The sequence below is a fragment of the Xenopus tropicalis genome, chromosome 5 (genome assembly GCF_000004195.4).
Source record: "Xenopus tropicalis strain Nigerian chromosome 5, UCB_Xtro_10.0, whole genome shotgun sequence".
NCBI classification, from domain to species: Eukaryota; Metazoa; Chordata; class Amphibia; order Anura; family Pipidae; genus Xenopus; species Xenopus tropicalis.
This window is the reverse complement of record NC_030681.2, coordinates 71,157,850-71,229,938: the sequence shown is the minus strand read 5'-3', so window position 1 is coordinate 71,229,938 and position 72,089 is coordinate 71,157,850. Positions and strand designations below refer to the sequence as shown.

Genomic DNA, 72,089 nt, shown 5'->3' with positions numbered 1-72,089 from the left:
ATTTATCGTTCAGATGAAATTATTTAATTGAATAATTTTTCACTGTAAATGTTCAATACATGAATCCAAATGAAATGTACACTCTTTTGAATTGTGTCATATATAAACATATATAAATTTTTTCATATTTATTTCACGTATGCAACAATTTTTTTGCAGCATGTGACAATTTTTAGTTACACAGCAAATTTTATTAGGCTGAATTTTTGCATCTGTTTGGTGAAAAAATCCACCAATCGTGAAATGTGGAAATTCATCGCAGATCCATGCCTAGCAAGAAATTCTGCTCATCACTATTCATGAGAAAAGCAGTGATATACCTCTTCTTATAAATACATGGCTCTTTGGCAATGTAAACATTTTTGCTGGTCAGTTTGCTAAGAGGATTTGCACAGCAAACATGTTTCTGCTTGTGGTCATAGTGATAGGCTTAATATCACCATGGTTATGTCAAATCATGCAAAATCAAGCTAATATTTGGCAGACACCTCTAGTCCAGGCATTGGTTTCTGTTACTTTGTGTTGATATTTAACCTGTTAATGTATTTAGGCCATAGATTAGTTGTACTAATGCAAAAATCCAAAAATAGGAAAAAAAGCTCCAGCAGATTAACTGCAAAACATTTATTATGGGTAGTGGTAACACGACATGTTTCGGGTTAATACCCTTTATCAAGTGTACTAATATGGTCGGTAGAGGTGCATGTGTTGATCACCAACTACTTCTCACTACTTTTGCTGGTTTCTGCTTTTCTTTAGTTACAGACAGGATTCTTTAGTACTTCAAATAATTTATGCAGGTCTCTATATTTCATCTATCTAATAAATTAGGTTTAAGAAAGGTAATCTGAAAGTTATATCCCACTGATAGGTCCCGAATCAGCATATGAATAAACAGCAGAAATTTCAGTGGAATAAAAACAACAACATTTATTGGCTCAAATTAACAGAACAAAAAACTAACATAAAAAACATACTATACCAAACAATGGATAGGTGCATCCCAGTGCCTCATGGTATCCGCTCTCCTAACGTGTTTCGCACCATGTGGTGCTTCATCAGAGGAAGTGTGGTATGTTTGTGTCACTGCCTTTATATACCCTTAACATTTAATTTATACAGTGTGCAGGGTTACTATCCAACCCTGTAACAAGCTCATAGTATATAAAAAACTTGAAATATACATAGTGGGTATACATAGTGGGTGTACATAGCACAAATCATATAATTATATTGGATGTTATGCACTGGTATGCACTTTGGATGTTTATGCATCTTGGAGGTATCTGGATAATGATTTTCCTGAAAACCCTCAGCTATGTATATTTCAAGTTTTTGATATACTATGAGCTTGTTACAGGGTTGGATAGTAACCCTGCACACTGTATAAATTAAATGTTACGGGTATATAAAGGAAGTGACACAAACATACCACACCTCCTCTGATGAAGCTCCACATGGTGCGAAACGCGTTAGGAGAGTGGGTACCATGAGGCACTGAGATGCACCTATCCATTGTTCGGTATAGTATGTTTTATATGTTAGTTTTTTGTTCTGTTAATTTGAGCCAATAAATGTTGTTGTTTTTATTTCACTGAAATTTCTGCTGTTTACTCTATATTTCATCTCTGTATTCACCAAGAGCTGAGGCCAGCCAAATGAATACAGCACTGCCTGCAATCAGCAGTGCTGTATTCATAAGGGGCAGGAAAGAGGACACATAGACATCCTCCCATTGCAGCCTATTATGCGTATACTATACTACTCATTTATATAATTACATTACTGTGAAGAAACCACTGTTATTTTCATATGGGCCAACAGCCAAAATGATCACTGCAGGAAGTGAATTTACTTCCTCATATGCCCAGATGTTTAGGCAGTAGTGCATGGATTCACAGCAAAATGACATGTTTTCATTTTAGTGCAATTGGAGTGAGAAAGACTTGAGAAAAATGTCATTTGACCAATGCTTTTGGAGTGAGAAAAAAATTCTCATTGGCTTTATTGCATTTGAGTGAAAAAGAACTCCCATTGACTTGAAAGCATTTGGAGTAGGAAAAAAATATTCTCATGGACTTTAATGCATTTTGAGTGAGAAAAAACTCCCATTGACTTTAATGCATTTGGAGTAAGAAGAAACTCCCACTGACTTAAATGCATTTGGAGTAAGAAAAAACTCCCATTGATTTCAATGCATTTTAAGTGAGGAAAAAAACTCTCTTTGACTTTAATGCATATGGAGTAAGAAAATTTTGCACTAAAAATGCCCATCGACGCATTTGAGAAAAAACTGCCATTGACTTCAATGTGTATTGCAAATTTTCCACTGTTTTATGAATTTTTTAGCAAAGTGAAACGGCTCAGTTTTACTTACTATTAGAAAAGTATGGTCAACTTCGCCCAAATTGTTAGACCAGTACATCTATTGCCACCTACTTTCCAAGACTCCTGCATGGATTTATGCATTTTTTTTGTGTTCTTGCATTAAGTAGTTTAGCACTACTCTGATTCCACAGCACACTCTGTGTATTCCTTTATAGTAGGATAAAGATGCCAAGACAAAGACAGCTGTAGAATACTGTAAGCAAATAGCTCATTGTTCCTACAGGTTACTACACTGAGAGAATTCTGCCTAATGTTAGTAAATATGCCCTCTAGAGAGTTACAGTATAACCCCTCTTTGACTTAAAAGTACAGCAGAGTTAGCAAAATCATTACACTAGCAAGTACCGGCTACATTTAATTTCCAAACTATTCCAAGAATGTTAGAAAAGCCAGCAAGTAATCTGCTTTGGGCAGTTAGATCTAGGCATTATTATTATAGTGACTTATTATGTTTGGCAAATTGTTTCCCCATTCCTTACACAAACTCAGCCAACAGTGACTAGAGTAACTCAGATTAAAAGGGTTTGTACTGTGTGAGCAAGCTATTCTATTCTACTTTACTGTATCCTGATTCTTTGTGCAGCTATATGAGACATTTAGTGGACAATATCCTCTCTCAGCTAGTTAAAAAACCATAATACCTGGATTTCACATTTTAAAGGAAATGCAAACCTTAAAAAATATAAAATAAAATTGCTTAAAATGCTCTTCAAACCACATTTCTTTATTTTTTTTTTTAATTCAAAGCTATTAAGCTGCTAATATAATGAATTTTCTTACAACAGAACAAACAACTGGTCATTTTTCCGACTATACAGCTGGGAACAGTATGTTCAGTAGAAAGGAAGAACTGTCCTAATATTGTTCTTCTCAGTAAAGACAAAAGAAAAGTCATCTGAAAACTGACCAGAAGGTGGTGCTCTTGTTAGAAAGTTGTATAATATTAGCTTAATAACCTAAAAAAGACAAAGATTTCTGAAGGTTTACATTTCCATAAAGTAATGTGTTTGATATATCACTCTTCCACATACTTGTGAAACATTGGCAGGGATTAGCTTAGTGCTTTATTTGCAGCCTCATGGTGCCACTCAAGGATGCAATGTGTATTTTGAGTTGCTCCTTATAATGGGCATTTAGCTTTAAGGCCCCATGGGTCACATGGGTGTCTTTCCCAGCAAAAATGTTGAGCAAATTAAACATATCTTTGCTTTTGCTTATATTTTTATTGTACTGGCAAATAGTATGTCAAATAATTACTTGTCTAGAAGTTAGGCTATAGCTCCCAACTGTACCGGTTTTCGCAGGACAGTCCCTCTTTTGACAGCTCAACCTGCAGTCCCGTATTCTTACTGAAAAGTCCCTCATTTCCCTTTGATCTCCTGCACTGAATGCTAAAAGATACAAATTTAATCAAAAGTAGTTTTTGGCATAGAGCCTAAAGTTAAACAAGTTTCACCTGCACTTACATACATTGTTTCTCACATTTAATTAAAAAGTAGCTTTTGGCAGAGAGCCCAGAAAGTTAAAAAGCCCCACCTGCACTGAGATACAATTGTAACTAATAAGCTAAACAGATATCTTGGGGGAACTGAGATTTGCAGCCTAAAGGGCAATATCAGCTTTTTTTTTTTTTTTTAAACAAAACAGTAATAACACATAAAACAAGACCCCAAAACCCCAAGAAATGTGTTCAAACTTTAAATAACCTGCCAAATGGGAGTAGTATTTAGGTGGTGTGGTTACAAATATGGGCGTGGCATTCCTTTTGTCCCTCTTTTGAAAATGTTTGGAGGTGTGAGTTAGGCCCATGCATTATATATGTATATATGTATTTCAAAACATCCTTGCTTGTATTTTTATTAGCCCTCAGTCACATGGAGCGTTTGCTACACTTCTCTCTGCCTGTGGTATTCAGTCAGACGGAGAAAAACAGGTCTGCTCTGATACACACCTTCTTTTAACTACATTAACAATCACAGCTTCTGCCATGCAGCAGAGTGGAAGCATAGATTGGGCCCAAAAATGCCTGCTTTTGGCTAGTGCTACCTTGGCGCCAGCTTCCTACATTGCCTGCACCTGGAACCGTTGTCTTTGTCCAGGTTTAGGCAGACACAAGGGATATCAGCCAAAAAATGCAAGACTTCACATTTCCTGCTGATATTTGCTGGCTTTGCTTGCACCCAGATGGAGATAATGCTTCCGGGTGCAGGCATCGTAGGAGGCTGGTGCCAGCTTAGGGGCTGACCAAGAATCAGCCCCATGTGGCATTAGCCTTTGCCTTTTCCGGCTGATCTACACTTTCGCTGTGGTTGTTAATGCCAGGCAGATATTAGAGTGGATCTGCTTTTCTTTACCTGACTAAAAAGGACAGATGGAAAGAAGCAGAGCAATAGGGATGTAGCGAACCTAAAAAGCCAAAAGCCGTGAATATTCGCGAACTTTGCGAACCCCATAGACTTCAATGGGAAGGCGAACATTAAAAACTAGAAAAGCCATTTCTGGCCAGAAAACTGATTTTAAAGTTGTTTAAAGGGTGCCACGACCTGGACAGTGGCATGCAGGAGGGGGATCAAGGGCAAAAACTTCTCTGAAAAATACTTTGTTGGCACAGAGTTGCGCAAAAAACGCAAGCTATTCTAGCGAAAATACGCGGCTTTTTTGCTATGTCGCGCTAAACACCATGAAAACGGGATTTGCGGAAAAACGCCATGTGTGACTTGTGCGGCGTATTATACAATACTTTTGTAAAAAATGCGTCGGAAAACGCGGCGCAAACCCAAACTGCGAACATACGCTAAAAGTTTGCGAACATACGCGTTCGCGAAGATCCGATGTTCGCGCGAATTTGTTCGCCGGCGAACAGTTCGCTACATCTCTACAGAGCAAACGCTTCATGTGACTGGGGCCTAATACAAGCAAGGAAGTCATATTTTGATGACAGTGTTCTTTTTCACAATATGCTTTTCCTCTATCTGAGCTAAGCACATATATATATTATGCATGTGCCGAACTACTAGACAAGTGATTATCAGACAGACTATTTACCAGTGCAATAAAAAGATAAGTAAAAGCTAAGATAGATAAATTTGCTCACCATATTTGCTGGGAAAGACACTGAAACTTCCACAGAAATTTTCTTAAACCTGAATTGGATTGGTCATTGAGGATCAGGTAAAAGATAATTTAAAAGCCCTAAATTCTTTATCTCACGCACATTTTTCTACATTGATTGATTGTTTTTAATTGGTTCATTTAATGGCAATGCTAGGGTCATATTTGTTTTTGCATTAATAGATTTACTTAATATAAGATAACTTTACAGTCTGTTTGAATGCTTTTTGCACTGAGTTTAGCTATGCTTGACCCATGAATGGTGGGTGCTGATAAGAGGGGCAAAGTCTATTTCTAAGCAAGGGTGAGAAGGCCTTTCTTTTAAATTCTGATGTGGTCTCGCTATACACAAAGTAACATCTTCTTACAAAATTATAGTAGAGCTAAAATGGTGGCAATTTCTGAAAACATTTATGTGTATAAATAAGTGTATAAGTCATAGCAACTAATCGTGCAATTAGTGTATAAGTCACAGCAACTAATCGCTGCATGGATTCATCATCGAAACTTTTTAAAAAGTTGTGTGGACTAATCGCCACATGTGTCTTCAACCTATAACATACCTTACTATGTGATAAACTACATCCATTTAAAGGTTTTATGTCCAATTATATAAAAAACAGATACAGTTATTGGTATCTATCCTGTACCACTTCACTTCAAGGTGCATCTTTCTTGATTCAGCCTGCACAATGGCTCAGAAGTTACAAGCCAATTGGGGTTATGTAATAAAAGGTGTTGAGTTTGCCCTGGAGCAGTAACCTTTAGCTACCAATCAGCAGGTAGAATTTACTGGTCACCTGTTTAAAAGTAAACATGTTATTGGTTGCTATGAGTTCTTGCACTTGGGCAAACATTGTCTTTTATTACATATGGGGGTTTATCTGTGAAGAAAGAGAAAACACACATATAGGGCAGTATTGCTGTTGAAATATAAAGCAGTTGAGGTAGATGACCTCCAGAAATGTCTCTGACTAAAGTAAAAAGCGCGTCCACCACCATCAGAACCCCCCTTAAGGGTGCATCAATGGTTTATTAATAAAAATCAGCACTTGGATTTATGAGTAGCGTATAAATATATATATATATATATATATCATAAACACAAATACTGCCAATTGTATACAAGCATTTCCCCAAAGTCAGTGCTCAACACTACCATGTGGCAAGAGTCCAGACTTGCGGTGGGCGGTGGTTGTTCAGAAAGAGTTAGGGTCTTGCTAGTATTCAGCAGGCAGCTAACACCACACAAGCAGACTTTCTCTTTATGCACATATCATGTTCAAATATATGTAAGCCATTTTTTTGCCCCATTTTAAATACCTTTTTTTTTCATTTAATAACCCTGTATTTTTCATCTCTTTATCACTAACAATCAGGAGATAACACTTCCACTGCAAATCCTAGGTATTTTTAGTTTACTCATAAGAAACAAAGTGGCTGCAATGTCTAAACAAATGTCATCTGCAACATTTGCTATACTTTGAGTTTGATTTGATGGTCTCCATTTTTTATGCCTAAATCTCTAGGAATATGACTTGTTTCACAATCATGTAATAAAGTTATACCTCAATCATAGCTCATTTGGGCCGAAGTAGCAAGTCTGCTAATTCTATTGTTACATTTATGACTTTCCTGTTAAAAATAAATGTCCTAGGGTCCCCGAGTAACACATCTGTAGTGAGAATAACCCCACCACATTTCTGTGAAAAACAGTAGGAATGCTAGGAAGGATGGTTAGAAATTGTTGCCATTAAGGTATAAAAAAAACAGACCACAAACTTACAAATTATACTGCATACTGTAGCATACACTACCACCATACCAGCACAAGATAACAACATCTACAGAAACATAATACAAATAACAGGAAATCCATTCCTTTCATGAAAAGGTTAAACCTGCTTCAGAAAAGCTACAATAGTAGATTTAAGGCAACAGTAACACCAAAAAATGAAAGTGTTTTATAATAATTAAAATATAATGTTACCAAAGCAAATAAAGTGCATAAAAAAGCATTGACTCTGGTCAGGTCTCTGGTAAGGCCTCACCTTGAGTATGCAGTGCAGTTTTGGCCTCCAGTCCTTAAGAAGGATATTAATGAGCTGGAGAGAGTACCCTAAACTGGTAAAGGGGATGGAAGATATAAACTATGAGGTTACACTGGCAAGGTTGGGTTGTTCTGTATGGAAAAAAGGCACTTGCAAGGAGACATGATCAGAGGGTACATTAGAGGGGATTATAGACAGATAGGGGGTGTTCTTTATTCTTATAAAAACGATCAACGTACCAGAGGCCGCCCCTTTAGATTTAGAGCAGTGATGTCCAACTTCTGTGGTAACGAGGGCCGGAATTTTTCCGGCCTCCGTGGTGGAGGGCCGATAATGGAAGCTAGTTTTGACCACTCCCCTTTTTAAAACCACACTAACTTGAAACCACACCCATGTTATCGCATGACCATACCCATATTAATGGTAGTACAGCAAAAACCTGCCATACTCTGCCTTCCTTACCCTGCCTGTGTGTGCCATACTCTGCCTTCCCTACCCTGCCTGTGTGTGCCATACTCTGCCTGCCCTACCTTGCCTATGTGTGCCATACTCTGCCTTCCCTACCCTGCCTGTGTGTGCCATATACTGCCTACCCTACCCTGCTTGTGTATGCCATACTCTGCCTTCCCTACCCTGCCTGTGTGTGCCATACTCTGCCTGCCCTATGCTGCCTTTGTGTGCCATACTCTGCCTTCCCTACCCTGCCTGTGTATGCCATACTCTGCCTTCCCTACCCTGCCTGTGTGTGCCATACTCTGCCTTCCCTACCCAGCCTGTGTGTGCCATACTCTGCCTTCCCTACCCTGCCTGTGTGTGCCATACTCTGCCTGTCCTATGCTGCCTGTGTGCCTATGTGTGGGGGGGGACGCCTAAAGAGGTGGCCTTGTAAGTCAACTGGGGATAAGACTAGTAAATTCGTTGAAAAGGGGGGAGACAGGAGAGAGTTAGCACAATTATGCACCAGCCAGACCACAAATCCAGGTCTGGACTAATTAGCACTTAAAGTAAGCGAGACCCATTCTCCTAACAGCATCCCACAACCCCATACAGAACTCGGCTATCAAGAGCCACCCCTTAAATAAATCACCCACTCCCCATTCAAATTGTGCTGCCCCTACGGTCGCTTAATCCTCGTGTCCAGGCCCCACCAAGCTCACCCCATGCGGTCCCACTCACCCCTCGCAAAACCCCCTCACTCCTAGCTGCGGCTATCACGAGCCGCCTACACTAAGTGCAATCACTGATCAGCTACCTTACTGACTACCTGGTGACGTCACCCGCCCTACGCATTTCGTCACCTAACGTGACTTCATCAGGGGAAATCAAGGGGAGGGTCTCACGTCCTTAAATAGACCCATACTGGTGACGTTGAACCCAAAGTTATAAATTCATGTCTGGCGCCATCTAGGGGCCAGAGTCATTATTATAAATATAATACCGAAAGAACTTATGCTCTTTGTGCAATGAGGCGAAAAAAGAACAAAGGGGATACATAAAAATCAACCTGATGTAGTAGAGTGGTCACTAGATGTAATATAGTGATCAATGTAAGTATGAACATTGATACTACAAATAGGTATATGGCAACAAAATAATAATCAGTGGGGGACTGAGAATCAAAAGAGTCAAGTTTCACAGATACAAGAATACAGAAAGAACAGCTTACTGAAAAAGAGTGGTTACATGCTATGGTGCAGTAATCCATAACAGTGTAAATTTAATTTTACAGGTAAGAATGTAACCATAGTATAACAAATAGATGAGAGACTAAAGGTTAAGGAAGTCAAGTTTTTGAAAAAAAAGTAGTGTTGGTGAATCCATCATTAAGACCCAGTGGGGATTTAGTTTTTAACCAGTAAATCCACTGGCATTCTTTCCTCAACAGGATTTTATCAATATCACCTTTTCTGGTCCCTAATTGTACCTCCTCAATACCATAGAAGGAAATAGCCCGTACATCTGATTGATGGAAATCCCTCACATGTATTGCCAGCAATGTATCCTTTTTATGTCTGATAGTACCAGCGTGCTCCAGTACCCTCTTCCTCAGTTCCCTGAAAGTTTTACTAACATATAACTTAGGGCACCCGCACATGCTGACATAGATCACACTTGCTGTTTTACAGTTAATAAACTGTTTTATCTCATATACTCTATTGGAATGGGGGCTACAAAAATTCTTTGTTGGTCTCACATACTGACATGCTTCACAGTTGTAACATTTAAAGAAGCCTGGTGTTGGACTCAAAAAATGTTTTGAGGGGGTCACGTTTTTGGCTGTGCACCAATATATCAGATAAACTTGCCATCAGTGTAGGTTTTGCAGGTAGAACCTTCTCCAAATCTCGGTCACCTTTCAGAACACCTTTCAGAACAAATTTAATGAGGATAGCTTTTATATCACCCCATTGGTTATTGTATGTACCTACACATCTGATCTCAAAGGGTTGCTGTATTCGTTCAGTATTGGTGCCACATATAAGTGTAACATGGTCCGTGGAGAGAGCTCTGTAGTATGCTCTCTTCAGACACCGTTTCGGGTAACCCCTTTGTATAAACCGTTCCCGCAAGTCCTATGCCTGTTTTTTAAAATCCTCTGAAAAAATCCTCTGAAAAAAAAAAAGTCTGAGGTACTGACCCACAGGAATGCTGTTTTTAAGGGGTCCTGGATGAAAACTGGTGAAGTGGAGGAGGCTTTTGGTGGCAGTGGGTTTCCGATAGATCGTAGTTTCTATCGTGCCCACGTTACCAATGTGAAGGGATAGGTCTAAGAAGGACAAAGTTTCCCCACCAAATTCATATGTAAAATACAAACCTATCTTATTCCTATTAAGGAAGGAAATCATGTTGGTAAATTCTAATCGATCACCACGTCAAGATATCGTCGATGTAATGCTTCCACAGCACTATCCGAGACAAGTGGGTGTTCTTATGGGAATCAAAAACTATCTGGGATTCCCACCAGCCCAAGAAGAGGTTCGCGTAACTCGGGGCACACATACTACCCATAGCCGTGCCTCTAGTCTGGTGGTAAAATTTATTATTGAATAGGAAGTAGTTGTGAGAGAGGACAAAATGAAGCAGTCTAATCAGAAAGGACACCTGTTTATCACCATAGCTTTTAGTAAGGGTGTGTTTCACAGCGTGTAGGCCTTTAGAATGTGGAATGCTAGTATGTATGTATGTATATCTATGTATATCCTTATTTATAAAGCGCTACTTATGTACGCAGCGCTGTACAGTAGAATACATTAATACAAACAGGGGGTTAAAGATAATGGATAAATACAAAGTACAACAATAAATACAATACAAAGTACAACAATAAATACAATAGTATAGAGGGCTTCTACATCAATGCTAGCCAGGAAACACTCTGGATCTATTTCTAAGCCCTGTATCTTTTGTAGAATGTCTTTAGTATCCCTTTAGATATAAAGGTAACGCCAGGACCAGGGGGGCCAAATAGGAATCAAGATACTTGCATATATTCTCAGTGAGTGAATTAATACCTGAAACGATAGGGCGGCCCCTGATCGGTGTAACCTGTTTGTGCACCTTTGGTAGACAATAGAAAGTGGCTATAGTAGGGTGTTCAGTGAAAAGAAATGAAAACTCATGGTCCGATATCACCCTTTCATATTTTGCTTCTTCCAAAAGATATCTGAGTGTATCCAAGTACATACTAGTAGGGTCTGATTTTAATATCTCATAACTACCTACATCGGACAAGAGTTCAAGTGCCATTCTTTTGTAATCTTTTTAATTCATGATTACTATGTTGCCACCCTTATCAGCCGGTTTAATCTCTATATAGTCACACTTCCTCAATTCCTCCAAGGCACCAGATAACTTAATTCTCTCAATCTCCAAAGTCACCAGATTGACAAAAGTATCAACGTGGGAATAAGTGGTAATATTTGGCATTAATACACTCTGTTTTTTGGGTGTCCTGACAGTGACCTCTTGTTCATTGGGATCCTCATTCTAAAGGGACTCTAGAATCTGCAAGGTGGGTAGGTCCTCACTAGTGAGTCCCAGTTTTCTCATTTCTCTCTCATCTTTATTTTTGAAAAATTTATGTAAGGCTAGCTTATGAGCAAAAAGATTGATATCTTTAATCCAATCAAATTTATTGATATTCCTGTTAGGGACAAAGTTAAGGCCTCTTTGTAATAAGTCAATGTGGTGTTCATTAAGGGGAAAAGAAGAAAGGTTAACAATCTGCAATTTATGTTGCAAATTCACCCCCTTATGGGCAGAGTGTTCAGGATCAGATGTCACTACCTGTTCATCCTGCCTCTGGGGCGGCAGTACCCCCAAGTGGACCGATCCCTTAGTCTTTGACTCGGTCCCCTTTCTTGTGCTTCGTCCAGGGATCCCCCTAAAAAAGAGACCTCCTTTCTACATGGCCTCCTAGTGTCTGTTTTAAGTATTGATCTAGGGCCCTCATTATCACTTTCATTATTTCTTTCCCTGTCTTCGTCAGATGAAGACTCATTATCAGACAGAAAACTGCGATATCACTGGGGGCCCTTTCTAGTAAATTTGTTTGTAGACATTTCCCTTTTCATAGTCCAACTTATCCCTAAACATTTTTTTATGTTTGCGCTCCTTCAAAGTCCTACATAAGTTCTCTACATTCAACTTAAGTTTCTGTTCCAAGTCGTGAAACTCGGGTTCATCTTTGTATGTCTGTGCTTCTTTTTTGATAGTGTCAAGTGCCTCATTGGATTTATCTAGTGAAACTGATTTGTACTCTAAAAGAATGGACATTAACTCCAATAAGCATTTGGTCAGTACCCCCTCCCATTTCTGACGAAACGTATCACAATCTGTATGTGAGGATGGAGAAATGTGACGTCTAAGAGCTCTAGGTATCATGTCATGTAACAGGTAATGTTTTAAACTGGTTACTTCCCACCAATTCCTGATTTGTTGTTTATAAAGTTTATTCAATTTATGAAAAACACCCCTCATGTTGCTAATCGGTGCATAGTCAGATGAATGGGTATTGGTTTGAAAAGCTCCCTCTGCCTCTTTCTGCTACTCCTCTAAGTTGATAGGCTTGAATAAAAACCCAGCCATGAAGAATATGCACGAAGACTTAACGATATAATTAAGAAGACTTACGAGGCCACCTCTTTGGGCGTTCCCCCCCCCCCCCACAAATATATGTACATATTTATGTACTCAGTATGTGGATAAGGAATGAATTGTGAACCTCCCTGCGTCATACAATCCGCCCTTTGTAATTAAAAGTGTAAATAGATTTAATTGACTCCTGGACGTCGAACCCCCACCTTCTTTCCTATCATGTTCTGAAATTGATTATGTATGAACTGATCATGTGAATTTATAAATTCAGGACTTTAATTTTTCTTACCAATTGGTGATATTTATTAATCTTTATTTATGTATTCTTTTTATGTAGATATGAATTAAAAGTTAGGTTTTAAATAAATTAGACAAAGCACAAAAACCTTGTTTCTTTTGATGTTTATTATGATAGGAAATGACCATGTTGCACCTGAGCCCATTTTACTCTATCTTCTTATAACCAACCTCTAAAAAAAGTGAATGCCCACACTCCAACACTGTTTTTACTGGTAAAATGTTCACTTTGACCCAGGTTCCTAAAAATAACTTTAGAAAAGTAGTGCTAAAAAAGGAGGCCACAGGACAACTTGTCCAGTCCATCCTCTTTCATCCACAAGTATGTGAACCCCCCTTTTGACTGGGTTAAGTCTAGTTCCCCAGAGCATCAGTAAAAGCATAAACAAAAAACAAATATAAAATACTAGAAAAGTCTTTTCATATAGGAAAACTTTTAATTCTCACACCACTTTTTTATATGTTATATTAATTTTTAAATTTCACATGGGGCTAGCTATATTCTTCATTCACCCATGTGACCTGTGCCCTGATAAACTTCAGTCACACTTTACTACTGAGCTGCAAGTTGGAGTGATATCCGCCCCCTCCCAGCAGCCAATCAGCAGAACAATGGGAAGATAGCAGCTCCCAGTAGGTATCAGAATAGCACCCCGCCACATCTAAGAGTAGCCATCTACCCACATCCACAAGACAACGTAACTTAACACACAACATAACAAACCCACAAAGAGACTTCTTGGATCCCCTCCCCTATTCATAGATGTCAAACCTCGCTTTTTTGCTACCAAACATTTGTGGAAAAGAGCTTTAAAGGAGAATTTACCACAGTTGTTTAGGTTGAAGAGTGGTCTTTTTTTTTTGTATAACCTCAACTGTTGGTTTATTGCTGTAAGACTTAGCAAGCAGTCCAAAGTCATTTTGCCCTTTTTGTAAATTTGTAAAAATGTTTTATTTTTGTGCATATTTGTTGAACTTTAGCCAGGTAGTAATCTTATTCCCTTCACCACTGTCAGTGTTATAATACTTCTCTTTTATAATTGTGCACTCTACCATTTCAGGAAAAGACTCAAAGGAGTGTCTCCACATCTGCTGCTTTCTTTTCTTGCTTATGCACTGTTTAGTTTCCCTTCCAATGCAAAGTTTAGATGGTGTGCAGCCAGTGCTGTTTATTGATTCCAAGAAACATATCAGCAAGTACTGTAAGTGCATTTTTTGTTTTAAACAATGTATATTTTAGTTACTTGTGGTTAGATATCAAAACTTATCACAACTTTTCTATTGTATCATCAATTTTTTTCCATCTACCAATTTTAGTATTACTGTAGTTGTGCTTCTAATCTGTGGCACAGATGTGGGCCAGGTTCTGCAGAGTAAGTATTCTATGGTATACTATTTCCTATTTATAGTACTGCTCTTAAAGGAAGCACTGTACAAAGGAGAAGGAAAGTCATTTTGGCATTTTACTGCCAATAGAATCGCCAAATTAGTGCCACCTAGAATGCTATATTTATTCTGCTGAAAGCATTACCATACCTGAGTAAAGAGCCCTAGAAGCTTTCTCTGTTTGCTTAAGATGCAGCTGCCATTTTAGCTTAGTCTTCATAGCTTCCTGCTGTATAGTTCTAGCTGTTATAGCTCAGATCACACATTCCTAAGAGAGGGGGGAGGGAGTTCTTACAATTGTTGAGGTAGGAGGGAGCAGGAGAGAGGAGAGAACTGCGCAGACTCTGGCCCCAGGAATTAAGGATGTTTCTGAGAGAGGAAGTCAGATACACAAAGAACATGTTCACAAAAAAGGAGACAAGATATCATGTGTTTCTTTTGATACAGGACTCAGTGCAGCTTTTCTGTGAGTGCTTATGACTGTATACATAGATCTTTTTGATAAAGCTTACTTAGTTTTTACCTTTCCTTCTCTTTTAAGGTGTAGACCCCCTGAAATGTTGTTCTGTGTGGCATAACTGTCTCAATAAAAAAAGGATTGCACCAGCAAGAAGTGGTGAGTGATGTTACTTCTTTCGCCAACCAAGTGCAGGAAACTATAAGGTAAACAATGGAGTAATAGCTTTAACTAGATGTAAAAAAAAGAATATTTTAATACTAATAATGCAAAGCTTCTCTAATGACCAGTTAAATAGGATTTGCTTCCAATTCTTGGGAAATTAATTATTTTTAGTTAAGTAGGTAATAATTAAAGTTTGTAAGGATTATGTTTTATCATAGATGGCTCTGTTCTGTGCGAATGCTGCAAGTGTTACTGGGAGTTAAACATACGTAAAGAGACCCTGATACTGAAACTGTATGTGACACACTAAGAAATGTAATTTACAGAATGCAAGGGCAATGGCACATGGGAAGGTTTCTGGTTCTTAAACACCTACAATTTTAAGAACGACTAGCTTCTATCACAATGACTAAAAATCGATAAAAAGATGGCTGTTCCCTTACACAAGAGTGTTATCAGTGTAAGTATTTTATAACTTTCGGATTGTGTCGCTTTTGGGCCCAAACTAAAAAAAGCCAGCATTTTTGTTAGAGTTCGGCTTTTCACTCTACTGAGCAAGCACCGCAAAGACAAAAGATGGAAGAGGATCACTCTCTTGCAGCTACCCTGGACTGGTGCAGTTTTCTCTTACCAGGAGCACCAGTCTGGGGTAAGCCATTACAATCACTGGGGGGTGCCTAACATTTTGGTACCCCCAGGTGTTTTTACCTTTTCTTTCTCCTTTAACGCAGAGTGCCAGGAAAGATAAAAGATAATGTGCCATTCTGATAGACTCATACCCAAAAAGACTGAGTGCTGTAATAAAATCAAAAGGTGCTTCAACAAAGTATTAGTTTAAGGGTGTGCACACTAATGCAACCACATTATTTTAGTTTTTTTGGTTTTCTTCCCTCCATCTAAAAGATTTCAGTTTGTTTTTCAATCGAGTGGTACAGTTTATAGGTCACATTAAAGGTGGAAAAAGTTCTGAAATGATTTATCTTTGTCTCATTTTTCTACAGCACTGGAACCTGACATTTTATCAGGGGTGTGTAGACTTTTTATAGCCACTGTATGCTGGAATTAAGTAAAAATATATTGCCTTGTAGGTAACAAACATTGCACATTCCAAACTGCACTTATGTAAGTAATGAGCCATATAGCTACCCCCCCACACCTTTAAGGGTTGCCACCTAGCCAGTATCTTAGCAGTATGATCAGTAAAAATGTTACTTGATGCTAATGTTATTAATAGAGAAGAATGACAACACATGCTGAAAGGCCAGCATTTTTGACAAGAAAATGTGGCAACCCTACCCCCACTATGGTTTGTTAGGAGTGACAAATGCTTGTGGTCTAAGCTGTTTGTGGGCTGACCAGATCACCCAAACAGTGCGTGGAATCCATTTATTGTCCAAATTTACAAACACGGGTGCACATTAACACCAGTACAGTAGCCCGCGGAAACCAGAAATTGGCTATAATATTTGAACTAAACAGATTTTTGATTTTTTGAACTTTTGTGTTTGGGATATTGCTGTTCGGCTTGCCCTTTAAATCTGGGGGCTGTGTCCCATTCGCTTTGGCTCAGTTTGACTGGCCATTGAGGATCCCTCCTTTTGAAATAGTAAGTCAAAAGGGATTCTGGGAACAAATTCCTTAAGGCTCTTAGAAAAATCCCATTTACATGGGTTTATCCTATAGGCTTAAGCTTAACCACTGGGTTTTAAAGCAAAAGCCAGGATATTACCTGGTCAGATTCCCAACTACAGACCGGTTTTGCCCTTCTTGGGGCTCATCAGTGTAGTGTAGGGTTTTCTGAACAGCTTAGGTAGAGTCAGGAGTGGGGATACACAAATAGTTCAAAAGAGTTGAGGAGACCGCCTCATACATATGCAAATAAGCCAAAAGGGATTCTGGAAACAAATTCCTTAAGGCTCTTTGAAATAGTATAAATTGTAAAATAATTTGTCTCAATAAGCACAGGCTTTTATAAATAGTAATAAAAAAGACTGTAGAAAGAAGTAAATAACATTTTAGCTGTTTTTCTGTTTAAAAAAGAGCTTTATTGTAGAACCCTGACAGGCACTTTAGTACTGTGCTTTCGCAGCAAAATCCTTGTTGTCATTAGGGAACTTCTGCTGGGCTGAGCAAACCAAAGCAACCAATGAGAATGCCTTATACGAAACAGGCACGTTATGGAAAAATATCCAGTGCTTTTTTATTGGCTGCAGCCTGTGGGAAAAAAATGTATTTCCATCTGTCTATTAACATTTTAGAGAAGGAGGAGCAATCACTGAAAGGTGAAATAATATAAGAAAATAAAGAAGGGTTAAAGGGATTTATTTTGTATTAACACAGCACGTTATTGGTGCCCAACCTCTTTATCTTTTTAATCTGGCCTAACTGCACTAACAAGTTTAATAACACCCTAAAGCAAAAAGTCTGTTCAGGAATCACATAAGCTTTCACCCCTGCCACGGAGATTCAGGCAGGTGAAAACAACTGAAAGAGTCAGTCAGAAGAGAGTGTGTAAGTGAAGGCTATTGTAATGCCTAATGCTACAGGCTGTTGTGACGACTAAAAAAATATCCTTTTAGAAAATGCCCCTCCCTTCTTAGTGCTGATAGGTTGCTATGAATAGTAGCTGCAGACTGTGTCACTGAAGGGCAAAGTATTTGGAAATGGAAACAAAGTTGTTCACACTAGCACTTTACTGGCTCTAGCCCTGTAACAAACTATGCTAGGGGGGATCCAATCTCCAGCTGTCCGATAAAGAGAAGTGCATTTTTCCCACAGACAAACAGCTGATTCCTTCTAGCCGCCTGCACTGCTACCAAGGAGAATGCTTGCACACAGCAATGCACAGGACCTCATTCTGCAACAGACAAGCAGTGATGGTGATCCCCGCACAAACCCAAGGCAAACAGGTAAAAGAGAAGGTAAATTACCTTGTACTAAACACTATTTATTTCACTTTTCAATTATCTTTAGTTATTTTATAGAATAAGCTATTCTTGGCAACTTTCCAATTTTAATTTATTTATTTATTTATTTTTTCAATTATTTGCCTTCCCCTTCTGCCCCTTTTCAGCTCACTGACCGCAGCTGCTAAAAAAAACTATTGCTTTGTGTGCTACCTGGTTGCCAGGGTAAATTGGACACTAGCAACCAAATAATCACTAAAATTCCTAAGAGTGTACTGCTGAAACACACAGACAAAACACAAAAAAATGTTTGTAATGTAAATAGCATTAGATGTACAATATAGAAGTTCAGCTATCAGTTCAGTGTTGTGTTGATTACGGTATGGTATGGTTTCAAAATTGTAATTGTTTTTCAGAAAGGTAGAAAATAATTCAAATGTTGCAAAAAGTGTTATTATCATACCAAATAAAATCTGTCCCAAAACACATTAGGAGACATTTATTTTATATTTTTTATTTGTATTTAGGTTTTTTGTAGCATTTGTTTGGGGGCAAGAAAAAGAGCTTTGGTGGCTGATATGTGCCACATGTCTTCATTCAAATTAACTTCTCAAAAATCCACAAAGAGCATGTAACTTCTTATTCTGTAAATCTATAAACTTTTGATCTATTGACCCCATTTCACCATGTACATGAGCCAGAATGCTATGGGTGAAGAAGAGTAGATTTGTGGCCCAGCATGTATGGAATACTGAATAGTAAGATACCCTGTAAGGCAAAAGCAGAAACACACATATAGTGCAACATCTGGTACATTGCTTTTCTTTTTAAATGCCCAAAAATATTTTTGTAAAAAATTTCATGTTACCTCCAGGGCTGTATTTAGGTCTGGAGATGCCCTAGGCACCAGACCTCAGCCTGGTCATGCTGTACTGTGCATGTGCCAGTTGTTGAGGCTCCAGATTCAACCCTCAGCTCCACCACCAGACATTCCGTTTAAGCCCTATAGTTTTATCCTTTACAAATTTCTGCATATGTAAACAAATGATGATAAACAAAATCTCTGAAATGTATAACCCTTTTTACACATTGGATATATGGTAGATCTATGTAAAACATAACTGCGCAAATATTGAATGGTTTAGCAACTGTTTACTGAAATGGGTTAGTTAAGGGCCTTGAGATATTTGCAAATTGCACAACTATACGGCCATAAACTAAGATGATATACTTGCATGAGTTTATGTGTATCTCTTAGGTAATTATGGGTGTAAATATAATCTACTGAGTCAATAAAACTTGATGTCTTCTGTCCAAGCTAGCTCAAACCTATGTGAAAATTTAAAATATGCATTACGTCAAAAGGTAAGTTATACCAAATGTCTCTGCCTGTACATATTTAAGGGTTCAGTGCTTTGTCCCAGCTGGGAAAGGTTTTTATTTTTCTAGCTAATTTACAAAACATGATTCCAATAATCTATTCATATTTAATCTGTGTAATACCCTAATGTCCTCTTTTCAAAATGTGCCTCTCTATTTATTTGAATGGCTAGTAAATCTTATATGACATAATATATGTATGAAAAGTCTGCTTTTATATACAAGCATACAAGCATATTCAACTTAATAAGGTAAAACAATATAATTTATATTATTAAAACTGTATTGCAACATCTGTCTGAAACTTTAAAAAGATTTAATATAGACTGGTGTTTTAATGGAATCCAATATGAATCAGCTATATTTAGCTGTTTTGTACAGATGGATAGGTGAAAGAGACCAAACATTTTAAAACAAATGGGCATGTAGGACAGCAAAGCACCAAGTGTTTAAATGGTTTACATAGGCACCAAATGAAGATCTGGTAGACCACATTTACCATTATAGCTTTTCAGTGCCTTAGAAACTAATATATATAAATACCTGAGGCCCACCATCAGCAGATGGGCCCTCTAATCTGTTCTGCTAATTGTCAGCCTAGAACATATGCATGTGTGAAGTGTAATTGCAACAGGGGTCAAAGATGCGCACTGCCAAATTTAACACAGATAAAAGGCAGAATGTTTACAAACAGTTTGACCAGCTTTAGTTGGTATGCAGTGATAATTAATTCTGAATCTTTTTCTGGTGTTGGACAATGGCAGGTACTATCCAGAAACATATACAGTATATTAGTAAAGGTATGGGATATCTAGGATATCTAGAATGCTTGGGACCTGGTGTTTTCCAAAGGGTCTTTCCATAATTAGGGTTTCCATATCTTAAGCCTACTAAAAAATCGTTTAAACATTAAATAAACCCAACAGGATTGTTTTGCCTCCAATAATTAGTTACATCTTAGTTGGGATCAAGTACAATGTTTTATTTTTACGAGGAAAAAGGAAAAATTAGACCTATTTGCTTATAATGGAGTCTATGGGAGATGAACTTTCAGTATTTCGGAACTTTCTGGATAACAGGTTTCTGGATAATGGATCCCATACCTGTACCACAAAATTTATTGGATTCCCAATAATACAAAAACATATCTACAGCCTGCAGTTTAATGCTGTTATGCAACAGGGAGTATGTAACTGGTTGGATTATGATGGACAGAATTCTTAAAAAGGCACCCAAATAATATTAACTTATACTACAGTGAAAAGATGCAGTAAAAATTAAATGCAATCTCGAGCTATATACTGTATCCAACAGAAAAGTTAGTATCCTATTAAAGGTGTATTTTATAAATAAATAGGGATGCACCGAATCCAAGATTCGATTAGGGATTTGGCCATTTTTCGGCCTTTCTCAGCACCAAATCCGAGTCCTTAAAATCACGTGACTTTTTGTCACATATGGAACACATGGAAGATGGAAATTTTTCGCTGCGCTCTTTAACCCTTCTGTATCCTAATTTATATATTCAAATTAGGATTCGGTTTGGTAATCAACCAAATCTTTTACAAAGGATTCAAGGGGGGGGGGGGAAATAGTGGATTCGGTGCATCCCTAAAAATAAACCATAGCAAAGAATTTTCTTCCCCTGCCAGTTAAAAAAATAAAAAACTGTTTCATTCTTCATGTCAAATATTCAAAGAATAGAAAAATATGTCATATTAATTTAAAACAGGCAACACTAATGGCATGTATACAAACTGACAGCCCAAACTTTGGGCTGTCACTTAACAACCATGGGGTCCTCTAAGCAACTAAGTGAAAACTACTTGGTGCTTGCAAAGCAGGGGAAGGCAGTTAAAGAAGAAGGAACATTTTGGCACCCCCCAGTAACTTTAATTGCTTACCTTTTACCCCAGGCTTGTGCCCCTGTGAGAAGAAAACCACACCAGCCTGGGGTACCAGGGCAAATGTCTTCTCTCACTCCTGCCTTTGTGCACTTGCGCATGCGCAGTAGAGTGAAAAGCTGAACTTTAACAAAAAAAGTCAGCTTTTTCCACTCTACTTCGCATGCACTGGCCCCCGTTATTCAGAAGAAAGAAGGAAGAGGAAACACTCACTGCAGCTAGCCTGGGCTGGTGCAGTTTTCTTCTAATAGCACCAGCGCGGGGTAAAAGGTAATCGATTAAAGTCCCTGGGGGGTGCCTAACATTTGGCACCCCCCCAGTGATTTTTTACCTTTCCTTCTCTTTTAAGGAGAACTGAAGAAGTCAAGGAAACACCTGGAAAACATCTGGACCAAAAAAAAAGCTTTTAGAGATCCATTGTGGATCCATTGTGGATCCATTGTAGGGTTGTGTGACAGACAGTGGCACAGAAAACATTGTATGTGTAGAGAGAAGAATGGATTCCACTAAATATCAGCAAAATCTGGATGCCAGTGTGAAGGATCCAGATAAAAGCTGAAGCTGAAAAGATGGTAGCTGCATGAAACAACCAAAAGGTTTTAAACATCCTTAAAAATCTGTGGTTGAACATGCAAGAAGGCACATGACAATCTTGGAATTATAATTGATCTGTAAGGAAGAGTGGGCAAAAATCCCTACAAAAAGAACTGAAACTCTTAGCTAGATGCAAAAGGCATTAACAAGCTGTGACTGGTGCCAAAGAGGCTTTACTAAATACTAACTTTCAAAGTGTTGGGAGCTGTAGGGTTTGCCTGCATCAGTTGGTGCACTGCACATGATTCATCTGAACAGACATTGGTGTTTTGCACCACAACATGCAAATGCAGGAAGTTAGTTTAGGCATAAGTACCTTTAATGAATGTCACAAGATAGAACAGTTTTAAATTCAGGCAAGATAAGAAATAAACAAGTGAGAGTTCATTCTTTGTACACCAGAACATACTGGCCTCTAGGCAGGTTGTACATAAAAGCAACTTGCGTTGGAAAATGCCTCACCAACCATTAACACAATTTATTGCAGAACAATGTAAGCATTAACTCAACAATTACTCAAAAATTATAAGCTAGTTCTCAGCTTATTCTGCACAAGCAAACTCCTTCACTTCCTGTTTGCTACTTCCCAGGCTGAGAATCCACTGCCACTCCTTCTTTATTTTAAGCGGGTGGCTCATTAATTACAATACCTGCACTTTCACACCAGCCTGACTGAACACCCCATCTGCAGTTTTCCCAGTCATTTTGCCACAATGTATATATAATATGCAGTGTGGGACTGGGGTTAGAGATGTAGCGAACCTCACAAAAAAAGTTCGCGAACCCGTTTGCGAACTTCCGCCAAAAAGTGCGAACTTTTGCGAACTTTGCGAACCCCATAGACTTCAATGGGAAGGCGAACTTTAAAACCAAGAAAAGCCATTTCTGGCCAGAAAACTGATTTTAAAGTTGTTTAAAGGGTGCCACGACCTGGACAGTGGCATGCAGGAGGGGGATCAAGGGCAAAAATTTCTCTGAAAAATACGTTGTTGACACAGCATTGCGTTTTGTGCTGGAAAGGGCAGAAATCACACTACATTTCTAAACTTGTGTAATAAACTGCTTTATAACGTCTGGCATCTACATAAATTACAGTAGCAAAGTAAAAAAACACAAATAAAAAAAAATGATGTGAATGTGTGGTTGGTGCTTAGTGCACTACTATGAGCAGCACACCTGTCTCCAACACACACAGACGGAGCTGCAGTACACAATGAAAAGAAGAGTAACAGTAATAAGAAAATAAAAGCAGTCCTTACAAGGACTATTGGGTTACAGCAGATGAGATCAGCAGGACAGCTGTCCCCAGCAGCTACATACAGAGCAGTAGAAAGTAGATTACTAGTCAGAAAAGCTACCTAAACTGTCCCTCAAACCCCTGCACAGCTCTCTCCCTATGCTAACTCATCAAGCACACACAGGCAGAATGTAAAATGGCTGCTGGGCTTCGGTTTATATATGGAAGGGAGTGGTCCGGGGGTGGTCCAGGAGGGAGAGCTGCCTGATTGGCTGCCATGTATCTGCTGGCTCTGGGGTGAGAGGTCATAATTTGGCTCCAGCTAAGGCGAACCCAAAATTGCGAACTTCGCTAAAAGTTCGCGAACTTGCGAACTTGCGAACACCCGATTTTCGTGCGAATTAGTTCTCCGGCGAACAGTTCGCTACATCTCTAACTGGGGTGTCCTGAGACCAATGGGAACTGTCACCACAATGTTCCAACAACCCAGCTGTGGAGGCCCCCATCACCCCCTCCATGTGTGGCCCCACCGTATATTTTTGCAACTGAAAACTTGTACAGCAAACCAATCCTCCCATTACAGGCTATCAATGAGCCTTGGGTGGCGGGGTCCACCCAGCTGCATTTCCAGTTTTCCTGCTCCACACCTCTTTGGCATTAGACCAGAACAATGGGGCTGTATCACTAGTGCTGCTGCACTTTCTGCACTAGAAGAGCAAAATTTCTGTTGTTGTTGTCACCTTGCCTTATGGGCAGGGCGGCCCTGGGTCTACCGGATTTTCTCCATATGTCCAGGTCCAACCCTAATTATAGGAGAAAATTGTTTCATACTTACTTAAGTAATTTTCCTTTCCTGGTCATCCCCACGGCATAAGTTTAAATACCTCCCCCCAATGGTACCTCCCTGTCTTAGTTTTCAAGCTGTAAAATAAAGCAGAAAGGTTAATAGGGTGGGCATGCTGCCGTGGGGATGACCAGGAAAGGAAAATTACGGTAAGTATGAAACAATTTTCTCCTTTCCTGGTCATCCCCAGGCAGCATGAAAAACACAAATGGGTAAATACCATAGCAATAAACAAGGGAGGGAGACAAAACCTGATGCGTGTAATTTATTTTCTAAGTGCGGACAAGACTGAACGCCCAAACTGGGTTTCAGCCGAAGAAATTAAATCTAGCTTGTAATGCTTAATAAATGTATTTGAAGATGCCCAAGTAGCAGCTCTGCACACGGACTCTGACGACACACCTGCCTCCACTGCCCAAGTGGCCGCAACACTTCTGGTGGAATGCGCCCTGATACCTTTAGGTGATGATCTGCCCTGTTCCTTATAGGCTCCTACGATAGCTTTAACTATCCAGCTACTTAGGGTGCTCCTGGAAGCTGCTTCTCCTTTTCTTGATCCGGCAGGAATTATAAACAGCCTTTCAGACTTCCTAAAAGGTTCTGTTCTTTTAATATATATTTCCAAGGTTCTCTTCACATCCAGAGCACTTGGTTCGCCATCTGTTGGAAAGGCAGGTAAAATAATAGGTTCATCCAAATGTAATTTTGAAACAACTTTTGGTAAAAAGGAAGGCACAGGTCTCAAGACAACTTTTCCTTCGTGAAAAACAGTGTATGGTTGTTCCACTGACAAGGCTTGCAACTCACAAATTCTCCTGGCAGATGTCAGAGCCACGAGAAGGATAGTCTTAAGGGATAGATACCATAATGAGATCTGATCAACTGGCTCGAAGGGTGGAGAAGATAAAGCTTTGAGGACCAATGGTAAGTCCCATGGTGGGGCTGATTTCCTGACTGGCGGGTTAATTCTTAATACCGCTTTGAAAAACTGTTCAATCAATGGCTCCTCAGCCCATCTCTTCCCTAGAACTGCGGACAAAGCTGAAACTTGTACCTTCAGTGAACTTATACTCAAGCCATAGTCCAAACCGGATTGAAGAAAATCCAGAATGATTGGTGTTGAGGGATTCAAAGGATCATAGCCTTTCTCCTGCGCCCAGGAGACAAATCGATCCCAGATCCTGTCGTAAGTGTTGACTGTACATCCTTTCCTTGAATGGACTAGGGTTTGTATGACCTGATCAGAACAGCCTTGTGATCTTAATCTGGACTTTTCAATCTCTAAGCCGCCAAGTTGAGCTTGGAAAGGTTCGGATGAAGATAAGGGCCTTGACTTATCAGATCCTCCACTAGAGGCAATGTCAGAGGTTTCTGGATTGAAAGACGTCTGAGTAACGGGTACCATGGTCTGCGAGACCAGTTCGGGATTATTGCTATCACATCCATGTGGGATACTAGAATCTTCCTCAACACTCTGAAGATCAGAGGGAACGGAGGAAATACATAGGCCCAAAGGCTCTCCCAGTTCTGTGAGAATGCATCCGTCCCCATCGCCCGAGGGGATGGGATTCTGGAGAAGAAACAACTGATTTTGTGGTTCCTCTCCGAGGCCATTAAATCTATCCATGGGGTGCCCCATCTGGAGGTTATCCAACTGAAGATCTCCTTCTTCAGTTCCCACTCCCCTCTGTCTATTAAGATCCTGCTCAAGGCATCCGCTTGATGATTCTTGACTCCAGCTATGTGAACTGCTGTAATATCCACTAGGTAGGTTTGGGCCCAATCCATGATTGGCTTGACCTCTCTCATCAGCCTGGTACTGCCTGTCCCACCCTGCTTTCTGATGTAGGAAACCGCCGACATGTTGTCTGACCGTATCTTCACAGCAGTACCCCACAAATATGGCCTGAGGTGCTTCAGGGCCTCCATAATTGCCCTCAGCTCCAACACATTCGAGGGGAGATGGGATAGATCTGAATTCCATGAACCCTGGACTAACACTTCCATTGTGTGAGCTCCCCAGCCTTGACCTGATGCGTCCGAAAATACTTCTACCCAGTTGGGTTCTGCCAATGGATAACCCTGGCGAAGATTGTCTGGTTTCTGCCACCAACGAAGCTGTACTTTCATCTTCCGAGAAAGAAGAATAATCTGCGACCAGTCCTGAGATTCCGATCTCCATTGGGAGAGAAAACATCTCTGGATGATTCTCATTTTCCACCTTGCCCACTTTACCAGGCCTATGGTGGATGTTAACAGACCCAACAAGGCCATAAACTCCCTGGCTGGGAGACTCTGACAAGACATCAACTGCTTGGTCTTTGCTGAAATCGACATGATTTTGTGATGGGGAAGAGAAACCATCCCTATCTTCGTATTGAAGAAGGCACCTAGGTAAATGATGGTCTGGGAAGGCTCCAGTTGGCTCTTGCCCTCGTTTATGATCCATCCATAGCATTCCTGACTTGTGCTACATGATGAAGGAGTATCGACCTGCTCCTTGCCACTACGAGCAGATCGTCCAAATAATGGTAGATTTCTATGCCCTCCTTTCTCAATTTCGCTATTAGGACAACCAAGACCTTCGTAAATGTTCTTGGGGATGTAGAGAGCCTGAACGGCAGACACCGGAACTGCAGGTGCTGGTTCTTCCATGCAAACCTGAGATATTTTTGATGTTCCACTGCCACTGGAACGTGTGAGTAGGCATCCTTTAAGTCTAGGGATGCCAGCCAATCTCCTGGTTGCACCGCTGCCTTTATCAGGCTCAGGCATTCCATCTTGAAACGCTGAGGCTTTATGAATTCGTTTAACTCCCTTAAATCTAAAATGGGTCGCAACTCTCCCGATGCCTTTGTTACTAGAAACAGAGGTGAGTAGAATCCTTGCCCCCTTTGCTCTGGGGGAACCGGTTGGACTGCCTCCTTTATCAGCAACTGCGCAATGTAATCCTGCAGGATTAAATGGTTTTCTGGCTTTGCTTTTGTAGCCACAAAATGATTTCTTACAGGTTTCCTTGTAAACTCCAGACGATACCCCCTTGAAATAATTGAAAGTACCCATTCGTCTTTTATGTCTTCGGCCCAGACCTGCTGAAACTTCAATAATCTCGCACCCACAGCCGACTGGACCGGCCTCATCTCATTGGGGCTTAGGTTGATGCTTGGGGGATCTGGAGACTTTAGGTTTGTTGGAACGAAAAAAGGCCGAGCGACCAGTGCGCCATGGAGCCCTAGACTCCTTACCAGGTCTGTAGGATCTAGCTTCTTCCCTACGCCTATAAGGGTATCTATCTAACTGCTTCTTAGGTTCTTGAAAACGTCTTGTTTGAGGCAAAAAGGTACTTTTACCTCCTGTTGACTTAGAGATGATCTCATCCAAATTCTTTCCGAAAAGACGTTTCCCTTCATATGGCAATCTACAGAGAGTATTCTTTGAGGCTGTATCAGCATACCAAACACGCAGCCACAAGGCGCGACGAGCGGCAACAACATACATCATATTCCGGGCAGCCAGCTTAGAGAGATCCACTGATGCCTCTAGACAAAAATCTGCCGCTTTCTTGAGATCTAAAAGTGCCTCAGCTAGCTTGTCTTTGGGAGAATCTTCCAAAATTGCTTGCTCAATATTCTCTGCCCAGATAGACATAGCCTTGGCTACCGACACAACTGAAACCGCCGGCTTGCAGGCTGCCCCTGCTGTCAAATATGCTTTCTTCAACTCCGTCTCCAATCTCCTATCCATCGGATGTTTTAAAGCCGAGATGTCATCTATAGGGAGAGCGGTCTTTTTGGACAGGCGGGCAACCGGAGCATCAACTGTGGGAGTATTCTCCCAAACCTCAGAATCCTCTGCCGCAAAGGGGTACAATTGTGCAAACTTAGCTTCCACAGGTGACTTTTTAGAGCCTTTACTCCACTCCTGATTAATCAGCTCCTTGATCTCTGGGTGAATGGGAAAAGAAGGCTTCTTCCTTTTAGTAAAGAGAGAAGTAGATGCTGTCTCCGCCTGCGGAATTTCCAAACTTAAGGTCCGCCTGACTGCTTTAATCAAAGAAGGGATGAATCTAGCCTCAAAACACTGAATATCCTCCTGACTCTCCTCCTCAGACCAAGAACATTCACCCTCATCCTCTGAAGACATCAGGACCTGGGAGGCAACAGGGGCTTTATTAGCAGAAATGTTAACAGTTTCAGATACGGCTTGTTTAATCCATTTCATAATGGTAGATTGATCTACCGGCATGCTAGAAGAAGTGGAAGGTTTATCCAGACAAGTATCATGAACCATAGCAGGAGTGGCAGAAAGATCAGTAAGGTCTCTGGCAGCATAATCATCAAAACAGGCCTGACATAACTTCTTATTCTTGATTGCAGGACTATCACAAGCCTTACAAGTCCTAGTACTGGATTTGCTCTCTTTACTGTGATGCTTGTCCCTTTTAGAAGAAGGTTCTTCAACAGGGGCAGAATCACTAATGCACACATGGAAAAAATAATACTAAGTAGATTTGGCAGTTCTTTTCGCAGTTAGTAGAAAAAACCAGGGGGGAAAAAACTGAAGCAGATCAACACTCACCCAGGCATACGAGAGGCGGCACGTTTAGGGGCAGCTGGATCCATATTGCCTCGCAGAACGCCGAAAAAACGCAGAGAACCGCTACTAAGGGCAGGATCTGCCAACACGCTGAGGTTTTTTAAACCTCGCGCGCACCCCGATGACGTCACTTCCGGGTAGCCGGCATGAAGGGAGCGCAGTAGCGCTGGACGGAGCCAAAAGGCACAGAAACCTGCCGCAGAGGTTCCCTGCTCACACAGCCGCAGCTGATAACGGCAGGGCTTCGGGTGGAGAGACACTGCCAAAAAAACTGCACCCGGTAATCTGATCCTAACGGACCTGTGAGTGTGACCTGCTCTGACTGTGTTACTGACAGAAGAAAACAAAGACAGGGAGGTACCATTGGGGGGAGGTATTTAAACTTAATAAGGAGGTGTGTTTTCTTCTGCATACTGACAGGGGAGCCTACCCATTTGTGTTTTTCATGCTGCCTGGGGATGACCAGGAAATATATTTTCCTGTATTTCAATCTAATGAAGTAAGAATAGAACTGAATTTATATCCTACAATACTCATTTTGGTAAAGCCTTTTGAATTAAATAATTGAATATAAGGTTCAAGAAAAAAAATTAATTTTGTTACTTCTGCCAAACACTGAAGGGTTAAACATATACCTGTAGCATTTGGCAGAGATTGTGTTAGTAGTAAAGGTTAATTTTTAAAGCCACAACTGTATAGATAAGTGCCATTCATTAGATGGATGTCTACTGCTGCTCCTTGCACCTATGCATTTTGGAATGCAGCATCAATGTGGCCCACCATTATGTTCTGATTAATGTCGCATAGTGTGCCTATTGAGGTAGGGCAACTTTGACACTCCCACAACTTTAAAGGTTTTGGGAGGCAAAAATATTAGCAAATATTAGGAAAGTAAGCTGCCAAATATGTTTTTACAGGTTCCAGTAAATTTAATGTAATATTATAACTGCTATATATCAAATACTGCAACTAACTAGAACTGTGCTAGTATTATTGTTGGCATTATTCTTTGCCCTGGATAGAACATGTTAACAAGCAGGTTTCTCAAAAAATTTTTTATAACCCAGTTTTTAGGACATCACAATTCTACCTGGATTTAAGAAAATCCTTCTGTTAACCTGGTGTGAGGAATATCTGCATTGTTCTACTCCAAGAGTATTTCTAAAGTGCTAGTGTATCCCACAGCTCTGTAGGATAAATCTGGAAAGTTGACTGTTGATGCCAACTTAACAATAATGAACTGCAGTGTTATTGCCTCACTATTCAGGCACAGTGCATTCTATAAAGGGCCTGGTTTTTACAACAGGATGAAGTGCGCTATAAACAAGGATATAGCAATCAGGTGCTTTTTTCTGGCAAGGACTTTTATAACTGTCTTGTTTGAGAATTATTAGAATACTTCCAGAAATATAAATGTGTTATTTCCCCAGAATAAAGGCATTCCTGAAGGTCCCCTGTCTTTCTGAGAGTGTGCACCTTTTTAGATCGACAAAAGCAATGGCAGATTTCTAATTATGGCACCCAGAGGCTGCCCCCATTTCCCACCCCCCCTCCCCTTACACACATATGTGAGTAAAGCCTGGACAAAAGAGTTTGTAAGTAGAAACTGGTATAAAAATTTGCCATATATGCAAGTGCACACTTTTCAAAATATTTTTCAAAGCTTAGAGAGTGCTGTAATCTAGGCACTTTATTGTGTCTCTTAGACCAAATATATTGTAACAGTATTTATCTTAGATGCCTAAGCACTGTTGTAAAACTGGACTTTCAAAGCAAAATCTGGTACAAGAAGGAGAGTTGCACATGGCTGCTGTTTAATGTTTAATAACTGAAGTTTCCATACTTTAGTGTGTACACAATTCTTCTATATGCCAAATGGGAAAATGTCGTTTTATGCCATGCAAAGCAACTTCCTACTTCTTGTACCTTGGAATCTGTAAGCACAGTTGATCTGTTCCTGTAACCATTTTTTGCATTATTTTTTATATATATTTTTGATTTTTATTATTATCTTTTAACTATGTCAGTTATATACAGTTATATTCTGATTATTCCGTTTTGAAAAAGTAAAAAGGCATAAAAATATTTTTATTTTAAATGTTGGATCTCTTTAATAGGCCACAAAAAAAATCATTTTAATGTATGTGTTAAAGAAGAAGTAAACCTTTTTTTTCTTTAAAATTACTCTAGAGAATCCCCAGAATAACATCCCTGTATTCTGATCTGATTTCCAGTGCCGGATTTGGCTTTGTGGCTCCCAGAGGCTGCCCGATTCATCGATTCCCCCAACCCAGATATTGCACATGCTCATCCCCTTTTCACTCGCATGCAGAGCACTGGGGACAGGTTCTGCTTTTTTTTTTTTTGCATCCCATCCCCAGTGCGCCGTATGTGAGCAAATTTTAATGCGGCTGGGCAGCATGCCGCCCCTAAATTTATGTCGCCCTAGGCCCGGCCTTTGTGGAGTCGCCATAAATCCAGGCCTGCTGCTTTCTGATTTATAAGTTGAAATTTCCAGCTCCTTTCCTCTTCTTCCTTGCACAATGTGAAGCCCTGCCCACTCGCCCTGTTGCGCTCTCCGTATCTCCGAATCTCTACAGGGTAGTCCAAGTGAAGAGCCTTCCAGCAATGCACACAGAAGCGGGAATACGGGACATTCATTGAAGTATCCGGGACAGCAGGAGGCGCTGGCTGGAACCGGGCGCTCCTTCTTCTTCAGTGGTTCCTCTCCTTATACGGCTCCTTGTGCGGCGGTGACAGGCCCTTTTATAAGGGGCGCAACCTTATAAAAGGGCTTGTCGCCACAGTATAAGAAGGAGCATAATGAGGAGCCGCTGAATAAGAAGCAGGCACTGTGTCTCAATTGGGGGCACTGTGTATGAGGGGTACACTCTCAATTGGGGGAACTGTGTATGGGGGGTACTGTCCCAATTGGGGGCACTGTGTATGGGGGGTACTGTCTCAATTGTGGGCACTGTGTATGGGGGGTACTGTCTCAATTGGGGGCACTTACTATGGGGGCGTTGTGTATGGGGGGTACTTTGTATGGGGGCACTGTGTGTGGGGGTACTGTCTATGGGGGCAATGTGGGGCACTTTCTGTGGGGGGGTACTGTTTATAGGGGCACTTTCTATGGGGCGGTACTGTCTATGGGGGGTACTGTCTATGGGGGCACTTTCTATGTGGGGTACTGTCTATGGGGGCACTTTCTATTGGGGGTACTGTCTATGGGGGCAATTGGGGGCACTTTCTATGGGGGCACTGTGTATGGGGGTACTGTCTATGGGGCACTGTGTATGGGGGTACTGTCTATGGTTGCACTGTGTATGGGTGGTACTGTCTATTGGGCCATTGGGGGCACTGTGTATGGGGGGGCAAAACTGGTACATAGTTATAACTCACGTATAACTGACTGCCTTATCTCTATATTTATATTTTATATGTAGGAGTTGCTATATTGTTTTCCTTAGGTAGTACAGTATGAGGGTATAGCACAATTTGTGTCTGATCCCACCATTTCTAACTATATAAAAGGAGTATTTTTTTTTAAAAAAATGGAATTGGGGCATGGCCACAAAAGTCGCCGTGGTCAAAAAATTGCTGTGCTTTGTGCGCCAAATCTTTTTGTCCCTCTTTTCATTTTTCAAATGTTGGGAGGTATGGTATTGATGGATTGCTTGCACTTGCATCTTAATTAATTCAACTGTGGTGTTGAACTATAACTCCACAATAAATTGTCAACTTTTGTACATTTTTAAAACAATTTTATTAAATTTTTAAATATTTATTAAATGGAAAATGAGGTTTTTAATAGCTATTAATTGTGATTTGGGTACATAAACTTTCTGTTTGTGAGGTGCATTTTTTCTGTTTGTGAAGTGCATTTTTTGTGTGTATTCAGTGAGTCAGGAAGGTATGAATGAGCACAGAAAAAAGCTGCTGCTGCACACTGGCTCATGCTTTTCTGTGCATTCCCAGAAAGCTTCTTTTCTGTCAGGCATGCCCAGAAGGCTCCCCTCTTCGACTACCCTGTAGCCAGAGAGATAAGGAGACCTGAACAGGAAGAAAAGGAAAGCAACTGGAGATTTCAATGCATAAATCAAACAAATAAATAAGTCAGAAACTAGAGCAGGCAGAATGCAGGGACTAAGGTATATTATTCTGGGGGTTGTTTAAAGTAATTTTAAAGAAAGAAGAAAATAAAAAGGTTTACTTCTTCTTTAAGTATAAAGGTGGCCATACATGGGCAAATTTCAGCAGCTGATATCGTTCCTTTAGACCTGTGTATGGGCACCACCGATGGGCCTCCCTGACTGACATCTGGCCTAAAACTGCCCAGATCTGGATTGGGCAGGTTTGATTTTTCTGTCAGAAATCGGCCTGATATCGCCACCCATAGATGGGCATATTTGGAGAAGTTCCGCTTGCTTGGCGACCTCACAGTCTTCACATCTTACAGTGTATGGCCACCTTAAGGTATTTGTTGAGAACACATGGGAAGTTGATGGAAGGCATACGTATCGCCATGGAAAGTTCAGGCAACTTCGGTAAAACAAAGTGTAAGAGGTCATCATATAATTATAAACCAGTTACATGTTGATGTAGGGATTAGCACAAGACTACTAATAAGGTAAACTGTTTTCACAGTAAGGAGATATTCAACAGCCACCAACATGATTTGCAAAAATCTTTTATTTCAGCAGATGTGAAATTTTAGCCAACTATGTGGGGCAGATTTAATATTTGTGGTTTTAGAGTTTTTTCTTTAAACCATGACTAAACTCACTTAATTTTCACTTTCAGTGTAGAAAACGATTATGCAGCAGATGTGCCTTCAACTCCTCTCTTTTCCCAGTCCCTGTGTTATTGCCAGATAGAAAAAATTATTATGCACACAGTGGTTTAGACAAATCGATACACACCGACTTTATACAGGTTTTGAAGTAATGTAAGGCAACAATGTGCCAACTGAAATACTGGGAGCCTGGATTCATTTCCTCATCAAATATAAATATATATATATATATATATTTTTTTTTTTTTAATTCAGGGGCATTTTCTAATTACTGTGTTCTATGCAATGATTGTTACATAAAATATTTAATTTCATATTATTACACATCTTAAAACTACTGTGCTTTTCCTATCTTGCATTTTTCAAGAGTTCTAAGGTTAGCATTATACACTTTGTGTAACTGTTCTGTATTGTTTCCCTTACATGTGCCACCCACAATCAATTTCCTTTGATTATGAGAAGAGATCTGCATTTTGTCACAACCAAATACGCAGATACTTGGGTTCTGGGACTAACTTCTGTCCTTAGCCTAAATTAGAAGGGGAGGACATGGCTCATCCTCTTTGGTCATAGTAGCAGGAATGAATGTGCTTGAAGCTGGTAGTTTAAGGTTTGAATCCTAACTTGCGAAGTTGGGGAACAGGAACCCCATTAACGTGGTAAAGGCAGAAAATAGCAGCTTTTGACATAGCACTCATAATTCAACATGCCAGTTTAGTGTGATCAGCTTTCACTCCACCTAGGATAAGCTGTGTCTTATGTTAGTACTCCCCAGGCAACACATGCCTAATTGCAGTCACCATTAGAAAAGGCTTCTCTCTCTTCTTTCTTTTTTTTTTTTTTTTTTAAATAATATACCTTTGGCTGATGCATCAACCTTTCCCTGTGCCTGCACCTGGAGCCATTGTGTCATCTTCACTGAAGGCACACAGAGCGGATTGTAGCGCAGAAATGCATACACATGCATTTCAAAGCTGAAATCCGCTCAGTGTGCCTGAATCCAGTCCAGGTGCAAGAACAGGAAAAGGCTGATGCCAGCATAGGTTCTGATTCTCAGCCTGTGTTTATCTGTAAGCTGAAGATCAGCTCCATGTGGCCTTAACCCAAAGCAAACTGTTACATTGCAGCATAGGTCTTTGTCCTAGACATGAATTCATGAATGAAAAAGCCCAGTCTATATTTACCACTAAAGGGTATTACTTTTGTATATATTTATGCCATATGAGGGTCCTAGAACCTGCTTATAAGAACGAATACAAAGATATAAAGTAAGAATGAACAATGCACACTATAGTCCTTGCCAATATACTTTTGCAAGGCAGTAATTTTTATTTTCTTTTTTGCAGGATGTGGGGCTTTTATTCTTCTTTCATCAGTGATTGCTGCCGTAAGTGGACTGTTGGTAGGCTATGAGCTCGGAATCATCTCTGGTGCCCTTCTTCAGCTCCAGAGTTTATTAGAACTGACCTGTCAGCAGCAAGAAATAGTCGTGAGCGCATTACTGATTGGAGCTTTTGTAGCGTCACTTGTTGGGGGATCCCTTATAGACTTGTATGGCCGGAGAATCACAATCATTTTCACTTCCATATTACTTGTTTTTTCAAATCTTCTTCCAGTTGTTATTGTTTCCTATGGAAGCCTCATTGCTGGACGCATTGTCATTGGAGTCTCCATTTCTTTATCTGCCATTGCAACCTGTGTTTATATTGCAGAGATTTCCCCCCAGCATAAAAGGGGTATGCTAGTGTCTTTAAATGAACTCATGATTGTTGTAGGCATCCTTTTTGCTTATATTTGCAATTATTTATTTGCCTCTGTTAGCAATGGCTGGAAGTATATGTTTGGCCTCATAATTCCATTAGCAGCATTGCAAGCAATTGCAATGTATTTTCTTCCTCAGAGCCCTCGGTTCCTAATCATGAAAGGATATGATGATGCTGCTGGTAAAGTGCTTCAGAAATTAAGGGCAACTACAAACATAAGTGAAGAACTAACTGCCATCAAGTCTTCTATAAAAGCAGAATATCAGTACAGATTTTTGGACCTATTTTGTTCCAGAGACAATATGAGAGTTCGCCTGTTAATAGGCTTAACTTTAAGTTTTTTTGTCCAAATTACTGGTCAGCCAAACATTTTATTTTATGCATCTACTGTCCTAAAGTCAGTGGGATTTCAAAGCACAGAGGCTGCCAGCTTGGCATCCACTGGCATTGGGGTTATCAAGGTTGTCAGCACAATACCAGCAATAATTTTTGTGGATAAAATTGGAAGCAAAACTTTCCTCTGTATTGGATCTGCAGTAATGGCCGTGTCATTAGTATCAGTTGGCTTAGTAAGCCTACAACTAGATGTGAATTTTAACAATATTTGTAAAGTCCACACAATGCAAAATCATTCACTTCAGGATTCCATTATTTATGGGCCACTGTCTTTATCTAAACCTAATGAGTCTCTGTTTGAAGAAACAAGCACATTGGAATCAACCAAAGCATCTTACCTCAGTCCACTAAATGGGACCAAGTCGTGGCACTTTACTACTCAGGAGGTGGATAGTTCAATTGGAGTCACTCCTAAAGAAACTAAGATCAAGTCACAACCTGATGGGATTCCTGAATACATGAAGTGGCTGTGCTTGGCAAGCCTACTTGCCTTTGTAGCTGCATTTTCTATAGGTCTTGGACCAAGTAAGTATTCTGCAGTTCATCAGAATTGACTTTTTTCACCAAAAAATATAGCTCAATAACATTAGTCTAAAAATATTATTCTAAATTTAAATCTATAATTATTTGGATTCAACCAAAAATGAACCCTTGACAATGGATTCAGCCAAATCCAAAATTGTGTTATTTAGATGAAGCAGGGTTTTACATATGAGTTGTTTTATGCAATATATTTTTTTATAGACCTGTATTGCTTGGGGGTATAATTTTGCTTTAAAGGGCGTGGATTCAGTTTGGATGAAAAAGTACAGAGATTTATCCAAATCACTATTTTGTATGTTTGTCTTAAATAATAATAAGACAGGGGAAACAGAAAGCAAATAAGAAAATTAATTCAGTTACAAAGATTATGTTCCACAAGTTGACATAAGAAAAAGAACATCCCAGCCCAGTACAAACTACCACCTAAAGGGCTGAGTTTACAATTGTCTGTATACTCGATAAAACATTACAGAGACAGGACTATTTATTTTTCCACACTGGAACGATTTGTTTCAGTACAGAAAATAATTGTCCAAATCTTTTCTCTTCACATATGATTTACATCAGGGAGCACGGATTCAGGTACGTTGAGTCAGTGCCCTGGGAGTGCTAGCACCCCATACAAATCAATGATTCCAAACATTCAAACAATCTCTGACACAGTTATTCGCTTTCATAAATGTGTCAATTTGTTAGCAATGTTCCTGGGGTCAAGAAATTTAGATCAATTGTAAAATAGATTAAACTGCTGGGAATCCTTCTGGATTGCAAAAATAATGTGTTTTTTTTAGCAAGTACTGTATGGAATCTGTAGTAGGTGATAGAATAAAGTTTTATATATCGATGAGTCCATTAGCATCTAAGAAAGAATTTGAGAAAGGAGAGACTTAAATTAGTACGGTCAACCAGAGCAGACAGGTCAAAAGTTAAAATAAATAATGTATGAATATTAAACAAAGAGAAATTGTGAGCACTTTACAGCGCTCAGACTAACCTAAGGCTAATGCCATACCATGAGTATGGCGTATATTTTCGGCAAGCTGAAAATCGCTTGATGAAAATACGCGCCATACGCTCTGTGCCTGCACCCGAATGAATGGAATACACTTGGGTGCAAGCACAAGACTTTGCATTATCTCGCGTTCTTATGCGGATTTTGGCTACATGTGCCTGTCCCTGAGCATATTCCATTCATTTATTTCCATGTATGTATGTATAACTTCATTTAGAAAGCACTATATGGATATGCAGTGATGTATAATCTTTCAATGTAAATATAGAGAGAAGTTCATTACTGTGACAGCATAGTTTTGCTGCCTATATTCAGATTTTAGTAGGATTTCTAACATTTTGCTTTCTCTGGAAAACTTCATTATCAAGAATCACTAGGTTGTTCAATATGAAACTCTCTCTACAATCTCTAGCCTGCTCTCCAAGATATATGAGCAGTATGGCTTGGGGCAGTGGCCTGTGGTTGAATAGCTGATACATGATGGTTTTTGCTTTGTCTGTTAAATAGTTTTATTTGTAAATGCGCCACTTTTAATTGCATAATTTTTTTAAAGCATTTACCTTTCAGAGAAGTCAAAGAAATGTAACAGTAAGGGTGTGACTAAAAGTGGAGAATTAATTATTCCTGTGTAACTACTTATTATTTTTAAAGTAAACTATCACTCCAGTTATTATTGGATTAGTTTCGTTTACACCTACGAAGCAATAATTTTGTACCACATTTACTCCACCTTTCAGCATTGTTTTCTTACGTATGGTTATGAATAACTGGTCATTAGGGGAACCCGCGGATCACAGAGATTTGCACGTACATAGGTGCCAAGCCTGGAATGTTTTTTTATTACAGGGAAAGTTTTCTATTTTAAAAAATGAATAGTAATATACGTTGTGGAGCAATGGAAAGATTCAGCGTATCAAGGTTGATTACAATGAGTTCTTTCGGGTGATTTACAGTAAAAGCTCGGGCACAGAAAGAGTCAATGTAACTGTCTTGACCTGTGGCATTTAGAATTTATAGTTAAATACAACAATACCAAAACTTGCTCTAAGCCACTCAGCACCACCCATCCTATGGACAATTGTGAATAAAGCTATTTCTTAAACCACCTTCACCCGTGTCTGGAGAGCGTACGCATCTAGAAATTTATTGGCCTGTCTTATTATTTATAATTAGATTATTAGATTAAAGTAGTGGCTTAAAACTGATACAAAATAACATACTTGCAACAGTGTAATAGACTGGAGTAATCAGTATGGTAAAATAAGCACAAAACTAACATCATTATTAAAGCAAACAATTTTCTGTTTTTGAAAATGTTTATTTTCTTTACTTTTCTGTAGACTACAATATTCAGATATTTGTGAACTTATTTGTGGTTCTGCTTGCTAGCTTATTTTATATTCCTACTATCGACTATTGTTTAATGAATGATTAGCTTTGGCAGAAATGCACAATACATAAATCTGCTCTTTGGCCGGGTACCTCTTGCTACCTCTTGCCAGAGAGAACAGCACCAGCCCGGGGTAGCTGCGGCGCTTCCTCCTTCCTGTATCGATTGCGCGCGCATGCGCAGTAGAGTGAATAGTGGAACTTTAACTGAGAAGTCGGCTTTTCACTCTACTGTGCATGCGCCTGTCGTTTAGTCCCAGCAAAACGAAGCAGAAAGGAGGAAGCGCATTGCTACAGGTACCCCGGGCTGGTGCTGTTTTCTCCTAACAAGGTACAAGGTAAGCGATTAAAGTCACTTGGGGGTGCCTAACATTTTGGCACCCCCAAGTGACTTAGCCTTTCCTTGTCCTTTAAGGAGAAGAATAGTGATAATTAAAGAAAAAAACATAGTTTATGTTCCATTAAGCCTATAAATACTAAGAAAATAATGGCAAATATATCTGAAATGTTATGGGAACATTGTGTTTTCCACATTGATTTGACCTATGAGCTTTCTACATTTATTACAGTGGCTTGGCTGGTGCAAAGTGAAATCTTTCCTGCAGGAATCAAAGGTCGGGCCTTTGCAATAACAAGCAGCATGAACTGGGGCATGAATCTCCTCATTTCCCTTACTTTTCTCACACTGACTGGTAAGGGATCTCATTTTTGTTTCTTGAAAAGAACATTGAAAAATTTCTGCTCAGTTTAAAAACACATTGTCTGGTTGTAATTCAGAGTTTCATTACTATGAAATATTGATATCCTTAATGGACATCTTTTTATGTTTACTGAATGAAGCTCATAAAATCTATCAGCACTAATAAATATTGTGTTGTCACAGTTTAAATTGGGCAATTTTCCAGCAAAAGCACGTATTAGCTCTAAACACTTACAGCATATATTTATATGATATCTTTAATCTAGTCATCACAGCTGAATTCATCTGCATCCAATGAACTTGCAGACTTAATAACCAGATACATTGGTTAGGGTTGCATACAATCACAGTGTGTCATACAGTAGGGCTGATTCACTAAAGTGCGATAAAACGTGCGCTATTTATAGCGTGCGGTAAAAATTTTATTGCGTCTAAATTTTCGCGACTTATCGCACGATTCACTATAAGCATACTTGCGCAAATTTTCGCGCGATATTGCATGCGTTATTTAACTCACGAAGACTATTTTTGTGCAGAATTTGCCGGTACATGCGCTAAATAACGCTCGTGTATAGTCGCCGCATATAAATAGTGCATATAAATAGTAGCCACATATGAATAGTGCTCCATATAAATTGTCGCCGCATATAAATAGAGCATATAAATGGTAGCATATAAATAGTAGATGCTTATAAATAGTAGCCGCTAGCGATGAGCAAATGTGTTCTGGTTATCTTTGGTGAAAAATTCGCAAATCTTTCGAAAGATCCACAACACGGCAAAAATGTTGTACGGCCAAAAAAATTGTTGCCCGCGACTATTATTCTTTGATGCCTGTGTCAATTTTTGGACATGCGGTGAATTTTTGCGTGGCAAATTTTTTCATGCGTTTTGCCATTGGCAGATTGTTTTGTGAAACGCATGAAAAAATTTGCCGCATGTCCAAAAATTTGCTGCGAATCCATGCCTGGCGAAACATTTCATCACTTGTAGCCACATATAAATAGTCGTGCGAATAAACGCACGCCATGTTAGCCATACACGCCAATACTTGCGGAAAATTATTGTATTAAAAATGACCATTTCGCTGCAAACTGGCGGCTGCATCACTCTAGGGGAAACACATACTTTCATAATTTTCATTTATTCATACTTGAATAAATAGCACTGCAAAGTCCATATTTTATTGCCAAAAGCTCATTAACTGTACTTTTTTATAATTATCGCCTGCCTGAAGTAGGTGTTAATTTTCGCATAGCCTAATGCGATATTTAGCGCGCCTAAGTGTTTGTGAATCATGCGATCGTATTCTTTTCAGCGCGAAAATTAACACATGCGTTAAAACTAACGCATGCGGTCGCGCGAAAATTAACGCATGTGATATGGCGACTTAACGCACACGATAATACTATAGTGAATCGCGCGCTAATTATCGCGTCTATTTTAAAGCAAAAAAACGTGCGATAAAATTTATCGTACTTTAGTGAATCAACCCCAGTGTGTCTAAAGGCAACAATATCTTCATGCAGGAGTGGACAGTCTTATGGAGCTATAGCCTAAGGCTTATCTTACACCTGTTCTACAGGTTTGTTTTAAAAAGATACTCACATTTTCAATATGTATATCTGTGTTCTCCCCAGGATCTAATCTAATTTTCCTTAAAATAATGTCTGTTTGTATTTTCAACATCCCAACATCCCAACCATCCACATTCTTTCTAGGTTATTTGGTGCTGTATGAGTGGACGTTGCTTGTATCAGTAAAGCCCTAGACTGTATTGGCAAAAACAAAACATTGGTATTCACTAGGATACTATAGGTTGTGTAGATTTGATTGCTTTAACAATTATAGATATATATATATTATTTATACAGTTATGGAGAGAAGGGATGTACTGGGCACAATGTAAGCTATATAATTTATATAAAATAGATTAAAGATAACCATACTTCAATAAAGAATTTTCCTATCCCAATATAGGCACAATTGTGTTAGATTGGGGTGGATTGATGGGCATGCTTTCTTGGTGGCTGTTCACCTTTAAATTAACTTTTAGTATGATGTAGACAGTGATATTTAGAGACAATTTGCAGATGGTCTCATTTTTTTTGTTGTTTTTTAATTATTTTGCTTTTTTTAGCAGTTCTCTAGTTTGCAATTTCAGCAGCTGTCTGGTTACTAGGGTACAAGTTACCCTAGCAATGATGCAGTGGTTTGAATGAGAGATTGGAAGATGGACAAGAAAGGCCTGAATAGAAAGAAAAGTAATAAAAAGAATAATTCAAAAACTACTAAAAATGAAGATCAATTAAAAAGTTGCAAAGAATTGGCAAACAATCGAATTAAAATGGAGGGTATGTGTCTCGTATCAACGAGACAATTTTAAGGCCAGTTATTGATTGAGTAGGCCTTTCATGGTCATATAAGCTGCTGAATTGGTCTGAAGGACCTAAATTGGCAGCTAAAATCTGCCCATGTATGGCCACCTTTAACAGTGTACAGTGTTTCAAATTCATTATCTAATATCTAGTAATCCCTTCGCATAAAATATTAACTATGAGATGATTAAACAATAAGGCTTCAAATAACTGCTGAGAAGTGCTTCCAGTGTTTTCCCAACGTCTCCGTGCAGTTAGGATATTACCTTTTACTGACATTGTTTGTTTTGTAAACAGAGATTATCGGGCTGCCTTGGATGCTTTTTGGCTACGCGTTGATGAGTATTGCATCACTGGTGTTCGTTATAATGTTTGTCCCTAACACTAAGGGACGCCCACTAGAAGAAATATCAATGGAATTAGCAAATAGGTAGGTACCTAGATTAAATGAACAATGCCATATCTATCAGTTAAAACAATATTTTAAACCTGGGAATATGTTATATACATTGACAAAAGCAGTATAAAATTTGGTCTAGGGTATTGTCTTCAGTGTCGGACTGAGATGGCAGGGGCCCACTAGAAAACCCTGGACAATGGACCCACTCTCAAAACTTTAATTCCTTCTCCCCTCCCTTAAACTCTTTTTTATCATAGTATCTTTGCTCTACATACTATACACCAGTAATCCCCAACCAGTGGCTCGTGAGCAATATGTTGCTTACCAACCCCTTGGATGTTGCTCTCAGTGCCCCCAATTCAGGTAGTTGTTTTTGAATTCCTGACTTGGTGGAAAGTTTTGGTTGAATAAAAACAATATTTACTATGAAATAAAGTGCGTAGAGGCTATCTAATACCTAGGGGCACATTTACTAAAATCCAATTTTTTCTGGGCTTAATACACGATATGATAAAAATTTAGAGTAACCACAATCATTTCTGAAGTTCTAAAATGTCTCGACAATTCTTTTATCGTTCATACGAAAATATATCGCAATTGCGTTTCGAAAGTCACAAAATTTTCGAGCTGAATAGTTTGTTATGCCACAAAAACCTTTCTGGCTTGATGCCTTCCATGTCTGGCTTTGAAAGCCTTACATAGGGCTCAATGGCACTCAACAGATCAAATATGGCGAAAATATAGTCCCGAGAAAAGTGTAACCAAAGCGTTAATGAATTCCGAAATGTTCGTATTCTTTGCGCAAAGTCCGATTTTAATAGTTAGAAGCAAGAGGGCCCACTGACTGGCCCACTATCAGCCTGCTGCTGCTAAAGGAAGAATTATGCAGCTGTAAATTGATAAGGCTTTGGCTGGCCTTCTGCCTTTAGACCAGTTTAACTTGGGCAGAGGTCTGCATAAAAACTGTATTGGCCCACAAACTAATTATAGAGTGGCCCTATTTAGAAGTGGGCATAGTGACCTGGGGTGAAAATATAATCCAGATGATTGACTGCAAGATCATTTTAGACTAACCATATATTTGATGGTAGTTCCACCTAGTTTACCGTTGGCAATATGGACAAAAAGAGGCGAGAGGTTAAACTTCAGTGAAGTACGCACAAAATGTAACATTTCCTGTACTTTTTCCTGCCAATTCATTTTTAAGACACAAGAAAAATTGAATTGAAAATGAGGGCAAGGTAAAATTTGCACAAGGACCTCTCCTTTCCCAGCTACAAACCATTACGTATGAGGGGCCCTTGGGGCATACTTATCAAGGTGTGAAAAAAGAACTAGTGATAGCTTGGCAGAGAGAGATTTCGCAGCTCCCTATTCACTTTTATAGAATTTTTAAATCATATTTATATTACACAGTGACCTTTATTTCACACTTTGAGAAATATCCTTAGAAAACCCTGTAAAAGTAAATAAAGAGCTGAAAAGTTTGTCTGTGGTGAACTCTTTTTTTTATTTTTTGATACCGATACCACCATGTGTGTTCGTTGTAAGTCTGCTTGAAAACAGTATGTTCAAGGAGTCAGAAATTAGCATTGTGCCTATTGTAATGGCCAGAACCTAGTCAGAAAACTTGAAGCTCAGCTTTGAGTTCAATATAATCAGAAACACTGTTTGCAGTTGCATAATATTTATTTCAACACTGCATAAATATAAAGGGAGGTAACTGCCTCGCCTTTGTCAGATGTGCTTTGGAGATTTGTTTGGTTTGTGCAATGGAGGCACTGCATACTCTGTGGTGATACAGAATAAATCCTAAGATACAAACTGTATCCAAATGTTATGCAACTAATAAATAATAGAATTTGGGGTTAGGCATGCCGTAAAAGGGCTGTTCACCTACAATCTAAAAATTCACATTAATAGACAAAATCTTTGCCATATATGTAATTAACAAAAAATGTGTAGCTGAGGAGATATTCACCTCAGAATCATCCCTTTGCTGACCCTTCACTTCTGCAAAGACCCTGTGCTGGGGGGAAGGGGGGGGCGGTCAGTGACTCCCATAAACACTATCTATTTCCTTATATGATGTCATGCATGGTACCAGCAGCAGACTTAAGACTGCTCAAACTGTCAGTCTGAGACTGCTTCCTGTGCCTTTGACAGAGTCCTGAGTCTGTTTGCCTATGCTATTACAAGGGAGAAATAAACCAATGGCCTTTCAATTTATGCAACTGGTAAGAGTGCACAAGCAAACAATGAATTCGTTCAATAGGACGAAAGTAAGGGCAAAGCCTGGATGAGAAGATATAAGCATATAGGAAGTTCTTAGTGTGTCAGGTTCAAAATAGACTACTCCCATCCTTTCAGAAAACTGTTCAGAGAGACTGAAGAAGCACTGATTTAATACATATAATAAGTAGCTTTTACAGTGGCCTTTTTGCTTATTTTTTATGGAAAATGGATTTTCTGACATGCTGAGAGCATTGTTGGTGGTTTATTAAGATTTGGAATTTGAATATGATCAACCCCTTTAAAATGTTCAGTAAATAAACAGTAAATGTTTTGTCCATCATTTTCTGTATTTTATTTTTTTAAAATTTTTATACAGGCAGGCAGAATATGGCACACACAGGCAGTACTCTGTCTGCCCTATGCTGCCTGTGTGTGCCATATTCTGCCTGCCCTACCCTGCCTGTGTGTGCCATACTCTGCCTGCCCTATCTGCCTGTGTGTGCCATATTCTGCCTGCCCTACCCTGCCTGTGTGTGCCATACTCTGCCTGCCCTATGCTGCCTGTGTACTCCATACTCTGCCTGCCCTATGCTGCCTGTGTGCTCCATACTCTGCCTGCCCTATGCTGCCTGTATGTGCCATATTCTGCCTGCCCTACCCTGCCTTTGTGTGCCATACTCTGCCTGCCCTATGCTGCCTGTATGCTCCATACTCTGCCTGCCCTATGATGCCTGTGTGTGCCATACTCAGCCTGCCCTATGCTGCCTGTGTGCTCCATACTCTGCCTGCCCTATGATGCCTGTGTGTGCCATACTCAGCCTGCCCTATTCTGCCTTTGGGTGCCATACTCTGCCTGCCCTATGCTACCTGTTTGTGCCATACTCTGCCTGCCCTATGTTGCCTGTGTGTGCCATACTCTGCCTGCCCTATGCTGCCTGTGTGTGCCATACGCTGCCTGCCCTATGCTGCATGTGGGAGGTCAACCTGGAAGGGTTTTTTTTCTGGAAGTTTGTTAGCATTTGGATATAGTCATTATATGGTCTATAAGGTGTGTAATTATATTTCTGTGCAATCCACAGGGGAGGAAGAGACATATGGTTTTAAGGATGTGTCTTAATATGATATAATATAATTCTTTCACATATGAAGGAATGGTGATATCCCTACAGTGAGCACCAACCATTTGGGTTTTTGCAGCGCTACCACTATTAATGTGCGTATGGTATTAAAAGCTCTTGTGATAACATGGGCGTGGTTTGAAGTGGGTGTGGTTTAAAAACGGGGAATGGTCAAAATTGGCTTCAGTTGTCGGCCCTCCACCATGTAGGCCAGAAAAATTCCGGCCCTTGGTACCCAGAAGTTGTACACCACTGCTTTATACTTTATTTTTCTCTATTTGTGAATTTTTAATATAATAAAATTCTACTGGTCCTGCTGCAGCCTACAGGAGGTTTAGTTTGGCAGTACATCTGTTTTTTTCATGAGTTTGTGAGCAATGTGTTCACCCGAGCCACTGGTGGGGGATCACTGCTCTAGAGGCACGGGAAGTGCAAAATCTCCAAGATCTCCAGACAATGTCTCAGACCAGGATTCCATTCCTTTTTTCTCTTCCTCTCTCTCTGTGAATACGTGCCAGGCAAGTATACAGTAACTCCCAGTCATATGTGGAAATGTAAATATACTGGACAGAAAAGTTCTATGCACAAAGCTGAACTCTCATAATTTAGTGTTTTGGGAAAATAAATAGAGAGAAATAGATCTTATGTACTGTACACATTCTTTTTGAATTACATGGAAGATAAAAAAGTAGCTAGAATGTACGTATTTTATTTACTATTAATCATAAATCAGACCCTTTCTGTTGTTTGTATTTGTGTATAGCAGTTATTAAATTACTTTTGATGCCTTGTTGACTGGGACTTCAACTGGGACTAACTAGGTGCTAGTTAAAATTCCTGTACAGTATCAACACGCCCTAATACCATGACTTTTACCAGTTATAATGTTCAAGCTGTTCAAGCTACACTTGCAGAGTTAAATACATTGTTCAGTAGTGGTCAGGTTGGACATGGTATTCAGTAATGAGTATTTCAGATGACTTTACTAGGCACCAGTCTGCGATAACCCCTGGACTGGCAATCTAGATATTCTGGGATCGAGAGACTGTTGTGAGCTGACTTAGACTGGCACTTTTTAATGGGTTTATTGGAGACTGTTTGGGCCTCAGTATACATGCAATGCCAGGGTTTATTTTGAATCTACTGTACAGCGCTGCGTACATAAGTAGCGCTTTATAAATAAGGATATATATACATACATACAATTAGATTTTGAGTTCAGGCATAGTCACTGCAAGTAAATACCATGGGGTCGACACTTATGTGGACCTGGCATATCAAAGGCCTGTCCATACCTCAATAAATTCAGTTAACTGCCACCTCTGCTATCTTCCTAAGGCAAATGTCACACATGATGTTTTGACTGGCAAACTTGCAAAGTAGTCTCAAGAAATCACTTTCATCTGAAAAAAACATAAAATGCTCAACCTATGACAGATGTAGACATCTCAGGAACATTAAAGCAAGTGTTCCACACCTACCACTGCAAGCAGCAGCATAAGCAGAGCATTTCCCGTCCTTTTCAGTGGGGAGAAGTTGCAGTTTGGTAAGAGCAACTATGTGTAACATAACCCTAAAAGTAAACTGTGTCCTGTTGGAAAATGTCATGTTATCAAAATTAAGTCTGACCCACTGCCTTTCCTATTAATGGTGCCAGTCTTTTTAGCTTTATTAGTTCAAGGTTCATCTCTATTCTTGTTTTTACTTTTATCATTGACCAATACAATCACACTAGAAGAATATAACTATAATAGAAAGTATTACACATATGATTGCACTGAGGAGATGCCACCCTTTGCCGGATGCATGTTCCTGTGCCTGAGGAATAAAACATGACCTCAATAACATATATAACTGAGCCCCAGACAAAGTGCTGTTTTTCTTGTAGCAGAGACTTTTACATGGTTCATTGCTTAGTATCTCAAGGTAAGCACATATTAATGCTGTCCAATCACCTGCAAACTAATCTTACTTACCAGCCTCTCGAGTGCATAATGTGCTTAAGTCAATAGACAGAAGCATTGACATGTTTCATAATGGATTTTGGTGTAGCAAATCTGCATCTTTTTTCTGCCTTGTCTCAAATAAAAATGAAATATTAGCATTGCTTTGTATGCTTTGTATTCACAGTGCAAAGACTATTATATGGTGGGTCTGGGAGTGGCAAGGCTAAATCATCATTGGACAGAGATAGGATTTGAAGGGGGTTTGAAAATAGGCCCCTACACCATAATAAATAAATTATAAACATTTATCCACAGCCACATGCAGGCTGTGTCAGGGGATGGATACATTATCAGGCATAGCTTGGGACCATCAAAACATATACAGAAAGCACTATTTGTATGGGGCCCCTATATGATCTATGTATGGAAAATATAAAGATGGCAGATTGTCCTGCATGCCAGAGGGAAACCTGGTGGTGCAAGATATATGCAAGTGAAAGGAATTCGCTGTAATATATAGGTTAACAATTACATATTTTTTACCTTAGACATTTTAAGGAAGGGTACAGTGGTCTTTTAGTTACGGGCATTTCTCCTTGAGACAACACATTAGTGAGATCTCCACCACCCATTCATTTGATATTGAGGACTACTAAACTGGTATAATCTTAATAGGTGAGACTGTTCCAATGGTAAAAAAAGCAAAAGTAAAAAAGCAAAACATACAGCAATGTTTTATGGTAATTTAAGGCTGAATTTTATTTCACTAGAAATTTTTGAGTGTAGACAGCAAAATTGTGCTTTCTACACTAGCAATCCTACCTCCACTTTGGCCAGTACAAGAATAGGAGAGGTAAGCATGGCTAAGTGGGGATTCTGCTTTTTGTATCAGAGAATAATTTAGGTATGTAAAATAATTCAAAAGGGAGATTTTGCAATGAAGAGGCAATTCATTTATAAAACAGTTGGTGTTCTTTGTCTCTATCTTTGACATTTGTTAAAATGAAATCAGCCACTGACATATTTATTACATTACATATTTATCATTTGTTCAGGGCCAGCATTAAGCCAGGTCAGAAAGGGCACTTTCTCTGGGCCCATGTAGGGTGTTGGTTTTTTAAGTAGCAGTGGTATAATAATAAAATACCATGAACTTTGTTTGCATAAAAGAAAATGAAGGTAGTGCAACTGTGCATCAAGGTAGTGCACGTTGTGCTTCTAAGGGAAAGATGTTTACTAACCTGTTTTGTCATATGAGAAAGAGAGAGGCAGTTATGTGTGAGACAAAATTCAAAAGAAAAAAATATAGGAAAACGAAAATATGTGTTCCCCATAAATTAAAGAACCAAAATAAAGATAAAATTAAAAATTCATCCATGTGGATAAGGATTAAGTCTAACACGTTTGTGCCTGTTAGGGAAATTATTTATAGGTCTATAAAAAAGTGCCCAAACACAAAACGGGTTAAGCTGGCCATACATGCACCAATGTAAAACGTAGTTTTGCATGATTTTCATACCATGGCGATTGGTCGTTTGAGAGTTTAGGTTGATCAGATAGGATAACAATAAAATCTACGCATGTATTGTGTATCTGATATCCTTGGGGCCTACAATGCATTTCCAGGAAGTCACTTTCATACGATTGGTGTCAACTATTTTATGTTCAGAAAATCCTCTGATTTATTATTTTTAGGACTTTCTCCTACAATTTCAGTCTGAATGTAAGTTTTAGATGGCTGCATTTAAATGTTTGAACTATATCCGAATGTCCTGAAGACTAAAATCTGAACGTATATGGCCACCTTTAGGCTTAATGTGGCAGCATAGAAATCTCATCTTAGTAAACATCAAACTTAAAACTGAATTAGCCAGATTTTATTTACAAAATGTTACAGTTTAATGTGATTGGATCCCAGTGACATAGACATAAATATTTCTAGTCACCTTCCAACAGGAATGCTAGAGTTCTTGAATCCTGAACCTTTTAAATTAGGATCCTGCTCCATAGTGTGAACAGATCACTTACATTCACATAAAGTAGAAAGGGGTTAACTCTTGATTAGACAGACAAACTGGCCCTATCCAGCTAAACTTCATGAAATTCAGAAGTGTGACCAAAGTATGAAGTTGCAAAGTGATAATGATTTAACCTTAAACTCATATGTCTGCTTATCCATGCCCCATTACACCCAAACATAAATCTGATATGCCCCATATTCCACCTGTTTGTTAGCAAGTCTTGCCATTTTCTGGCAGTTTGAGCCTGCAAGTAGACTGGGCCCCTGACAGATAAAGATCTTGAAAGAGTTAAATACAAGTATAAGTACCGTATGTACTACACATGTGAGTTGGAGGTGGAGCATGGGTGTTAGCTTAAAATAACTATTTGTCTGCCTAAAAATGCTAGTCATTTAAAATTCAAGGACCTACTGACTGAAAGACATCAAGCCCAAACCCTGTTGGCTACCTCCTTAGCTTTCCTCTGTGGTTCAGTCGGTTTGATGGAGGATATGAAAATAAAATATGTTTTTTATTTTACAGGAGCTACGTCTGTAATGCTGTTTGCTACAGTCGCCGTGGTAAAAGGAAACTGACACCGATGGCGCTGATACAGAACTCTGCTTAGTTCTTTTCCAGAAATCTGAAGGGGTTTAATAGATTAAAAAGCCCCATGCTGTTTGCCTCCTACCAACTATTGGTAGTAAGAAGTTACTTTTTCATCCTCATGTGTAGTTCCAAAACTGAAATGCTGCTAGTTTAATAATGGAACACTACCATAGAAAATTCTGTATGTACCAGTATTTTAAATGATCATCTTGAATGTATATCCTTCCGACCAACCTAGAAATCAGTGCTTAAATTGGCCTTATGTTTAATCAGAGTACCTAGGAACTCAAATAACCTACCTCATTTTTATGTATGTACAAGTAATACATAAAAAATGTAACTGCAATAAACCTGCACATGGTCAGTCACTTGGAGGTCTCTCCTAGCCTAGCACACATCTGAGTGAAATGACTGTAGAAGTGGTTCCATTTGTTTAGACTCTTACTTAATCATACAGAAAGAAGGCGAATCCAATATATACACCTGTACATATATACATCAATGAATGTTTTAAAAGACATGTCAAGTACTTCCCTAGCTCTTTTTGCACCATTCAGCTAAACAGAACCTTAACCCTAACCCTGACAACACATTTTTGTTCACAATTTATGCATTTTAAAAAGGTTTTCTCAAATTGCCATGTTTTTTTATTCAGTTTGGTAGTCTGATAAATCATTCAGGAGGTTAATTACTCGAGAGCATCCCTAAATGACATATAGGCATGCTTGCATATTTGCACGCACATACAATGTATGCACCTTAATGAACTTAAACTTTACTGCGTGTTTGTTGCCTTTTGGTGACATCCCTCCCTTTAGAGCAGGAAAATGGTTCTGAGATTTTAAAACAATGGTAGGGTTTGAGACATGAATATGATAGATCTCTGTAAGGCAACTATTTAAATCCTTTTAATAGTCTCTGTTTGTAGTATATGCTTTTTTTATGTTCCATATTATAGAATTGTAGGTTTATGTAGTTCACTGATTTATCTTTTGAATAAATTCCAACTGTTTTTTTTGTTTTTCTTGGTTGTATTATTTGTACAGAATTTAGTTTTTTTAAATGTTTGGAATGTCAGGAATAAAAAAGATACAAATTAATAAAGCTACAGTTATACAAACTCAACAGCAGTGATATGATTCAAAAAAAAGGTTTTAAAAACATAGTAAGTTAGGTTGAAAAAAGACCCACGTCCATCAAGTTCAACCTTAATGCCTACTGTAAAAATAACCTGCCTTACTGCTAGCTGATCCAAATGAAGGCAGAAAACCCCATCTGAAGCCTCTCTAATTTGCCTCAGAGGGAGAAAAAATTCCTTCCTGACCCCAAGATGGCAATCAGACCAGTCCCTGGATCAGCTTGTACTAAGAGCTATTTCTCATAACCCTGTATTCCTTGACTTGCTAAAAAGCCATCCACAGTAAAAAAATCCTTTCCAAATATTTCAACGGAACCTCCTTTCTTCTAAACAAAGTGGGTGCCCTTCTGTCAGTTGGAAGGACTTACTGGTAAATAAAGCGTTAGAGAGATTATTATATGATCCCCTTATATATTTATACATAGTTATCATGCCACCCCTTAAGCGCCTCTTCTCCAGTGTAAACAGACTCAACTTAGCCAGTCCTTCATATCTAAGACTTTCATACCCTTTACCAGCTTAGTTGCCCTTCTCTGTACCCACTCTAACTGAATAATATTCCATTTGAGCACTGGAGACCCAAACTGCATTGCATATTCTAGATGTGGGCCTTACCTCATGATTCCCATGATCATCTTGAATGTATATTCTTCCAACCAACCTAGAAATTAATGCTTATTTTATTTGGCCTTATTTTTTATCTGACAACTTCACAGCTCTCACAGTAAAAAATCCTTTGTGAATATTTAAACAGGACCTCCTTTCTTGTAATTGGAATGGGTGCCCTAGTTCTAGATGGGGCCTTACCAGCACTCTGTAAAGTGTGCTCCTGCGAATCTATGCCCGTTTTATTACAGCTCAAAAACCTTGTTTGCTCTTGCAGCTGCTGCCGGGCCTATGACTAAGTACCCTATTGGTATGAAACGCGTAAGGCTACTTGCTTTTACATATGGATAAAATAAAAGTTATACTTTTTTAACTTAATTATTTTCTACTGGCTGCATTTTTATACTCTTTGCAACAAACAATTCGGAGTGCCTGCCTATCTTCAATTTGATTTCCTGTGATGGCTCCCTATGCTGAATGGTCTGGGGCATGAGCACCCGGACCCACCGTCACTGTGGGTAAGAGTTATATATCCACTAAAAAGTGTGATCACATCCCATTATGTCTTTGCTGCCTGGCATTGCTTGCTCCAAGGTCCTTCTCCATTATGGATTTACCAAGTGCAGTCCCATTAAGGGTATAAGTGGCTTGCATATTTTTACATCTCAGGTGTATGGAACTTACATTTATCCACATTAAATCTCATCTGCCACTTAGCCGCCCAGATTGCTAGTTTGTCAAGATCCTGCTGCAAGGATGCCACATCCAGGATAGAATTGATTGGTCTGCAGAGTTTTGTGTCACCTGCAAACACTGATACATTACTTATAATAACCTCCCCTAAGTTAAATAAAAGTGGACCCAGTGCACAGAATAAGTGTCATGTGGTATGAAACGCAGTAGGAAGGAGATCTCTGCCCCATAGAGCTTACCATCTAGTGGTCAGCTATCTGACTAAGACCCATAACTGTTACAAACCTTATACCAGGGATCCCCAACCTTTCATACTCATGAGCCAGAGTCAAATGTTAAAACACTTGTAGTAACTCCTTGGTAGTAACTGCATTCCTGCCCAAGCTGCCTCTACGACACACTATTCCCACTCTGATGCTCTTTTAGTCATTCTGCAGGCATTTTCTTCATCTTGCTGCCACCTTGTGGTATAAAAACAGAACTGGCTAGTGCTGAGAACTAAACATCAATACTTTGAATAAATCCAGTTCACGTTTCAGTTACTGCAAGTAAGTTTATTCCATATATAACAGTGACACCAACACTTTGGCTCCTCTTTGGCATTAACTAGAGTTATAATTTATATTTAGAAGTGCAAATACAAATTATTTAGATATATTACAGTAATGACTAGAATAAATATTACCTTTTAAAGGGGAAGCTCACCATAAAATACACCATTAGTATGATGTATACACCTGAGTTGTAAGACTTTTTTCAACATTTAATATTTTATTTGCAACTCCCAAACCTATAAATGAGTCAAAAGGTTGTTAATTAGAATGGAAGATGAATAAGGGCTTTTACAGATAAGCCTTAGGCTGTATTTCCTATTAAGCTGTATTCATTGAGGCAAAGGTAAAGCTGGCCATACACGTGGCGATCTGACGATGTTTCGTGCGACCATCGGACGCACGAAACATCGTCAGATCCGCCACACACCATTCAGGGCTGAATCGGCAGGTAAGGAGGTAGAAACAATAGGATTTCTACCTCCTTCTGCCGATTCAGCGCTGAAGGGAGATTTTGGTCAGGCGCCTTCTATGGCGCCCGATCAAAATTTTCAAACTGGTCCGATCAGTGAGTCGGCCGATATCAGCAGCTTCCTGCGATATCGGTCGACTCGCCGACATACCATACACGCACCGATTATCGTACGAAACGAGGTTTCGTACGATATTATCGGTGCGTGTATGGTCACCTTAAGTGTCAAACACAGGTGGAATGGAACTTGATGCTTGACTGCCCCACAATGAGTAGAACATGATTAAAAAGGGGCTGCCTTTACGCCTCCATTCCCGGAACGCATGAAGGCCCCACTGCAAAGGGAACTCTGGACTTAACCTCTGTGGGCAAGTCCTAAGTCCCCTGGGGGGAAAAAAATATTAAAATTGAACCTTAATTGCCAGTGTCAGCGACCCTGATAACAATATAGCATAGTTTACCAGCCTGCAATACTTTCTCATGTTGATTACAAAGAAAGGAAGGACAGCAAGAAGAAAAATGGTGAAAGTGTCATGCAGAAATTTTCTTTTCTATTTGCACCCATTTATATCCCTGCCATAAAGTTCAGTTGTTATGGGTTCTATTTAAAGGGCAGCAACATTGGTTCAATAAAAGAACACTTGGGCTGTACATACATTTTGCCTATTTCTAATTAGGAAATATCTTTTTTTGAAAAAAAAAAAAAAAAGTCATAATCTACCTCCTGATCACAAAAAACAAAGTCAAACCGAGAAGACTCTGACCTGTTTAATGTTGAAAAGTAACCTGATATTTCCTCAAGAGGCAACTGTGGGCAATGCCAAATGTTTTCCTACCAGCAATTTACATTATTGTTGGTGGAAAAGCATTTGCTGGATATCAGTTACCCGCAGTAGAGGAAATTTAGCAGGGGCAACTAATCTCCACATGTACCACTGCTCTTTGTCACATGCTGGTGGAGCAGTTATAAGTCATAGCTGACCACTAGACTGTAAGCTCTACGGGGCAGAGATATCCTTCCTACTGTGTCTCATACCACATGGCACTTAATCTGTGTATTTATACTTTATTATAACACTTGCCCTCCCCTGTGTGTAATTTTGTATATTATAAGATTATACAGCACTGTGTATACTTGTAGTGCTTTATAAATGAAGCTATATTACACATACCTATTGACTAAATGCTACAAAAACATAAAAAGGGAACAGAAATGATTAAATTCATGTTTAAAAATAAGTGAGAAAAGTTTCAGAGTTTGTACAAAATTTACAAATGTTAAATAACCCTAAGAGATTGTGGATTGCACTATAGTAATGTGCAGCTGTGATGCTACAAGCAGATAACTGAATATCTAGCTCAATGCTACTTCTTTGGGTGTTCTGAAAACATTTGCTCCATCTTACTGCCACCTTGTGGCAAGATAGATAAGATACAGATATGGGATCACTTGAAAACTGTGTTTTTCTGGATAAAGGGGCAATTGCGTAGTTACTAAAAACATTTAAACATATAAAAACACAAGTCTTTTTTTGCACCCAGCATTGAATTACAGCTGTGCTGTTCAGGGTTTAGTAAAGGATGCCCATAGGTTCCAGAAACAAATTTTGTGTACAGCCTCCCTTATTTCTGGTTGTGGCAGATTGGGCCAATTAAAATTGTGCTAATTATTACATTTAGAATGTTTGGAAATGACCGTTATAGGGCGGAGGATAATTGAAATCAGTTTCATTTTATTAAAAAATATTTACATGACCGAGAAAACAAAAGTAATTGTGGCATGACAACAGAACATTTATAAAACACATTCAACGAGTGAGAAGAAATCTTGTACAGCCTCTTTGGTGCCTGTATTTAGCATTTTAAAAAACAAAGGTCACGGAGTATTTATAAATAAACCATAAGCTCAAACAGAGGAATCGAGTTAGTGCACATTATTACAGCTCTCCGCATGAGTACGTAGGCATTAATTTACAAATAAATAGTACGTATGTTAAAAAGCAGCAAGTCCAAGGCTTGTAAACAGTCCTTTATCGACAACACACGACTAAAAACCAGCATTTCTGTAGGCCGATGTCATTAAAAGTGCGGTCCCTTTATTGGTCCTGTTAAAATTTGTTCAAGTTGCAGTGTTTTATTTTGCCATTCAGCATCTAAAAGGTGCTTGGTAAGTAATGCCTGATCCCAAACTGCTCATTCACAAAATTGCTTTTCTGCTTTCAAACACAAAAGGATAGATCTGCTCTATGGCAGTGGCAACCGACTTCACATCTGGACCTGCAAAGGTACAAATAAAATATTTCACTGTTAACATTTTTTCACACTGAACATGTATAAAGATCACAAGTCAGCCAGAAACCTATGGGCCCTCAACTTGCCCAATATCCTTTTAGACAGTTGTTGCAGGGATGCTACATGTAAGCTGTAGTACTAACATTTTTGTCATTGTTTTCCAATGCAAGTTACATACATTTGTGGGCAGGTGAATGGGTTTTAATGCAATTTCCCAGTTTAACTTAGTGTTGTGTGTCCCGGAACCCCATTCAGATAAAATCTGACCAGGCCTGAGACTATGGTCCCCCCTTCCCCCCCAGTTGTGGTCCTGAGTTGATGTGCATTTATCATTTATTCACCTGTCAAGAGGGTTTTAAAAAAAAGAATAAAAAGCCCTCCGTAAGGTTGTTCCATGTTGAAGATTCTGAGATTTGAAGTCCTGCTTTCCAAAGTTTTGTGAACTGTCCACCATGGAAAGCAGAGGAACTTCCAGTCCCAGTAATCCACTTTAACTTGGAACAAAATTTAAGTTATAGATTCAGCTTCACCCAGTGATCAGTACTGAGGCAAATAAGTCCATATGGATCTGGTGAATAAATGCATGAATAGATTTACATTTTTGACCACTCAATTGCTGATCTAAGAACACACCAGTTACTGTAATACTGCCAGTGGAGAAGATCTGCAGCGTTGTCCTCAGAGACTTTATTCTATAGCAGACTGCAGGGTGGAGTTCCGGCTCATAACTGCAAAGTTGAATAGTAAATATTTAATCACAGGTATTTTTTTGTATCAGTTGAAAGAAACATAAAATAAAATAATGGCATCACCTTGCATGGGGGCGATTCTGCTTGGTAAATTCTGCCAATCTTATTTCAAACGGCATGGTACACACAGCCAACACATTCACTACTTTAAACTCTGTGAATTTAACCTGCAACAAAAAATGATGGAATTTAATGTTAAGCAAATCTGCAGTACCACACTGCAACACCAACTAAGCCAACATACAGCCTTTCAGATGTTGTTTAATGCAAACAGTAGTAGGGCTATTGGTTTCTCTTTTTCAGTTTACACATACCCAAAGATTAATCTTCAGCCACACAAATGACAGTACCACCCCCCCCCCCCCCCCCCCCCCAACAAACAGGAGCAGAATTAATCTTTTTTAACTTCCTCATGTTTATAGAGCACTAACCCACAGACAAGAGGAGAACATACAAACTCCTTGCAGATAGTGCCCTGGATGGGATTAAATGTAAGACGAAGGGCTACGCCCCCGAAATGTTGCTTTTTGAATAAACACACAGGGGCTAAGCCCTGCTTGCACTTTAATGTGGTGCTGGCTGAAATATTTTTACTGTGTGGAGAGTGCCGACTCTCTAGGCTGTGCACCAAGTAGTAATTCTCTGGAGGAGGTAAGGGTGTGCTGGTGTAAAAAAATTTTTCCAATTAAATGTTAGACCCCAGCAATGCAAAAACAAACAAAAAAAAAACATTTGTTTTTGGGATGCAGAGATCAAAATGGAATGCAAAAAGTGTCCATCAGGCTTAAAGGCGCACTGAACGCGAATTTTGTGCAGCAATTAAATGACCATAGGGCATTGCCCTTTTGGCAGCCATCTCAGGTTGGCTGACTAGTTACCTCCTTTTTCACTTCTGATGGCCCACTTATTGTGCTATAATTAACCTGCTACCTAGCTAAAAGTGCTCAAAAAGGTCCACTCACAACATAGGGAAAGGATTTACCTGGAAACCAAGTTTCTGCAGAGAACGGGCCAAGCGCCTTGCACCCACCTTGGCTTCTTCCTCACTGCAGAAGCAAAGTTAAAAAGCCACTATTAGTATCCCAGCACAAAACTATACAGTAGTAACATATAAAAGTAAAAACACAAAGTAAATACAACTATTATAAATATTTACATTTTCTACTCATCAACATGGCAGTGCATTTTTCAGGGATAGATTTAGAAGATGATTCTTTCAATTCACCGATTAAAACTAAATTAAAAAAATAAAGGCAACTGTAGACCCAGACATTAGCATCAAACATTTGATAAATCAGCTCCATTTTTCTCTGGTATGTTATCCAGTCTCTATAAAACATAGCAACAGCATTTCAGTGTAAATAAAATAAATATATGGAAGAAGACAACTAAGAAGTTACATAAATACTGAGTGGGCATAAAAAAGGGCATAACATAATTTTGCCGCTTTATAGGTCTCTGGTAAGGCATCACCTTGAGTATGCAAGTGCAGTTTTGGGCTCCAGTCCTTAAGAAGGATATTAATTAGCAAGAGAGAGTGCTTAAAGGCATGTAAACCCCACACACAAATCTTAATACCTGCCACTCTGGTTGTCCAGAGGTTACTATTAAGGCTGCAGCATTCCCTTAAAGGAACAGTAACACCAAAAAATTTAAGTGTATAAAAATAACTAAAATATAATGTGCTGCTGCCCTGCACTGGTAAAAGTTGTGTGTTTACTTCAGAAAGTCTACTATAATTTATATAAATAAGCTGCTATGTAGCCATGGAGGCAGCCATTCAAAGGAGAAAAGGCACAGGCACATAACAGATAAAATACTATTGTATTCTACAGAACTTATCTGTTATCTGCTATGTAACCTGTGCCTTTTCTCCTTTTTTTCAGCTTGAATGGCTGCCCCCGTGGCTACACAGTAGCTTATTATATAAATTATAGCAGTGTTACTGTAGCAAAAACACCAGTTTTACCAGTGCATTATATTTTTGTTACTTTAAAGCTCTCATTTTTTGGTGTTACTGTTCCTTTAATCACTTAGATTTCCCTTTCTTCCTGTAACCCACTTGCCCCCCCAGGAATTTGCTTTGATTTCTGGCTTGCCAGACATGCTCAGTTGTTCTAAACTCAGATTACTAAACACGCCCTCCAGTCTAACAGCCAGTAAAGAGATGACATTCCTGGTTCCCATAGAAACTCAGCTCTAGCTGCCTGCTTCAATCTTTTTCTCCCGAGCTCAGCTTTACCATTACAGTCCTCAAACAAAGCAGAACTTTTATCAGAGACAGTTCTGCCTGTGTGAGCCTGCATTCTTGATGAAATGTATGCTGAATAAGGGTCTGTGTGTATTTATGCTGCTTGTAGATTGAAATGTATCTGATATGTATCAGGAGGAAAAATGGCCACCGGGTGAAAGCTGCTATTCGCTTTAGGAAAATGTGATGGTGCTAGCAAGTGGAGGGGATATATGCAGTACAAATGATACCATTTAGGTGGGGGAGACGTGCCCAACTGATATACATTGTAGGAAAATGTAGGCTTTACTTGTCCTTTACTTTAATTAATGTGCTGGAGTTACGCATGTGTTCTGGGATTTGCTTGGAAGGGTTGAAGTTAATGGACTTTTTTCAACAAAATTTTACTATATAACAAGTTCACTGTATGGATTATTTTTCCCTGAGTTTTGCCTCATTTCTTTCAAAATCCCCAATCATCTGAGCTGGACTCATTTCTCTGCACGAGGATGCATTAAACTCCCATAGCGCTGCTATGCAGAAATTAATATTATGAATTTAGTTGCTTTTCATGTGGTTTCAGAAAGGGAACTACGTGGAGGCATATTTACAAAAACTCAAATTTTTCCGACTTTCTTCTAAGGAAGGGACATCTGCCATTGAATTCTACGTGATTATGACAAGTTTTAGATGGAGTATTTTTGGATTTGGAATTGTTGCATATATGTTGCATAGTAAACCTGGAAAAAGTTGCAACTTTTAGCTCTAAAAAATCTGAATCGTAAAAAAAAAAATTAAAAAAAATCCAACCTTTCGTAAATGGGCCCCCCTAGTGTTAACTACCACCCGATGAGCATAATCATGTTGCTTTTTTTGGTAGGGCAATCATTGGACTGTGTTATATAGTTTGTTACTAGAAGTAGTGATAAGTGAATCTGTCCGGTTTCACTTTGCCAAAAATTTGTGAAACTGCTGAAAAATTCCCAAATGGTGGAAAACTTGCGAAATTCAGCTACGGAACTTTTTTTTTTTTTTTTATAATGCGAACGTGGCTTCTCTCACTCCATATACATTGAAGTCAATGGGCATTTTTTTCTCTGCAAATTTTTTGTTGCAGCAAATATTCACCGCAGTTTTGTGAAGAAAATTCACCAATGGCGAAATGCAAAATATTGCCCAGAATGCATGCCAAAAAAATAGCTCATTATTAAGGGAACTACTTCACTGCTCGACCACACTTTACTCAGTAGTTGCTGCACTATATATGCCAGTATACTGTATACCTTAAGCCTTCTGGGAGCTGTAGAAAATTTAGGGTTGCTGTCACAGAAAGCGTTGGCTATGGCTAATTTTATTTGATTGAATAACAAAATTATACCTGGTAGCTCCTGTGCAAATGATTTTTCCTGATGACCAAATTGTAGCAGTTATCCTGGGCTTTCTTAGTTTCATTAAAACTTTCTACAAAGAAAATGAATACGTTAGGATAAGAAACAGGGCTGTAGTAATAAAGTTCTTTTCAAGAAACTAGGGAGGCAAGAGAAATAACTCTCAGCTATTATCTTGCTTTTTGTCCCATCAATAAAACTCCCTCCTTTCTTGGCTGCATACTACCATTAAAACAAAACATAAATTGTCTGAAGTTAACAGTTACAGATTACTTCCCATACTTTCACTTTTACTTTGCTGGCGAGTGTCCTTGAAGATATCATGCTAATGATTTTTAGAAGATGCATGACCTTGTATGTTTGACAGAAGTTCATATCAGTTTATGCATGTAAACGTATGGCAGCAGCAGGCATTCATTCCATCTACTACAGCAGTGTTACATTCATCATAAGGTGCCTATGTACACATCAATATTATTGTATTTAACGAGAATTCATATGATATTTGGTGCGTGTATAGTGGGTTGACGATGCAACCAATATGGGCAAAAGCCTTGGATAACGGTCATCTCATGGAGTGGCCAAGGTGGAAAATTTGAAGCTGCCCAAACACTGTCAGGTAGGGGTAGAATTTTATTGTTTCTACCTGCATATCTGACGATTCAGCTCTTAATTTTAGGGAGCGGAAAAACGATCCTGCAACCAATGCTAACAGGAAAGATTGTTATTGTAACATGTATGGCCACCTATAGTTATTTACTCACAGCTACACGAGGATAGGTAGGTGTTTCTTATCTAACATCCTTTTAAGATAATGCTCAAAGAGACATTTACCCTAAATAAAAGCAATACTATATTTTTTTAAACAGTAAGTATTGTTCTGTCTCCATATACATATTTATTTATTCAGTACACATATTCCATAAGTATGGATAAATCAATAATTAATGCTGTTCTAATAATATCTATGGGAAATGTCTCTGTTTACACAAGCATACTGAAGGAAGAACAAAAGTATGCACCGTAACAGCAGAGAGAAAGCTGTTATAAAGCAAACAGGACAGGATTGCTGATTTTTGAGACAAAGGAAGGAGACGTAGCCACATGAATAATACACAATAATATACTATGCTCTTGCAGAATAACTATAACCAAATATAATCACTTTACATACTCTGCCAACATTACCTGTTTTCCATCAATAATACCTGTGGATATTTACACTTAAATAAAGCCTAGTATATTGATGCCTAGCAACCAGAGCTGCTACAAAAAAAAAAAAAAAAAAAAAACACATGCACAAAAAGCAAACTGCAAATTGTCTGAGAATATCACTATGTATTCACTCTATAGCATACTTAAAAAGTTCATTTAAAGGCAACTACTCCTTTAAATTAAAGGTACATAAATTAAAATACCAGGTAGCTATCTTAATTTCAAATATTAGGCTCTCAAAGCCACAAAAACAGAAGCAATTAAAACAAAAAAGGGGGGCATACTTACACCAACTTCACGCTTGTAAATGACATTTAAACCTTCCAAGGCAATCTTTCGCAAATTTAAATGGCATCTTGTTCGAAACACGCAAACAACATTAGTGATTATAATATCCAGTGCCACATCACTGTCAGCATCCATCGAGGTGGCTTACCCTTTGCTTCTTATCCACCATGAGTCTTCCAGCCTAGAAAAACAATTAACAATGCATTGTCAGTTTAAAACAACATTGTTTGTACATGTTACTAAAACGGTTAGCATCACAATAGGGCTCAACATCATTTTGGACACAACTCCGCAATCAAACTGTCATTTTAACTACAACTTTGCTCTGGGTGCAACTCTACTCCCACACCATAACAGCGGCATTTTGGCTGCAACTACACTGCCAAAAAGCTCAATTGCAACATACGAAGCTGTGCATTTCCCATCAGTGCTTCAAAGGCCTGCAAGCTTATACATGGCATATCGAGGAGGAACCTTGGCATATTTTTGATTTACATTTACAAGGGCACCTATTGGGAGGTGGGGGAATTTTACCCCACTAAAAGGTACTTTGCCACATGCAGCAGGAGCTTATGGTGTGTGTAGCCATCTTTCCAGTCCAAGTAATGTAATATGCTGGAGTCATGTAACAGTTCTAGAGTGTGAATGGTCCCATGGTTCAATATAGACCATTTCTTCATTGTTGTACATGTGCATTGTTTTAGACAGTATAGCTGTGATTAATATCTCATAGGACAGTGCTGTCCAACTTCTACGGTGCCGAGGGCCGGAATTTCTCTAGCATACATGGTGGAGGGCCGCTAATGGAAGCCAGTTTTGACCACTCCCCTTTTTTAAACCACACCCACTTCAAACCACACCTATTTTATCATAATGGTGGTAGCACAGCAAAATCCCAAATGCTTGGTCCTTACTGTGGGGATATCAACCATCATTCATATGTGAAAGAATTATGTCATATTAAGATATACCCTTAAATTCCATATGCCTCCTCCTCCCCTGTGGATAGCAGAGCAACCCCCAGTACATAATTACAAACCTTTGGGACCATTTAATGGCTATTTCCAACTGCTAACAAACTCCCACAACAAACCCCTGCCAGGTTCACCTCCCACAAGCAGCATAGGGCAAGCAGAGTACGGCACACACAGGCAGTCCTACCCTGCCTGTGTGTGCCATACTCTGCCTTCCCTATGCTGCCTCTGTGTGCCATACTCTGCCTGCCCTACCCTGCCTGTGTGTGCCATACTCTGCCTTCCCTATGCTGCCTCTGTGTGCCATACTCTGCCTGCCCTACCCTGCCTGTGTGTGCCATACTCTGCCTTCCCTATGCTGCCTCTGTGTGCCATACTCTGCCTGCCCTACCCTGCCTGTGTGTGCCATACTCTGCCTTCCCTATGCTGCCTCTGTGTGCCATACTCTGCCTGCCCTACCCTGCCTGTGTGTGCCATACTCTGCCTTCCCTATGCTGCCTCTGTGTGCCATACTCTGCCTGCCCTACCCTGCCTGTGTGTGCCATACTCTGCCTTCCCTATGCTGCCTCTGTGTGCCATACTCTGCCTGCCCTACCCTGCCTGTGTGTGCGATACTCTGCCTTCCCTATGCTGCCTCTGTGTGCCATACTCTGCCTGCCCTACCCTGACTGTGTGTGCCATACTCTGCCTGCCCTACCCTTCCTGTGTGTGCCATACCCTCCCTGACCTATGCTGCCTGTGTGTGCCATACTCTACCTGCCCTATGCTGGCTGTATGTGCCATACTCTGCCTACAGTACCTATGTCTGAGGTGTGAAGAAGTGAACAATGGGAGTGATTACAGTCTGAGCCTGAGGTGTGAACACTGCAGGGGGTGAACAATGCAGAGATTAAAAGGTGTGAAAAACACAGGGGATTACATTTTTAAACAATACAGAGGGATTACAGCCTGAATCTGAGGTGAGAATCATGCAGGGGGGCAGTTAATCTCAGTACTGATACCATTTAATGCTCACTCAAAGGTAAGCCATCAAAGCAGCCAGACAGGTGGGGGGCCACACAGAGGGGGGTCGCGGGCCGCCAGTTGGACAGCACTGTCATAGGATATTTACTTACAGTGGTGCACTGTGTGTCAGAAGGTACAGCCTGCATGTATCTGACAGTAAATACTGGTACAGCTCCTACAGCTACAATCAATAATTGTCATTTTGAAGACTCCCACCTTAAAGGAACAGTAACACCAAAAAATGAAAGTGTATAAAAGTAACTAAAATATAATGTGCTGCTGCCCTGCACTGGTAAAAGTTGTGTGTCTACCGCAGAAAATCTACTATAATTTATATAAATAAGCTGCTGTGTAGTATGGGGGCAGCCATTCAAAGGGGAAAAGGCACAGGCACATAGCAGATAACAGATAAAACACTATTGTATTCTACAGAACTTGTCTGTTATCTGCTATGTAACCTGTGCCTTTTCTCCTTTTTTCCAGCTTGAATGGCTGCCCCCGTGGCTACACAGCAGCTTAATATATAAATTATAGTAGTGTTACTGTAGCAAACACACCAGTTGTACCAGTGCAAGGCAACAGTGCATTATATTTTTATTACTTTAAAGCTCTTTTATTTTTTGGTGTTACTGTTCCTTTAAGTGACAAATGGATCTGCTAAGCCCGTCAGCCTGCTGCCCACACATGCCCCTTCTTCTAATAACAGCTAAGCAATCCTCACCCAGCTAAATTTGCACTCTGTCAAAATACAGCAAAGGACCTGTCAAATGGGACTCATTAAAGCATTTATTAGAAGAAACACTAGTGCCAAGTGTGGACAGCCAGGCTGGCAGACTTAAAGAGCAAGAAAAGGCTACTACTGTACAGCACCCCGCTCCCCGCTGTAGCTACTTGATGTGGTAATAAGCACTGCTGCCTCACAAATAAGACAATTTTTAAAATAGATCAGTGAAATAACAAAATAAACCTTTGTGCTCTCAGACAACACCTGGACAGTACACATAGGGAATCCTTTATCTGGAAACCCATTATCCAGAAAGCTCCGATAAGTCTCCTATAAACTCCATTTTAATCAAATAAATAAGATTTTTAAAAATGATTTTTTTTCTCTATAATAATAAAACCATACCTTGTACTATTTAAAACAATCCTATCAGATTTATTCAATATTTAAATTATTTTTAGCAGATTTAAGTTATGGAAATCCAAATTTCAGAAAGATCCCTTATCTGGAAAACACCAGGTCCCATTCTGGATTACAGGTCCCATACCTGTAATGATGGACTCCTGGTATGCCTGTACCAGATCACACTGCCACCTTTGCAGATCTGGTACAGCGAAGGCTTGTAGTAATGGACTGCTTCAATGTGCTTTTTAGCCTCTACTAAGCTGTGTGTTGCAAGAAGGTTCTAACGTGCATGCACTACCCCCTAGTATGTATGTGAGGTCCAGGACTTTAGGCCTTCACTGTAACTGTCCTGCAAAGGTGTAGTGGTATGGTCAGGTACAGGCTCAGCAGGAGTCCATAAAGGAATTAAAAAAACACAGGGCTGTTAGAAATAAAAATGAAGTTAGAAACTACATAGCTTCCCTATATAACCAATACCTTTTGGGTATTTTGTTTTGGCACATAAAAGTGCTAGCACACACACTAGGATGGCTAGTTACGTCTTAAAGGACATGGAAAGGCAAAGTCACTTGGGGGTGCCAAAATGTTAGGCATCCCCAAGTGACTTAAATCGCCTACCTATTACCCCGGGCTGGTGCCCCTGTTGGGAGAGAACAGCACCAGCCCGGGGTAGCTGCAGCGCTTCCTTCTTCCTGGTTCGCGAGCGCGCGCATGCGCAGTAGAGTGAAAAGCCGAACTTTAACAGAGAAGTCGGCTTTTCACTCTACTGCGCATGCGCCTATGGTATAGTCGCAGCTAAACGAAGCGCATCGCTACAGGTACCCCGGGCTGGTGCTGTTTTCTCCTAACAGGGGCACCAGCCCGGGGTACAAGGTAAGCGATTAAAGTCACTTGGGGGTGCCTAACATTTTGGCACCCCCAAGTGACTTAGCCTTTCTTTGTCCTTTAAACATTGAAATTGGTGCCTGTGGAAATCTTAAGCTTTGGCTTAGGCTGAAGCCTCCATCCATGGCCGTGATAGCACACAATGCAAATGCAGGAATATCACCATACTACAAACACTGCTTCACACAATGTCCTTGCTCGGCTTTAACAGCGAATACTGCTATCTTTACAACCATATAACTGTTATTGCTTTTTAAACCTAATAAACTCTTTCAATAACAAGTGGCTCTACCATTCAGTAGGCAGATTTTTCTCTCGCCACTTGATATGCAGACATTGGGTCTTGGGGACAATATCAATCATTTAAAGGAAACCTTTACATTAACTATTCATGTTATAGATGGACATAGTCAAGCAAGTTTTCAATTGATCTTTATTTTGTATTGTTTTTCAATTATTAGTATCCTTACTCACTCATGACAACTAAAGAAAAAAACATTTGAGGCTATAAGTATTATAATTTCTAGTTATTTTCATTACCATTTGGCTACTATTCATATCCCATTTTAAATTTCAAACTGTTGTCTGCTAAGCTAATTATTCCAGCAACTAGATCATTTTTTTATTCCAAGCCCAAGTCCTAAATCATTAAAAAAAAAGATAATTCTGCTATCTACACAATACAACACTACTACTACACTATTAAATACCAAGTGTATTTAAAAGGGCTTGTTTACTATAAAATGCATAACATGCATATTAGCCTGAAGTTACATCAACGATGCAGTCACTCCAGCTTTACAGGAAGAGCAAACTTCATAACAGTCACGTGATAAGCTAGGAATAGTCATTCTGAGGGTTTTTTAGCTTTTAGCAATCCATCCACCATTTCTATTTGTCTACCAGGCTGTTTTTTACCTTATGCTTCTGAGGAAATGGCGACAGGCCACGAAACGCGTTAAGCGTTAGACCCTGAGGGATGTGCATGTGCCTTTTATCTATGATGGAATAAAGACTGGATTTTAATTTTATCCTCGTGGTGCTCCGCTATTTATTTTTCCTATATACTCTGGTTTTCGGACCCTTGGGAGTGGGTCTGCGTGACAGCACACTTGGACTTGCGGTAAGTACTCCCGTGTAATATATTTTTTTTTTTTTACCTTTGGAAAAAAAACCCCAAAACACTGGCCTGTGGTAAAAAATTGAATTAAGTGCTGCCATCCTACTTAACTTTCCCAGGCCTCTCTTGTGTAGGTATAAACTTGTGCATGGATAGTGTAACAAAACACAAATACTTCACTCTATTGCGCACACACAAGTCTAAAGAGCCCATTTACAATGTCCCACAGAGCGTGCAAAAAAGTCTGCAATCAGTCCTCTTTTGCACTATGCCCACAAAGTGGTGTGTTGTAAAATAGCCCTGAAATAAGCCTTGAATTGATCGCTGCCTGCATTAGACGGGCGAGCAGGGGGAGGCACGATAACTGTGCCCCTAACCGCATATACTGTACCTTCCAAGTGATTCAGATTTTTCATCTGGTGCTCATTGCACAGAGCAGCAGACCAGGAAGTGCAAGTGCTTCTCAAAGGGGCACTAAGGGGTAACCTTACACCCCCAGCCATAAATTACCCATTAGTCTACCAAGGGTTGACTGGAACAGTTAAACATGGCACTGAGTTAAAGAAAAACCATACCTACAGAATAAATACTTATCCAACAGATAATTTATATCATATCATAACAGGTGACCTATTAAATAATCTCATATTGGCATAAATATATTAGTGAATATTGCCCTTTTAACATCTTTTTTCCTTAAGCTACCATTTAGTGATAAGCTGTGTGCTCCCACAGAGATCACCTGACCAGAAATAATGCAGCTCTAACTGTATCAAGAAGAAGTGTTTGAGCAAAAGACAGAGCTTTGTCTATTTATTGGCTGAAATAACCTAGCACATGTGCCCTTTGTTTGTGTGTGAGCACAGTGAATGGTATGAGGCAGGGGGAGGCCCTTGGTACTAACATAGCAACTCTCTATTTAATATTATCCACTGGCACATACTGCTAGATAAATATATTTTTATGAAAAGTGTATTTTTATTTCTAAAAGAAACACTGGAGAGGCACTGGAGGTCTGGAGAATAAAAACGCAGTGATTCAATGGGGGATGGGGAAGGGTGCCTAACACATTAGCACTCCTTAGGCTTATTGTTATTTAAAATGTGTACTTAGCTACAGATCAGTATATCAAGTGCAGTTCAGCTGTTACATTTAAAGCCCACGTTTACTAACAAAGGTTCTAAAATGCACCACAGCCCCTACAGTCACTTGGTTTTATTGTCTAAATGGCAGCAGAGCAAACTAAAGATTGGTTGCTATGGGTTACAGCCCCTCTCTTAATAAGTAAAGACCTGTCTGAAACCTGCTGCCTTCTCTTTAAAATACTAAGTTTTTGCCTTAAGAGATGTGTATCGAAGATTTTTTTTAAAATTTACCTTGCAGGCCATGTATTTAGGGGCAACTAAATAACGATTTTTAGAGGGTAAACAATAGGGGTAAATGTGCTGCTGTGGCCCACTCAACCAACTATAAAAATGGCTTCAAAAGAACCGTCTGATAACCCCACAAAAGACTAGATTTCTTATTATACATGCGCGCAAATCGCAGGTATTTTAAAAACGCATCCCCCATCACTAAATATGCCGATTAGCGCGCAGATGTTTGTAGCCACCATTGGGATTCTTTGTCCAGTACAAGACAACTAGGATTTTTAATACATATATTACATACCGCCGAATAGTCCCGCTTTTCGCGGGACAGTACCGATTGTCTTAACACAACCCGCAGTCCCAGATCGCTGCTTAAACGTCCCGCAACGCCACTAACATCCAGCAACTTGGCTACTGCCTGACAGCTAAGCCCAGCGTCACAAGTCTCATCTCGCGAGACTGTGGCGTCACAAAGCACGCATATAAGCGCAGTGACGCGGCACGTAACCGCTTTGGGGGCGGAGTGACGTAACGGAGTGGCACGGCACGTTACCAGAGGCAGTGTTTCCTCTGCGTGTAACTTCTACTGTTTTCTAACCAGGCCCACTGTCATAAGAGCCGTAGCTCCAATTATGATTGTACATTAGTAATACATTGTTATTATTTCCTTGCCACAAGCAGTACTGCGGCACCTCTGCTCTCAATATTTAGAAAAAGTACAAAAAGAAAAGCAGATTTATCAAAGACCGATTGGCAAAAATTCAGATTAAATAGGATAATTTCTGATGTGCGTTGATTGCGTGAAAATTAATATCTCGGTCATACGAAAATATTGTAGTATGAGCCGAAAGTTTAGAAATGTTCTTATCCGAAGGATCGCAAACGGCGAGAAAACCTTTCTAACTTTGATCCTTCTGTGCATGATTTTGGAAGCCTCCCAAGGAAAGTCTCCCATAGGGCTCAATGGCACTCTGCAGCTCCAACCTGGCCCAAGGAAAGTCTCCCATAGGACTCAATGGCACTCTGCAGCTCCAACCTGGCCCAAGGAAAGTCTCCCATAGGGCTCAATGGCACTCTGCAGTTCCAACCTGGCCCAAGGAAAGTCTCCCATAGGGCTCAATGGCACTCTGCAGCTCCAACCTGGCCCAAGGAAAGTCTCCCATAGGGCTCAATGGCACTCTGCAGCTCCAACCTGGCCCAAGGAAAGTCTCCCATAGGGCTCAATGGCACTCTGCAGCTCCAACCTGGCCCAAGGAAAGCCTCCCATAGGACTCAATGGCACTCTGCAGCTCCAACCTGGCCCAAGGAAAGTCTCCCATAGGAATCAATGGCACTCTGCAGCTCCAACGCGGCCCAAGGAAAGTCTCCCATAGGGCTCAATGGCACTCTGCAGCTCTAACCCGGCCCAAGGAAAGTCTCCCATAGGGCTCAATGGCACTCTGCAGCTCCAACCTGGCCCAAAGAAAGTCTCCCATAGGACTCAATAGCACTCTGCAGCTCTAACCTGGCCCAAGGAAAGTCACGATACTGAAGCTTGAATGAATCCAAAACTTTCGTACTCGGCGCAACAATACGATTTTGTCACACAAATTGACGCAAAGTACAAAAAAGTTGCGGAAATTAAAGAAAACATCATGGAAAATCCGCAAAGTTCTCGAAATTAGAAAAATTACGATTTTTTTTCCATTCAGGCCCAATCGTATTTTAATGAATGTGCCCCTTAATGTTTGTCACTAAGGAACAAACAAATTTTTTCTTTGTTGCCAAAAATACCTGTCAGCATCTGAGCCTTTTCGCCAGGTGAAATTAAGTGATATATTATTATTTTTTTTAAAAAAAGACGGCTAGACTTTTCAGATTTTAAGGATGATGGGTAATTTGGGAGAAGCCAATTAGGGAAAATGGCCTAAAGCAGTGCTGTCCAACTTCTGTGGCACCGAGGGCCGATAATGGAAGCTAGTTTTGACCACTCCCCTTTTTAAAACCACACCCACTTGAAACCACACCCATGTTATCGAATGACCATACCCATATTAATGGTGGTAGTACAGCAAAAACCTGCCATACTCTGCCTTCCCTACTCTGGTGTGTTTGCCATACTCTGCCTGCCCTACCCTGCCTGTGTGTGCCATACTCTGCCTTCCCTACCCTGCCTGTGTGTGCCATACTCTGCCTTCCCTACCCTGCCTGTGTGTATGGCACACACAGGCAGCCTACAGGGACACAATGCTGGCACTGCTCCTACAGTCTGCACAATAACTATATATTAAAAAAAACTTTCTAATTGCAGTACCACCTCAGTATATGTTCTTGTTATAGTGTGCAGGGTTTATTTTTGGGTTTCTACTGCTCCTACAGTCTGTCTGAGGTGTGAACAGGAGAACAATGTGGGTGATTACAGTCTGAGCCTGAGGTGTGAACAATGCAGGGGGGGAACAATGCAGGGATTAAAAGGTGTGAACAACACAGGGGATTACATTTTTAAACAATACACAACATGTTGCTCCCCAACCCCTTGGATGTTACTCCCAGTGCCCCCAAACCAGGTAGTTATTTTTGAATTCCTGACTTGGGGGCAAGTTTTGGTTGAATAAAAACAAGGTTTCCTACCAAATTAAGCCCCTGTAAGCTGATAGTGTGCATAGAGGCTGCCTAATAGCCAATCACAGCCCTTATTTGGCACCTCCATGAACTTTTATGGTGCTTGTGTTGCTCCCCAAGTCTTTTTACATTTTACTCTGGCTCTTGAGTAAGAAAGGTCGGGGATCCCTGATTTAAAGCTTACACTAAGGTAAACTATCAAAGCAGCCAGACAGATGGGGGGCCAGACAGAGGGGGGTCGTGGGCCGCATGCGGCCCGCGGGCCGCCAGTTGGACAGCACTGGCCTAAAGTAATCCTAAATTTTTAGGCACTATTTTATCACAGTAGCATGAGAGGGCACTTTTTTTTAACAATTCAGGGATGGAGCAGGGTCTAACTTAGGATACTGCTGCGTGAAAATTGCCCTAACATAATCTTTTACTCTTTGTTTACTCTGTTCCAACTCAGAAATGTGCAGGTTCCTTGTCAGTGCTGCAACAATAAGTTCTGGGGCCCCAAAAGGAGTCTGTGAAGACCTGTGCTGGCAAGGGATTTCCATGTTTCACGGAGGTGTTAAATCCACATAGCTTTTCCCTTTGGTTACTTATAAGCAGACTTTCAGTTGTCAAAATCCAAAAAATAGCAAAAAAGCTTCAGCAGATTTGCTGCAAAACATTTATTGTGGGTAGTGGTAACACGACATGTTTCGGGTCGATACCCTTTACCAAGTACACTTGATAAAGGGTATTGACCGAAACATTTTGGATTTCTACAATTGTATTTGGTTGCAGCACAGAGCAACAACTAGGAACTAAAGCTTTTTTTTGCAAGTATTTTATACAAAGTTCACCAACAATTTTTTATTTCAGTTATTGTCAATTGTGGTCCATTGTATGGGCAATTTTTTTTCACAATTCAGAAATAACAGATGGGCCAGTTTTGGAGAATATAATGGATATATTCTAACAATAATCTTTAGTTTTTAGACTCTTTTCGGACGTTCGTGGATTAGTAAATGTGCCCCTTAGTGTCATTGACAAAAAGTAATTTTGTTTTGTTAGGTTTTTGTTTACTCTGGCTTTAGAGGGTTGCATTTTTCACAGTTTAGGGACAAAAAAAGTCCCCAATTGGTGACCATCACTTTTCAGAGTCATTTAAGTTTTCCATTAGCTCTTCATATTAAGGTTATCCTACGTATCAGTGAGCAAGAGAATTAAGGAAACCAATTGCTTGCAATTCCTCTCAAATTTCCCTTATTGGACCCTAAGGACCCTGACATATACATTTATTTGTGTGATCATAAACTATATATTTTTCCTGAAATAAGACCGTTGCAACAATGGCAGTTTATTACTTGTGTTGTCACTTGTGTCAGGGAACAGAAACTACAATTGTTCCTGGTTATCAACAGTACCCACTTCCATCAGTGCCTTTGCTCCCAATTTGACTTAAGTGTACAAGTCTTTTATTTGAAAAGTAGGGCCAGATTTTAGTTAGAATTTAGGGACAAAACAAGGTCTAATTTAGGACAAGATAATCGGTAATGGGTATTCTTAAGTTTTAAGGGTTTTGTTTTTTAATCTGCCATAAGGGGGGTCCCAGTGTTTTATGTGACAACTAGGACCTCATTCTTTAGAATACAGGGACAGAAAGGCCTAAATTAGGAGAATATAATGTGTGAAATATACCAACAATAGGGTCATTTT

At 39.7% G+C, this 72,089-nt stretch overlaps 2 protein-coding genes across 7 annotated transcripts; one reads left to right on the top strand and one right to left on the bottom strand.

Moving 5' to 3' along the window:
- The first annotated feature begins 14,850 nt into the window (after positions 1-14,850).
- On the top strand, positions 14,851-50,822 carry slc2a12 (solute carrier family 2 (facilitated glucose transporter), member 12). Of its 6 annotated transcripts, none has more exons than XM_031902423.1 (6): positions 14,851-14,946; positions 17,731-17,873; positions 34,555-35,892; positions 38,881-39,003; positions 41,687-41,819; positions 49,632-50,822. In XM_031902423.1, exons 2-6 carry the CDS (start codon positions 17,777-17,779, stop codon positions 49,714-49,716), a joined length of 1,776 nt encoding a protein of 591 aa, XP_031758283.1. In that variant the 5' UTR covers positions 14,851-14,946; positions 17,731-17,776; the 3' UTR covers positions 49,717-50,822. The 6 variants fall into 6 exon arrangements, with proteins under 6 accessions (XP_031758283.1, XP_031758284.1, XP_031758282.1 ...); XM_031902424.1 differs by having other exon boundaries at positions 14,902-14,993; XM_031902422.1 differs by lacking the exon at positions 14,851-14,946 and adding an exon at positions 17,400-17,463.
- A 4,051-nt stretch (positions 50,823-54,873) lies between these two features.
- Positions 54,874-68,234, bottom strand: tbpl1 (TATA-box binding protein like 1). Its single transcript, NM_001004932.1, has 7 exons — positions 68,104-68,234; positions 61,320-61,500; positions 59,807-59,889; positions 57,181-57,244; positions 56,262-56,365; positions 56,083-56,177; positions 54,874-55,434 (listed from the first exon to the last, which is right to left on the bottom strand). Exons 2-7 carry the CDS (start codon positions 61,452-61,454, stop codon positions 55,355-55,357), a joined length of 561 nt encoding a protein of 186 aa, NP_001004932.1. The 5' UTR covers positions 61,455-61,500; positions 68,104-68,234; the 3' UTR covers positions 54,874-55,354.
- Between the last annotated feature and the right edge of the window lie 3,855 nt (positions 68,235-72,089).

Bases quoted from the DNA above. Each gene is read 5' to 3' on its own strand.
- slc2a12 (XM_031902423.1), top strand. From the start codon at position 17,777: ATGCTTGCACACAGCAATGCACAGGACCTCATTCTGCAACAGACAAGC. The intron at 17,874-34,554 runs GTAAATTACCTT...TCTTTTTTGCAG, and splicing joins GCAAACAGGTAAAAGAGAAG to GATGTGGGGCTTTTATTCTT. The intron at 39,004-41,686 runs GTAAGGGATCTC...TTTTGTAAACAG, and splicing joins TACTTTTCTCACACTGACTG to AGATTATCGGGCTGCCTTGG.
- tbpl1 (NM_001004932.1), bottom strand. From the start codon at position 61,454: ATGGATGCTGACAGTGATGTGGCACTGGATATTATAATCACTAATGTT. The intron at 59,890-61,319 runs GTAAGTATGCCC...TTTTCTTTGTAG, and splicing joins TTTACAAGCGTGAAGTTGGT to AAAGTTTTAATGAAACTAAG. The intron at 57,245-59,806 runs GTATAATTTTGT...TTGCTTCTGCAG, and splicing joins ATTTGCACAGGAGCTACCAG to TGAGGAAGAAGCCAAGGTGG.